Source organism: Rhipicephalus microplus, chromosome 4 (genome assembly GCF_043290135.1).
Source record: "Rhipicephalus microplus isolate Deutch F79 chromosome 4, USDA_Rmic, whole genome shotgun sequence".
In the NCBI taxonomy this organism is placed as follows: domain Eukaryota; kingdom Metazoa; phylum Arthropoda; class Arachnida; order Ixodida; family Ixodidae; genus Rhipicephalus; species Rhipicephalus microplus.
The window spans coordinates 99,167,905-99,228,852 of NC_134703.1; the positions used below are offsets into that span (position 1 = coordinate 99,167,905).

At 45.7% G+C, this 60,948-nt stretch overlaps 2 protein-coding genes across 4 annotated transcripts in view; both read left to right on the top strand.

The window, feature by feature from the left end:
* LOC142814392 (uncharacterized) overlaps window positions 1-442 on the top strand; it is a 581-nt gene extending 139 nt beyond the window's left edge. Inside the window, exon 2 of the mRNA XM_075893129.1 lies at window positions 6-442. Within this exon, the coding sequence (XP_075749244.1) occupies window positions 6-283 (278 nt within the window). The 3' untranslated portion in view covers window positions 284-442. The remainder of the gene's footprint in view (window positions 1-5) is intronic.
* A 6,451-nt stretch (window positions 443-6,893) lies between these two features.
* Window positions 6,894-60,078, top strand: lovit (loss of visual transmission). 3 transcript variants are annotated; one of them, XM_075893326.1, is made up of 7 exons: window positions 7,012-7,027; window positions 36,271-36,316; window positions 48,941-49,433; window positions 51,452-52,054; window positions 53,662-53,903; window positions 56,257-56,432; window positions 57,162-60,078. In XM_075893326.1, the coding sequence occupies exons 3-7, from the start codon at window positions 49,012-49,014 to the stop codon at window positions 57,375-57,377; spliced, it is 1,659 nt and encodes a 552-aa protein (XP_075749441.1). In that variant the 5' UTR covers window positions 7,012-7,027; window positions 36,271-36,316; window positions 48,941-49,011; the 3' UTR covers window positions 57,378-60,078. The 3 variants fall into 3 exon arrangements, with proteins under 3 accessions (XP_037279141.2, XP_075749441.1, XP_075749443.1); XM_037423244.2 differs by lacking the exon at window positions 36,271-36,316 and having other exon boundaries at window positions 6,894-7,027; XM_075893328.1 differs by lacking the exons at window positions 7,012-7,027; window positions 36,271-36,316 and adding an exon at window positions 48,776-48,869.
* The last annotated feature ends 870 nt before the right edge of the window (window positions 60,079-60,948 follow it).

Sequence of the window (60,948 nt, forward strand, 5' to 3'; positions counted from 1 at the left end):
ACCAGGCCCCGCTATTGGTGGCGGTGGAGGTGGAGGCGGCGGCGCCACGACCTACAAGACGGGTTCCACGTATCTGGTCAAGTCCTTGCACCCAGTAAGCACTGGTGGGGGAGGCGGTGGAGGCAAAGTTGGAGGAGGTGGCGGAGGCGGCCACCACGGTGGAGGCGGCGGTGGACACGGTGGTGGCGGCGGTGGACATGGTGGTGGCGGCGGAGGATGGTCCGGAGGAGGTGGCGGCGGATGGTCTGGAGGCGGTGGAGGCGGCGGTGGCTGGGACCGCTAACCAGACGCTTACCACAGGACCAAGAAAGACTTGCACGATCAAACGGCCCCCGCAATCGACGACCACAGCATTTTCACTCAACGGCCAAACCCGGCCTCAAACCCTTGTGCAATAAAACATCGGACAGATCGTTACCATTAAAATCACAAAACGCAAAAATTTGGCTCCTTTTTTTTACCGACGCTTCAGTTCGAAGCATTGCACTTTGCACGGTATATGGTGGCAACGGCGTATGGGTGATAAGCCAGCTGACGAAACCGAATGCCTTTCATCAAATTGGGAAAACACGATAAAGTTTGCATACGCATCTCCTCCAATTACTAAAGCCTTATTTAAAGTGCATGCTGATTTTCAAGATCATGCTTTCGCGGCCGCAGTCAGGCAACAGCGGCCTTCCAAAATGTATGCGTGATGCCTTCAATAAAACTGCGTGGCAGAGCGGGACATAGGCAGATTTGTGATAATAATAATAGCTCTTGCCGTTTCTCCAAAACCACGATATGATGATGAGGTAAGCCGTAACGTAAATTTTGACTAGCTCGTGTTCTTTTATGTACACTTCAATCTCCACACAAAAACCTCCACAGCAGTTCTCCTCCATGCATCTAGGTGAGGCCACCGCGGCTGGTATTCGATCCCGCGACCTTCTGGTGAGGCGCCGAGCACAATAACCACCAGTCAACTACGGCACGTCAAAGAAGGGATACAAACGAGCACTTGTCTGTCTCACTTATTTCTGCATTCGGTCCTGCAGCGCCGTTCGATTAAACATGAACGCAAACTAAATTGCCCTGTATTCTAAGCTGCTTATCTTTGTGACGCTTATGTGCTGCACGTTAAGGGAAGTGCGATTGCAAGATTGAGCCTGAAACACAGCTGAGACGTATTTCCTACAGTCCGACTGTTTTTAAGAATGAAAACATATGTTAATTTGTTCTTTTTTGTTGTTATAAGCCATGGATTACAAGGGTGTCCTCGACGCAATCAAAGCTCCCGACTCTCAAACTTTTTCAAACTTTTGGTCATGTTAACATCAGTCGTCAGCTTGCATAAGCGTTACATTGAACCCTCATTCTAATATTTTGCCAAATAAAGGAAAATAATTAGCTCTGCAATGGGAAACGCTAGATGCATGCTTATGAACTTCGCAATGTACACACACTTCAACTACCTTGAAAAATGTACCTGCTGCGCAAGCAGAAGGAGAAAAGAAGGGAGACAGCTATTGCTGCAGAAAAGCCGTTTACCACAATTAGGCCACACGACCAGTTAGTAAGACCATGGTTATGGTATGGCGTTACGGTTTCACTAAAGAAACCTTTTCTTTATTTTGTAACCATAAGCAAATTAAATATTAATTATACCAATCCCCAATAGCTTTTTGGTAGCAATATCACCACTCACGTTTCCAACGTACCTCCCGAGTTCCGTTTTTTTTTTTATGAATAACTCATCAAAATATGAGAGAAGCACATTCTGCTCTGTGTATTTTTTTTTTCTTCTATATTTACGAACCAGAAATTTCTCACATCCACGTAATACATTTTGATAGTGAAGATTGCTTCAGTTTGTTCAACCTGTTAATGGGTGGAATGAAATATGCACAAGGAGCGGGAAATGTTCCATTAGAGCCAACCGCTATAGGCACCCGTGAAGCTCTTTTTCAGGCTCCAGGAGAACTACGCCTTTTCACTTCGGCATAGATAGTGCCCACAACGCTAGCGACCACGAGGATCATTTCCAGGTCTACTTTACTAAAGAGCTAGCACCGTTTCATTTTTTTTTTCTTGCCTGTTTAAGTCCGGGTTGCTTTTGTGGTGAACTTTTATTTAGTACCCGTTGCCATATAGTTTCCCAAAATTAACTGGAGGGCACTCTGGCGCTGCGATCGCTCAGCGACCATGGGAATGATGGGTAGTACACACATTTACCTATCTTCGTACTTGTGGGCGGCGAATCGTACTTGCGGCTTCGTTTATTGCTGGTTACGGTTTTGTTTTGAAAGAAAAAACGAACCCTTTTGAACTTAGTGACTTGATTCAAAATGGTAAGCCTAAAAGAATAAGGTTGTGAAGTGCAAACGGTGAACATTTGCTAATTTATGTTTTCGTGAAAAAACAGCTCCAAGCCACACAAACACACACGGAGCCAGAAGCAGGCCAGAAGTACGAAAATTAGGCAAATGTGTGTACTACCCATCATTCCCATGCTCGCTGAAGCGCCGTGCGTTGCAGCTCCCATAGACACTAGCGCCAGAGTTCCCTCTAGTGTATATTAAGAAACTCTATGCCCGTTGCGATTGCTACGATGACTGTGTCAGGTATGAATCCCAGTTTGTCCGATGTGTCACGAATGCAGTATACAGGATCATGTGGTGCGTGCTACATCGGGTAGACTGAGAGGTGTCTCAGTGAACGCCTGCGTGAACACGCGCGTAATGTTCGCAATAAAAATGATCGCTTGTTGGCTTAGAATGTGAACAGGTGTGGTAGCCATGCGCTGTTTGAAAATACAGTTGTATTATAATAGGTACAAACATGATCTCACTCGCATGAATATGCAAGCTAAGAGAATGGCTGGGGAACCTGACAACTGCGTGAGCAAACCATCTATTGCCCTCCAGCTTTATTACTGGCAAACCGCGCATGTGTGCAATGAGTCAGATATTCTGCCTCGTGCTTCGGGTGTATGAAGTTTGTCACTTGTTCAAATGCTAACTTTCCTTTCTTTTTTTATGGTTGTCATATTTAAATGCAGTGCAGGACGAATAAACCTTCAGTTGATAGTCCGCTCTTGTACTTGTCCTTCTTTCGTCCATGTTTTTTACCTAGTAGTATATACTTAGATCAGTGACAAGCCTCGGCATTAGTGAAATTTACCATTGTAAGCGAACATCATTGTCCTCACATTAATGTTACGTGGAACATCGCAGATAAATTTATTGTAATAATGACTTAATTGTTTTGACAAAAAAAAGCTTACGACTATCGGTCTTCAAAGACTTGTGTCTTCGTCATCAATAGTTAACGGTCATTTTGAAGACCCTAAAAGTTGGCATCCATCTTAAAGATGCGCTTTGCGACAGTGCAAGAACACTCGCTACTGAGGCCTGTGCAGAAGCATATTGGTAAGAAAGAGAAATCGAGAACCAAAGCGTTTTATGGTGCAGTCTCTCACCATGCAATGCGACCGCGGTGAGCACAGCCTTGCGGGATCACGGTCGGTGCATGCCACATCCGCTCTCCTCGGCTCCCGCACCACTCGACACTCCGTGCCCGTTCATGCGTGGCGTCGCACGCATTAATGAGGACCGGCCGAAAAAAGAACGGGCAACATGCTCCCTCTTCCGTCACTGCATTCTTTTCCCAAGTACACAAAGCAGGATACAGCGTCAGCAACACAGATGTGTACCGGTTGCATGCAGCCGTTCCATCCTCTGGAACTAGTTTTCCTTTGCGCGTCAGGGAGTGGCTATCCAAGTTACAAGTTAAAGGTCACCAGTTCCTCGTGCATTTGCCCAAGACTACTTGAAGGCAAAAGTCACCTTCCTCTTTGAAGTGCAGAGCACTTCCGGGGATCTGCTTGTCATCTATTCATATATATCAAGGCGCGTGATCACGCTCACAGCGAAGTGCTCACCACAAGCCACAACAAGCATAGCAAAGATCAAACCCGGTTTAAAATGAAGGAACAAGGTCCGAAATATTATAATTAAGAAAAACATACAAGAGGTAATCGCATCAACTTAAAGTCGCTAAAACGTTTCGCAAACGCATACGGCTGACTCCAGCGGAAGGCGCTTATGCACTGAAGCGCTGCGCTGAGTCGCCGGGGGAGCAACCCGACGGAACACTGCAAGCGACGCCTATCGCAAACGACGTAACACAATGTCCTTAAAGGGCAGGGAAAAGTAGCACACGTGTCGCACGCCGAGTATGTGAGTCTGCCTAGCAAGATTGTACTCGTGCCTGGGAAACCCTGCATGGTGTTGCGAACGACGGGCCGCTCGCGCCGAAGCCACCACTGTTGCGTAGCGTAGGTTTATCAGCTCGCGACTGCTTCTGCGCAGAGCTGATAAGACGAGCGGACGAGACGACGGTGAGTTAAACAAGGTTTATGTACAGCATATATACAGAAGCGTTACAATTTCGGCACTGGGGCCGACAGCGACTCGAAAAGCCGAGCTCTTCTCTCTAACACATAGGTCAGCTTTTCGCCTAAAACCGCCGACTCACACACATGCCGGCTCTCCGACACGGGGCCTCCTCTCACTCACATCGGACCGCCGATCGCGACGCGCCGCAGGGCTTCTTTTATTTACACCGGGTCCAACCAAAATGTCCAATCAGAAGCGCCGCTTTGTCGTCAGGGCAGATTCCTCCAATGGGGGGTCGCCGCGCCATGCGTCAGACCACCAGACACGAGACCGCCGGCTCGCTGTCACGTGCGCAGATGACTCAATGCACGTGGGCCAGAGACGCGCCGCGCGTGTTTACGCCGTTCGCGCCAGGCAGACTGCGGGCAGGCCTTGACCCAGATTGCCTTTTTCAGAGGCACGGCCGTTTGACGAGGACTCGCTGGCATAACAATGGTCACCACTAACATTGGCGCCATTGAAGCTTTGGTAAAAGGAGCAAGGTAACTCTACGAGCAGCACTCACTGGGTGCCCGTGCGTGGAACTTTCTTAGATTTGACAGCAGTGAAGCTGTCACGTGTTCTGTTTTTCCTTGGTCTATTGTATTGATCCCACCTCCCGACGGAACCTTTCTGCACCAAATGTTATTTTGCACAGCCTTAGCGATCGGAGTCATCAGAAGTTTCCTGCTATATTCTCAGGCACGGAGGAAGGAAAAAGGTAAGGAGAGGACATGCCCAGCCGGCGCAGGGCGTGAAAAGTGTGGCGGAAATAACATCATGGCGGCCATATTCACTAGGCACAATGGCGGCGTTGCTATGGTTACAGGTTGCGCAGTGGAGCTGGTCTAGCAGTGAGCGGCCGCGGCTGGCGGCGGAATGTGTGCCTCCCCAGGTCTCGTGCTGAGCCGTGGCGGACAATATCTGTGCTCTGCGCCGCGTTATTGGTTACGCAGTGTTCTCCTGGCTGTTACATTACTCTTAGCAACGTTTACAAATCCCTTTGTCCATCACGGGGTTTCAACAGTGCGTAGAACATATCCATGTGCATATCCATGTGCATGAAAGTGCATATCCATGGGTCGTGCGGCGGATGACGCGGATGAAGCAGTTAGTGCTTAGCGAAATTGCGTTGGGCACCATGACGAAGCTGATTGACGACGAACGCCTTGCAGGTCAGTGACGGTGGAGCAGTGCTCCTGCTTGTGACAACGGACGGCGCTGTTGAGCCCAGCAAGACGCCGTGAGAACCATGGTTGTGTGTGTACAGTAACAACTTGCATGTGCGTATTAAAACACCTTTTTTGTTCCGCTTGGTACACTCTCCACCAGCATTGCATGTAATCTCAACGTAACAGCAACCACGTTCAACTGTCACTAGCACCGTGCTCAAAGTCACCACGGTCGCAGAATGCTGACGCCGGTGAGTTTCTCGCGGAACACGGACACAGTGGCAGGACGCTGCGTCGGCCGCGTGGTGGAATGTAACCGTAGAAGGCGCACGACCGATCGTGTTGTCTGTACAGTTGCTGAATTAATGAGGTGAAAGCACTCGCCGTTGTCAGTGCATCTAGCGCGCGTTCTCTCGTAGTTGCTTCGTTGTCGGCGAGCTGTTACTCCCTGTTATTACTCGGATGAAGCGATTTCGCTGAAGGTGTCCCGCTGGCTCAGAGTGATGAGCCCAGTTCCATTAGTTTCGGATCGTCAAGACACACGCGCTGCGCAGCCCACGTGCTTTCCGAGCCGGAGAGGGAGTCGCGCCTTCTGCTTCGCATTCATATGTAAACAAGAGAGGAGAATTTGCCTACTCAATATGGCCGACTTCCGGCTTCATCGCGGCTTCAGAACGAGTGACGTCAGGGCCTCTCCTTACCTTTCCTTCCTCCGTGTTCTCAGGGTTTTGCATTGGCTCCGGGATACGGCTACCTTTGACGAAGCGGTGTAGTCAGGTGGTGCCGTTATCGTGACGTCACTTTATGTTACGGCTTAGTGACGTCATTATGACGTCAAAAATTGTGGCAACCTTTTGCGTCATTATGACGTCATAATGCGACGTCATCACGTGGTTTTGTTCCTGGATCGCTCGTGTATACACCACCGAGGCTGGCTGTCTTTTTTTTTTCGCGTTTGATGAGCTATCTAAGGCATCAATCAGCCTTAAGATAATTTCAGATTTTATCAACGTTCGACAAGATCAAGGCAGCGTCAATTTGACGAATGTCTCAAGGTCGAGACGTAAGTAAGCACGCGACGCATGAAAAGTTGCCTAAACGACGCCTAAACAAAATATTGACTGCTACGATCGGTAGCCTTCACGAAATGCCAATGCCAGATAAGGGAAAGAAAGTTATCAGCCTCGCTCCGTCGGCTCCTGCTTGACCTGCCTCCGGCCACCTTCTCGGCACTCGTCTTCAAGACGAACGTCCGCCTTGTATGAAGGCGTCGGCAACTGATAAAAAAGAAGCCGCTGCTTCGACGTTATGAGCGGCTTCACTTTTCGCCTACAGATTAGCAAAACTTCTCTTCAACGAGACGTGTGCGGAGTCGCTGTGAATGGGTACTGGCTAGAGCCTCGTGTGTTCCTTTTGCTGACCAGCCCGTGAATTGAGGTGAGATTTGTTTTTCTATATCTGTGGCCAGTACTGTACTTGTCGACAACGAAGGCTGAAAAATACCAATAAAGATAGAATTCTGTCTAATAAACCGTGCCGATGCTTCTGGACATAAAAAAACAATGTAGTCCGATTGTAAAAGTGATTTCCATTTGTGTATAATATTTGTATATGTGAGGAAATAGAGGCAAAGGAAAGGCCCGAAGGTTGTACCCATTTTGCTACGCTACATGAGAAAAGGGGAGGAAATAAGAGCGAAAGAAAGGAGGAAAGCGAAAACAAATGATACGCGCAGACGCATATCAGCGTTCAGTGAGCACACACAGGCTCTCATAACCAAGAAATAATTTAGATTGATTGGTACCTACGAGAATTCGGCTATTCAACTATATCTTTCTTGTTGAGTTGTTTTGTTTATCTTATTTTCATGATTGTTAATTATTTTCGTGCGTAGGATTACTAGTACTGGTACTAATACATCCGTTCATTTTCCCATCGTAGCATCAATAATTACCTTCTGATCAAATAAATTCCTAGTCAAGATAAATAGCCTCCACGCAAGTATATTGTAACTCTATATGCAGTCACTGTAATCTTAAACTGTCACTCGCGAGCGGCAACTTTTTCTGTGTATCTTAGCCGGCTCGTATGACTGAAATGAGTTCGAAAATGGGTAAGGGCAAGTGCATGTTCACATACCACATGCCCACAGAACGAGTTTTTGGAACTTCGTCGTATCATTGGGCGTGAATAAACGAAAAAAAAGAAAATCGCCGCTGTGCACGATAATTAAAGATTAGGGTGACCGTACTCCTCGATAGAAAAAAAAAGCCATGGACACTGCGCTTAAAGGTATATATCTCCTTGCGGCTTCTTCATCTTTTCGCGAAGCGAATTCTCTGAAACTCTTCTGTAGCGAACTCGACGCTGCGATTTCTACGTCCCGACGGTCGTCCGCACCAGGGCCTGACGGAATTACTTATTCGGCTCTATATCACCTCAGCCAGGAAGCAAGGCAGGCTCTCTTGTCGTTCTACAACTCTACGTGGGAAACAGCGACAGTACCAGAGAGTTGGAAGTGCAGCCGCACAGTGGCCTTACTGAAACCAGGCAAGTGTTCACACGAGTTGTCTTCTTATAGACCCATTGCCCTAGCCAGTTGCATCGGTAAGGTGATGGAACGCATGGTGCTGGCAAGATTGGAATGGCTGCTGGAGAATAATGTCGGCTTACCACATTTTATAAATGGCTTCCGTAGAGGTCGATCATCTATAGATGGTGTTATAGATCTAGTTTCTTCTGTTGAAAAGGAAAGACAACGTCGGAGATTGGTAGGGGCCATTTTCTTAGATATAAAGGGCGCGTACGATAGCGTCTACCATGAGGCCATTCTTGACGCACTTGAAGACATCGGCGTAGGTGGCCGACTACACGCATGGATAGGGAGCTGTCTCAGAGGACGTACCATTTTTATGTCGACATCCGACGGTGACACGGCCAGGCACCTCGTAAGCCTCGGAAATCCGCAAGGCGCCGTCCTGAGCCCCATGCTTTTTAACATAACACTCATTGGCCTTGAAGCTGAGCTTCCCGACGTTGTCAGAATCAGTGCGTATGTGGACGACATATGCATATGGGCATCTGGAGCAACGCGACCACAACTGCGAGCAAGGCTACAACAAGGCACATCAATAACATCTAAGTACTTACGTCGTCAGGGCCTGGAACTTTCAATAGCAAAATGTGCTGCATTGGCATTTACGAAGAAATCAATGTCGCGGTACCCAATCTTCGCTCACGGAGCAGTGATTCCCGTGGTTAAGCACCACCGCTATTTAGGGGTCGTCATTGATCACAACCTGTCCTGGTCAAAGCATGTGACTGTGCTGAGAAACAAACTAATCAGTTTTGTGTATGTTCTTCGTGTTATAGCAGGACTGAGATGGGGCCCTTCGGAGAAAAGTCTTCTGCAGTTATACAAGGCATTGTTTGTGGGCTATATAAGGTACAGCTCACCTGTGCTTTCCAGCATGCGGGCAACGTGCCTTCGTACTTTAGAGAGCCTTCAGGCACGAGCACTGAGAATATGCCTTGGCCTGCCACGGTGCACATCTACTTCTGGCACTATAAAGGAGTCACGCACCTACCCTATACAGGTTTACACGTCCTGTGAGCCTCTTCGAGTGCACCTTCGTCTGCTGACCCGACATGCACAGCACCCGTTATCTTCGCTACAAGTGGACCAACCAGGCTGTACCTATTCGCGATGCCTCGATACGCATAAGCACATCATCCCGTCAGGCTTTGCACCTGCCGTAATCCCTGCAGTGCCTCCATGGACATTGACTAAACCGCTGGTGTGCCTTCACATACGTAGAATTTCGTATAAGTCGCATGTTTCTTATATTGCCCTCAAGCAACTCACCTTGGCACATTTAGATGACCGATACAGCGACTCTGTGCACATTTACACCAATGGATCCGTAACTTCATCCGCCTCAGCTGCAGCCTTCGTGATCCCTCAACTCGGTATTTCCCGACAGTACAAATTAGATCACAGGTCATCTTCGACAGCTGCAGAACTTGTTGCTATACAAGAAGCCATAAAATTTGTGAACGACCAAGCACCGCGTAAATGGACGATTCTGTCTGATTTGAAATCAGCGCTTCAAGCTATCCATTCTTGCTTAAGAAGAGGCCAATTTTACGAGTTAACGTTAGGAATCGTCCAAGCGTTTGACCTAACACACAGGGGCGGTCACTTGATTACACTACAATGGATTCCTGGACACTGCGGCCTGGTTGGCAACGAAACAGACGATAGCGAAGCAAGAGCGGCAATATACAACGCTCCTGTGTACGTCAAAGTACCCTACTCGCGAGGTGACGTCAACACATTGTTGAGATCACTCATGCGCGAATGCGCTGCCAATTACTGGTTGCTACCAGATCACCGGAACAAGCGCCTGCGGGAAACAGACCCCAGTATGACTTTTCGTCTTCCAGATAAAATCAGCCGAAGACATGCTAATATACTACACCGGATTCGCCTGGGCGTCGCCTTCACTCGTCACTACACCCACCTAATCGGCCGTGCGGACAGCCCAAATTGTGAACGCTGCCAAGTGCGCGAAACGATAGCTCACATATTTTGTGACTGTGCATTATACGTGGCACAAAAAGAAATGCTAACTGCAACGTTGGCAAGCATTGGACGAACACCATTAAGTGAAAGCCACATATTATCAGCAATGAGCGACCAAACAGTGTCAAAAACTGCTACAAAGGCTGTTCTAGACTTTATAAAAAGCACTGGACTAGAAACTAGACTGTAGGGTACTATACAAAGTGGCTACTGTACATACGCACCACCTCTTCTTGTCCCCATCATCACCCTTCATCCCTCTTTCTTTCCCCTTTCCCTTATCCCCTGTGTAGAGTAGCAGGCTAGAGCGAACTAGCTCAGGCCGACCTCTCTGCCTTCTAATAAATTATCACTCACTCACTCACTCACTCACTCTTTAGGTTGCGTGATTAAACAGTCGGATTGTTTGTTCTGCCTAAAAAGCCCCCTTTGAGACATTAGAATAATTGTCCGAGTATAACATTAGTGTTACGCGAAAATGTAAGCCCTTTACGTTTATTTTCACTTCCACGGCAACCGATACTCATCCGGTTTGCAAGCATTGTTGAGGCGATAGAGTATTCGACATGCCCCGGGATCAAAGTACAATTGGCCACCTGCGCAGCTGATTGAAGAGACAGACGACAAGCTTATGCACACACAAAAAAGAGGGATACGAATAAATGAGGTTAGTGGGTTTCGAAGTGGAGCACTGTTTTCGTACACTGTAGTGCACTGATCGGCCATATCTGCCTTCTTATTGTTCGAAAGTCGAGGATAAACGGTAGCAGCACAAATCGAGGGCAACCATCGGCGCCGTGCTTTCCGAGGATGATACCTTTTATGTAAGCCACCATGGTTATTTAGGGTGTCGCATCGCTAGGCGCGAGGTCGCGGGTTCGCTTCCCGGCCACGAGGCCACATTTCGATGGGGGTCAGATGCGAAAGTTATCCCTGTGTGCTTAGATTTGGGTGCGCGTCGAATAATTCCCGCAAGTGCTCAAAATGATCCCATTAAGGACCAGCGTACATCACAAAGTATACTTCCTTATTCGGGAATAAAAAATGCATAACACGACATGCTGATTTTGTTCAATGGAATTTCGGAGGCCAAAGGTGTAAGCAAAATAACGCTAACGTAGCATTCTAATTTTCTTGTATTTCTTTTCTGTTCTAAGAGTCATTAAACTTTTGCAGAACGAGAGCCCGCCAAACGCACATGATCAATTCTCCTTTTCCTAAATTTGTTCCAAGTTCCCAAATTTATGCGTTGAAAAAGGTGATTGCTTGTGCTTCACCAAGAACAAAATGATCCCTGCATAGCGCGAGAAGTCTATAGATAGCAGAGTTTTGCTCGGAGGTGTAATCAAACCTGGGCGTACTTTTTATAATAGAGTGGGAGTTTTTTGACACATACTTAATGTTTTGCGGTGCCTCATAGCTATATAGAACCAGATATTTTTTTAAATACCGTTTTTTTATCTGACACCCATGAGGGCGCTGCAGATAGATGCCGTAGTGAATACACGAGAACTGTTGAGGTTTTTATTGTTGCTTCTGACCATAACTTAGACACTTAAGAGGAGAAGGGGAATGACGATGGTACGAAGGGTGCTCTCTAGCAACATTAAAAATATGAAATGAAATAAATGTTGGCAGTATAGGTTTTGTTTCGATACCGGAAACACTTTTGTTTTGTAAGGCCAAAAACAAAAGCGCTGCAATTCTTCGGAATGACAACACAATAGTTCTCATGTGGTGTAACGCCGTGGCTATCCACGGAGAAGAAAAAAAGAACAAAAAAACGCAGTGTAACTGCCAACTCATCTTAGCAGCTGTAACAATGACATAACAAGGGCAGAGCTCTGCGACCATGCTGCGAATAAGTACAGATATTTTCATCTCTGAGACAAAGTGGTGCAGGCCCAGATTTACCGAAATGATAGAAACGGCCACAGACCCCGCATACAGGATGTGCAACTGCACTGTATGTTTCAGCAGATCCCCTAAGCGTTGACTATTGTCCTTTAGTCGCATGATAGCGAGACACTCAGTTGGTGTTGTTGTACCTAACAGAAATGTCAAGAAATATCTAGCGTCCGCCGGGCTTACTATCACACTGTATCTATACCTACATATTAAAGAAATTTGGAAAAGAATGCATGTATGCCCCAATACATTCAAGTAGGGTTGCAAGAAGCATGACGTCACACTTTGCATACGAGCTGGTACTTCAATAACATGACTTTGCTATTCGTTCAGCAGGGGCCTAGCGTACTATCTGTTCTTGCAGCTCACCAGCTTTCCGGTTATTATATCCAAGGGCCAGAGTACTTTATGAATTACATTGTTATAACTTCTGCGAAAAACGTGTTGTTGTCTATTATACCTAATTAAAAGTGTGAATCCAATAACATCCTTCTGACACTTCTCTCGTTGTCTATAATATGTTAATCTGCAGTACCCTCTCCGGCGTGCCATATAATTATGCTGCGGTGTTGGCACGTAAAAACACAGAAATTATAAACATTTCATGTGTTACTACCAAAGGCGAGTATTCCCTCCCTTGTCAAATTCGACGAGAAATTAATGCGAAGTTTCCAAACAGTCATCAGTGATTTTTGCCAATGACCAGCTGCTATCGCTCATTGCACCCCCATAATCACAGAGTTTCCTAATATACAGAGAACCCTGACGCTAGTGTCTATCGGAGCTGCAACGTACGGCACTTCAGTGACGATGGGAATAATGGGTATAGTACACGGACTTGTCTAATCTTCCTACTTCTGGCTTTGTTTGTGTTCGCTTTGATTGGAGCTGTTATTTCACAAAATCAAAAATAGCAAATATTCATCGGTTGCGCTTCACCACCTTATTTTCCTAAGCTTACCATTTCATATCAGGTCACGAAGTTCAAAATGATTCATTCTTTCTTTGAAAACAAAACCGAAACACAGCAGTTTGCTACCCGCAAGTACGAAGACTAGGCAAATCCGTGTACTACTCATCATTCCCATGGTCACTGAACGATCGCAGCGCCAGAGTTCCTTCTACAGTTAATTTTAGGTAACTATATAGCCGGAAATGATCGGCTGAAAATCTATCTTACCCACAATTCTATTGCGAACGAAGTCTTTGTGAATAGATCTGTTTTCTCGAGATGTCGCTCGGTTTTGTTTCCGTGATCGTAGATTTGTTTTACAGTTTCCTACGCAGAGTAAAAAACAGCTTTGCCAAGCTTAATTAAGAAAAAAAAATAGTAGGCTGATTTTGCCATTGCACTTTTCTGACTCGTAAAATAGGTAGGCGTGCATATAGAAAGTAGCCTGCGTAAAAACGCCGAAGCGAGTTAGGTACAAAAATAAACAAAAAGAAAAGTTGACCTGGAAGGCTTGTCGACATAAATGGACGAAAATAAGGCGTTAAGGCCATAGGAAAGCTAAAATATGTTTCTGCCACACCACGATAATATCTCGTGTTCTTAGCTTTATTCTCGGCTAACGCTTAATTTCCAAGCCGATACGATCAGATGCTTAATAAGTAAGCGCTTCCTTTCAAAGGGCTCTTCACGATTTGCAAGCTCCTTCCGTTAATTGTATGTCTAGTGTAATGGGTGGCCCAAGTTTTTCCCACAAATAATACCAGCGTAAGAGGTTTTTGGAAGTTCGGAAGCTTCTGAAGATGTAGAGCTCTGCTACTTATGTCCAGAACGATCGCGATTAGCTGGTAACTCGGTTTGAATGTCCGATATGTTTCCTCACAAAGCGCCTCCCATGAACTCTGAACACACCAACGATATCTGAATGCGTAAGCTGGAGCCTGAAAATTTGTTATCGCCAATCAAGTCTGTTTTTTACTCTTTGTTGTTATTATCCTAGTGCCGCCTTCTGTCACATCTCGTTACATTTACCCTGTTTTTCCAAAACATGGTAATCACCCTTCGTTCGTTCCTTCCTTCCTTCTTTCCTTTATTTTTTCCTACCTTCCCCATTTATTATTTCCTTCTTTCCTTTATCTTTCTGCACACATGACAGAACAAAGACCGAAAAAAGACTAAGGTCCAACAGATCTTAGCTCAAAAGTTTGTTAGCGCCGATGGGCCCTTCACAATATAAAGAAGAATGAGCGCACAGTGCGCTGAATCTTCCTAATTTGCAAATATGATATAATTTATCACTTCGAATTGCCGACCCTAATTACATCGTAATGGGGCTTCTTGACGTGAAAGCTAAAGCAGGCGGAGTATGAACTCCTTCGACCCACATTATGGCTACAGGGCGACAAAAGTATACGCTGACAGCGTGCTGGTCCACCCGACCATTCTGCTGAAGTGCCCATTTACCCGGCGGAAACAGGGCCTGGCCGCATACTCTAGGGATGGGCTGTCTAAACAGTCGGCGCTGGCTGCAAGACAGCCGCGGGCAGGAGTGCCGAATAAGATAAAACCCAGTCTGTGAGGGACCGTCTCGAGTTTCTCCATGAACTACGAAAAGCCTTCGAAGAGAGAGAGAGAGGTGGGGGCACGATACAACGACGTTAACAGACGTTGCCATTTGCTGATGGTCTAGACAGCTGCCCCGAACACCAAGGAGGAATGGTCCGTGCGTTGGCGCGTCAGAGCGAATTATCTCTACGTTGGATGCTTTCAGCCACCACTCCTATTACTATAGCTCACCACAGCCTAAGAACGAATGCAAGCCTCACCTACAGCATTGAGGTCGAAACCACGAAGGAAGGTTTATTGGACCAGCACACGTGAGCGCTAGGGGTGCTTATAAACTAAATACTTATAAGTTGCGTCAGTATAATTTATGTAAATGCGAGACGCAATCTTATGCCAACTGCTCGAATACACTCTATGCTAAAGACAAATAATGTGTACATCAAGACACACGTTAACGAAAGCATTATACCTTGCAAGGAGGTTGAAAAATAAGCGCGGGAGGAAGGGGGGGGGGGGGTAGTGTAGTACGGGTGGGGAATCTAAAGACGCTTTAGGAGCGAAGCACCTCACGGGCGAGGCTTGTTTGTCCACTATGCTTGTTGTCGCGGCTGCATTAAATGGGGCAATGCCCGGGTGACTTACGGTATGTGAGACACAAAAAAAAGGTTTAACAATAAACTAATATCAATCTTAATTGTGACAGAACAATATCCGACACCTAGAAGCACAGACGCTTAATGCTAGTCGGCGACTACAAAGTAGTCGTTATATGGTGACTCTTTATGTCACATTATGTCACTTTATGGCACACAATTCACAATACATGGAGCAACGCTCGGGTAACGTACGATTACTCTCCCATATGCAACCCAGAGCTTCGCCCACTCGTCATGATTCACTTCGTGTAAGAGCGTCTTGTTTTTGTTTTTTTCTTTTTTTGCTTTTTTTTCAATTTCGTATGGTGCTGCTCGAAATTAGTTTTTTTTCCTGTGTAGTGGGGAAAGCCAAGTGGGCCAGAGCCTGAAGAAGGCGTTAACACCACTCACTCGTTAATTGGATATTCGAAAACAATTTGATCGATTGGATGTAAATCCGGGAATGCTGCACACTATCGTTGTCGACGAGCTTCTACCCCGCATCGACGTGTTAAGATCCCGTGCATTGTGACCAAGAGTCCCATATGCGCAATCATTTTGTTTCTTTGCGACAGCAATGTAGTCATAACTCCCAAGACATCTAATGAAGTATCATATAACCTTAGCAGAAACACAATCGAATAACGAATGCTTGGTGGTGTCGCATTGGTCACAATTCTCGCATCAATCCTTTGGTGTTACGTATCACCCTGCTGAGGCGTTGACGCGTCGGTAACATGCACCATCTTCGCAGTAACTTAAACTTACGAGCCACTTCGGGACATAACATAGCAAGAACTCTCTCAGTCGTGAGTAACTGCTATCTAGAGAAGCCGGATGCTCGTCCCTCCCCCACTCCTTTTTTTAAAGACGATAGTCTTTCTTGGGGACCTTCAACAGAGAATTTTGGCCTCCCTGCCTGCCTGCCTGCCTGCATGCCTGCCTGCCTGCCTGCCTGCCTGCCTGCCTGCCTGCCTGCCTGCCTGCCTGCCTGCCTGTCTGTCTGTCTGTCTGTCTGTCTGTCTGTCTGTCTGTAAATTTGTCTGTTCATTTGCCCTTAGCGATACCCCATACGGCGGACCCCATCCACAGCGCCCACCAATACTGCTCAAGATTCAGCGTTCATACTTGTGCGATCGTCAATTAAAAAGCCATTATTGCGCATATATGAGGCACCATAACAACACGTAAATATTCTGCATGTGTGTATTTTACAAGAAAAGGTATACATAAGTAATAGGTGACTGGTAAAATGGGCATTGCAGGGAACTGTGGGATACGACGGCCTCCGGTTCGACGCTCCACAGGGGTCAGCAGCGGCACGCGTGCATTTTTGTACTGCTCCATTGAAAAAAGCACCTCTCCATGCAATGTCAGTGCTTTAGAAGTTGTTTTTGTGTACCGTGACTGTGACTATGACAAGCTACGAAAGCCATGAATGGTCAGGAAACTTTTTCTATCGCTCTAAAATGATCTGCGATGATTTTATGCTGCTCAGGGGTACTGTCAGTTTGGCTAGCAGATCAGTCGATACCAAAAAAAAAGCAGTTTCCAATGTATGATACGTTACTGCAGATAAAAAGCCACCATATTAAAGATCTCAGGGTATGGGGATGGGGATGACTGTAGCAGTGTGCTAAGAGTTCATTTCGGGATTGCTGCTTCGACCGACATCATCAGTCGCTCTGCATGAAGCGCAACACTTATTGAGCGCGTTCAGATATTTTTTTCCTATATATGTATACAGCGCGCTATAAGATGCATTTTTTAGTCGAAGCCAGATGGTTATTTGAACGCTGATCTTGGTCAAGCTGCGCGGCACGGCAGCACATAAGCAATACAGTCAGACATAGAGGGCACCGAATAATCAAAACCCTGCGCTTGTTTAATGCACTTCTTCCTTTGGGTGCCATCCTGGCGCACAGTTTGACCAACATAAATGCAAATGAACTCGTACAGCGCTTCGTGTAAACTTAGCCTTGAGTGAAGCTTTCGCGTTTTTTTGTCATATATATGGGTGCAATGACTGGCGCTAATCTCGTATGACAAGTAGATTTCGCCCTCCCGTTCCCATAACAACTTTGCTAAGCGCACCTGCGCGACAATTTATTTTTCAATATAATATTCACAGCAAACTCATGCGTATGCTTTTTTTAGTGTGGAATACACACGTACCTGTGATAAAATGGTTTTCGCACACTCTGGCTTCAAAGTTCCGTACTTAATGGCTACCTGTCGCTGTGGCTCTCTGCAGAGTCACAGCCCAGGTCGTTTTTCTGTCTTTATTACATGAAAATTGATACCTGCGTTGGCCTTGCACGCTCGAGTTGGAGCAGTCAACGGCTGAACAACCGACCATAGTTTATCAGGACAAAGATAAACGGGCGACCACGCGCGCGAATCCTGAATATTCTGAGGCTTGCGGTGAAGTGGTTCGCCATCATCTACTCCTCTCGAACCAGAAGCCGGTAGCAGATGGTATATCCCACAATCCCTTGCTCTTTTACTGGTCACCTATTCTAAGGACCGTAGCGTTTATCACGCTGCGCTGACCATGCAACGCTTGCACGAAGAAGGAACTGTTCCAACGCTTGACTGAGACGACATGGGGGTGGCACCTACCTGTCGCCTCGCGTTCTACACCTTATCACCAGCGAGACGCACGCGCAATCTGCCACGCTTCGTTTTTCAAGATAACTGCTAGATAGCGCTCATGTCCCACGTGTGAGTGACTTGATGCACTCGTTCGCCTTCGCTGCACGCTTGAGGCACTCTAACACAGTGCTTCCAGAATACCATTCACCGATTTTCTTGCGCAGAACACCAAAAACACATTTTGTTCACTCTCTCTAGGCGCAAGACTACCGTCTTTCGACGACATTTGCAGTGTAGCCTGCAGATACGGGGGCATTTTTGTTTTGCGATCAAGTTGTTGGCTAAAGCCCACGATGGGACAGGAAGAAGAATTTTACTACGATGTCGTGGGCCACAGTGGCCAGTTAAGCCTATAATAAATGGATGTGGATATAGACGCCAACCTTGTTAAGAGCCTGGCTATCCGCGACAGCGCGGTACGTGAAATCGAGCTCTGTAATGTGAGCATGCTAGTGAAGATTACATACGAGCGGGTTAACAGAGCCATCTACATTGGAACAGCGGTAAGGGGCACCCTCCGTCGCGATTCTACCTGGTTGTACGAACTGCTTAGTTCCCAATACTGTTTGCCTATTCAGACACGAGGGTATTCCAGAAAGACCTAACTGCGGTGCGCGAGTCCGACAAGAAAGGGGGGGGGGGGAGCTTCAGCGCATGCAGTGAAAAGACAGAGCGATCGCTGCTTCCTCTGCCACGTCGGCAAACTTAGTATAAATTGACGCTGCATTAACCAGGTCTCCTTCGAGACCTTAATTTCACACTTCGTGCCTTTAATTTAATTAAAGGCACGAAGTGTGAAATTTGATTTAACACTTCGAGACCTTAATTTCACTTCCGTGCCTTCGACAATCTTGGGGCTTGTTTCTGATTTAGCTTCGTCTTCTGGCGTTGTTTCTGTTAGCAAATAGCTTATTGGCGCTAGCTCTTAAAACTGTTTCTACATTCTTCATCTACTGTGTGCTTGTGGTCACAAACAGTCTAGCCAAATTATATTCGTCCCTGCTCGCAGTCCAATATCTCTGTGTAAACGTAGTCTTTACAGTATACACTGGTCCAACACACGTAAAATTTTTAAATGCGAAACAGCTCTTTGACTAGCCTTTGTATCGCTGTCCCTCCGTCCATACCGCACTTCCCTGGCCGCAGGTGTTGGGGAGATGCCAAGTAGGTCACTCCTTTCCTGACAGAGCGCGTGCGTTGACGTCACACTCTCCCTAGCCTGTCACCGCTCACCGCGTGTTATCTCTCTCGTTTCACCCTCCCCACCACTCGCAACGTTCGCGTGCACATAGAGCGAACAGTCTTTATCTGCTTTTCGAACAAACGTTTACTCTAATAAACGATACACCCAGTTTCAATTCAGACCATTCTTCCAGCGCTCTAGTCGACGCCAGTTTCAACCGGTTCAACGCCGTGCGCACCGCAGATGCTTGGCATTCCATCGGGATTCCCTTCGGGATGACGGTCTATATTTTTTTTCTTTGCTATTTCGGATCAGTGGAAAACCTACGCTTTTGCGGACAGGTGTCCGGTGATGACGACTATATCTGAAGGTGAGAAAACATTGGGCAGATCCCACGTACCTGGGAATGGACGTTATGCAAAGCATACGGAGGGAAGGTGACAGTGTTGTAATTTTTTATTGAATGACACGTCCTAAAATGACTCTAAATATGCGTACAAATGTTGCACGCACAGACATATGATGAAGAATTGCAGGTGTTCATAAACCAGTTGTTTGCACTTGCGCAACGATGCCAGCTGGAACATGCGTATCAGCAACACCAGAAGCTGACATGAAGCGCTGATGCTCGCGAGGATTCTCGCCCTGGACACTGCTACATAAATCAACTTCAGTGCATGGCAACTAACTACAATAAACGTTAACCCGATGGGACGGCTGTATCAAAGGAGTAAATATGTGTGTTTATGAAATTAGGTAGGCAGCACTGCAACAACTCCACCACTTTCCACGTTTCACGAAGGCCTGGCGTAGCTTTGTGGCAAAATGTTTCATTGCCACGCAAAATGCTTGGGTTCGATTCCAGCAGAACCCCTGACGTTTATTATTTGCATTCGTCGGGGCGACGCTACCGATCTCGAGTAATTCTTAACGCTCGAGCGTTAAAATTTCCCATGTGTTATCTTATCGTTCCTGGGTAGATACAAGGTGTCGATCACCTGTGGCACATACCCGCATACCAGCAGCACATACCCGCCCGTGGGTATGTGCCACTGTCTTGCGGGAAGTGTTTGACGACAAACGCGACGGAATTGTGACAATATTCATGCCTTTATCAGCACGTCATACTCATCAAACGATCTTACCCCCCCCCCCCATGCTAATTTTGGTTCACGCCAAAATAAGGGGGTGACTACGAGAGCACCAAAACGTAAGCGGCTAGATAGATAGATAGATAGATAGATAGATAGATAGATAGATAGATAGATAGATAGATAGATAGATAGATAGATAGATAGATAGATAGATAGATAGATAGATAGATAGATAGATAGATAGATAGATAGATAGATAGATAGATAGATAGATAGATAGATAGATAGATAGATAGATAGATAGATAGATAGATAGATAGATCAAAGTTACCGAAGTTCGCCAGAATGCTTCGCATTTGAAACACCACGCTCTGCAGGCAGTTTGGCGCAACTAGTTTTCACCTTGGGACGTTTATGTTCGCATATGAATGCTCCGATATTTCTCTGGCACTGTATAAAACTGTGCCGCTGATTAGCGCACGCCTGCGTCTTCAACGCACTTGCCCTATTAACGAGTGACAGCTTGTGTTCCGGAGCCCTACTTATCCCGTCCCTTGTTTTGGCTATAGCGTCTCCCCATTTGCTATTTGCAAAATTCCTTCTTCAAATATCACTCCGAGAAGTCTGACAGCGTCCACGAATTGAACTCCTCTGGGGAGATAGTCGGTGAAGTCTCGAAATCACCGCGCCTTTCTTTTGTCGGTATTGAAGCACGCGCCAGGGAAAGCGGACTACTGCTGGAAGAGCTTCTGAAATCAGGTTGTGAACGCTTCGGATCACCATGACCTGTCCCCAAACCGCATTCAGGAGGTGTTTAGAAAAAGTGGTTACTGATTGAGAGCCCTTGGTACTCTACTATGGGAGAGCATAAAGCTGTCCCGTGGACGAAGCACCCGATGTGATACTGTGTTTAGAAAAAATGGTCAACGATTTAGAGTACTAGGTACTCTACTATGGAAGAGCTTAAAGCCGTCCCGTAAGACTGTATATCAAGTCCCTACTTCACCCATCAGAATCAAATGAAGTGGGTATTGTATACGGATTGTAATTGTACTGCAAAGCTCCGAGTGACGTTCAATAAAATTGTATACAGAACATTTTTTACGTGAACATGTACTCTTACTAGCACATGTTCATGTCGCACGTTTTAAGAAAGATCATTGAACGTCCTGGCAAATTTTATGAGTAAGTAAAACAGCACTGCTTGGTCACAGTCATCTTTAGATATAGGGATGCTGAACCTTTAGTTAGTGATGGACGCGTTATGTACTTTATCACAGAAAAAGTACTTGTAGTGCAAAATAGTGACGTAACCAGGGAGTGGCACGCCAGAATCTACGCCACCTCACCCTCGCCGTGACGTCAACCTCAACAAAAAACGCGCAACGCTCAACCTCTTTTTTTATGTTAAATTCCAATGGTGGGGTCGGAGCAAGTTTTTCGGCTCATTTTCAATGCGAAGCAATTTCTTGGCGAGCTTCAGCGACTTTGAGCGTATCTATCTATCTATCTATCTATCTATCTATCTATCTATCTATCTATCTATTCATCTATCTATCTATCTATCTATCTATCTATCTATTTATCTATCTATCTACCTATCTATCTATCTATCTGGCCACCTACGACTTTTAGCTTTCCTGGCCGTTTAGGTAATGGTATCAATACCAAACTCGGTATGATATACCATGACTATATTGCGAACAAAACTGTCCAGTCAGAACATGAAAATCATGACATGTATGTCATAAATGTCATGATTTACATGTCATGGTCTTGCTGCTCTTGCGGTGGTTTCATACACATGATATGTTGCAAAACTGGTACGGTATGACATGACTGCTTGGCGAACACAAGCGACAGAGCCTAACATCAAAATCATGACATGCGTGTCTTGTAACAACACTACTACATGCCACACTCATGATGTGCTCATGGCCGTTTTGCTAGCTTTGCATATACCGAATTAGGTGCCGGCGTTGGTTTCGTCGCATCATGCTAACGTTGCCACGCAAGGCACTGGTCCTGTCATATACTCGCAGGCGTGCGCAATGCTGCATCACTTTGACGCATTGCGCAATTCAGCGCGTCCGGCGTTCCTCCGTCACGAAAAGTGGCAGACGCAGTGCTGTCTGGGTAACGCATTGGCGCGGAATGGCAACATGTCGCATTTCGCGCCAGTTGCTGTCGGGCCGCGCTGACGGACGCTGGTCGCCCGGGTCACGCCTGACACCAGACTACAGAGTTCTCACGTTTTGCATGCAAACGTATAGCGTCGTTGTGCCCAGCGTGCGCGCGCTTCAACGTTACGTTGGATTATATTGGGCCCTTCGTGATGTACTTGCGACCGTTTCGCCAGCACCACGTATACCAAGTTTGCTGTTCCGTGACGTAAATGGATGAAGATGTTATATGACTGGTGCAAACATGATAATCGTGACACGCGTGCCATGTAAGAACATAATACTGTACCACGTTCATAGCGTGCTCACGGCCATTTCGCTAGCTTCACATATACTAAATTTGGCTTCACAGGACGTGGATAGATGACGAAGGTAAACGACACATCCAAACATGAAAATCATGACACGGAAGTCATGTATGGCATCATTTACCTCAACCTCGTAACGTTGTGATGATTTGAAAGTGACGTATCACCCTTCTCATTCGTGCTTCGCATATCATAGATTGCCACTGTACGTGGGATCTGCCAATTTTTTATTGTACTGGAAATGTAAGATCTAAATACAAGCAGAAAAAAAAGAGATTATTGTGGATTGATTCACTACGAGTCTTCATTGTTGAGTTCTTGCTAATTGATTGATTTGAGGGGTGTAACGTCCCAAAACCGTCGTATGATTATGAGAGACGCCGCAGTGGAGTGCTCCGGAAATTTCGACCACCTGGGGTTCTTTAACGTGCACCCAAATCTGAGCACAAGGGCCTACAACATTTCCGCCTCCATCGCAAATGCAGCTGCCGCAGCCGGTATTCGATCGCGCGACCTGCGAGTCAGCAGCCGAGTACCTCAGCCACTAGACCACCGCAGCGGGGCTAGAGCTTGCTAAACATACATGCCGACATAAAAGGACTATGCAATCGGCATAGTGTTGTATATTTATCTTAAATTTATCTCTTTCGAATGTTGCCAAAGCTAACGAAAACTTTTCAAGCCAACGAAAATTATGGTATACCTTACCGTGTGCTTGCAATGTACTATATAACACTATACACAAATCACGAATGAGTCAATAGAAAGATCTAACCTCCATGGAAGCGTTTTTATCATCTCCTTTTCGTTTTCCTAATAGGCATCCTCAAACTTACAAAGGAAAGACAGATACACAATGAATGTCAAGAAGTTGCCGTGTGAAGCTGAAGATCTGGTAATAAAATAAACGTGATAGCAATGGAGCTGCCACTGCATAAAGGAGTTTTCTAATGTAGCTATATTCCAGCTGTAGTAGTATAGACTGTGTAAAACGCATAAAAAGGAGGCAGCTTGACAATTAGTTAGGAGATTATGACTCGGCATTTCTTGAGCCATGTCTTGAATGGACGGATGCATTATTGAATGGTGTAACTTTATTATTTAGAGTCCTGAGGGACGTTGAAAAACCTTTAGTGTGCCACGTTTTGGGGCCACAGTAATAACTACTTTGACTGCTTCATTTCGTACAACACACCGGTCTTACGGCCCTCATCTATTACACGTATAACACAAAATATTATACCGAAAAAGACAGGTTATGTCGCAATTGAAAAAAAAGAAAGCTGATGCCCAGTGGTTTAAAAAACAAGCAATAAAAGCTAGCTGTTCATAGTCGAAGTAAACCTTCACATGGTGGTGCTGCGGAGATTGACAACGCGAGGAGCCATGACGGCCAGTGTGTAACACACATTTTTCTGCCAGTTAACGTTGCGTATCATGTGACGCCACCCGGCAGCTCGTAGCTGACCAAAGTTCAAGACCATTGTATCATGATATCGCATTGAGTTCTTGTGTACATATATCCTAACATTGTCATGTATATTAGAGCAAATGTCTTCATTGTAACGTAGTGATGTTAGTCATGAAACACAGATGTGCCGAAGTGCATGTGTCCTGTTACTGGAATGGTATGAAGCCTTTGTGTTCTGCACATGCTGTAAATAATTTTTTTCTGAACATAATTCCTCGCATATCACCTGAAAGCGTCCAGTCTGCCAAAACGAGACCATCGCTAAGAATGAAGGAAAAGAGAAAATTTATTTTGAATGAACACTTTTTTTGTTTTGTTTTTGTCTTTTTTGTTAGATATGAAGCAAGCCGAGACACGATATCCCGCGTATAGGTTTGGTATCTGCCAGCGACATGTTATCTTTCCGTCCACTTTTCTTTCTTCACATTGCCATTACAGTTTCTACTAATAACAGCCTCTAGACCCTCTATGACACCTCGTCACTTAGTTCTCCATAATATTGTGTCTAACAAAGAGAAACGCGCTCTTAATTTTTCCCCTTCTTTTCTTCAATCGTAGTAGTAGTAGTAGTAGTAGTAGTAGTAGTAGTAGTAGTAGTAGTAGTAGTAGTAGTAGTAGTAGTAGTAGTAGTAGTAGTAGCAGTTCTTGTTGTTGTAGTATATCATTTAGATTATCTTGTGCTAGTTGTGATCACTACAATCAACCACATAACACTTCCTTGCGAAAGTTTGTGTTGGCGCTATGACATATTTCGGCTGTGCAAATACTTATGAATGGGAAAAGAAAGCAATAACTCAAACGTATCGAACAATAAAGAGCGGAATGCCACTGCCCACTTGTCTTCTTTCCTTCGTTACTTCCTTTATTTTTCTCTCCCTTACCCGACCTTTCGCACCACGAAAACGGCGTGGAACGCTACAATCCAGGAAAAGCTTTCTGCGCATCTCATTGACGAGCCCCAATCACGGTCTCCTCCACGTCGTTGAATTTCATCCCGTAAAGAAGGCACTGAACCACTGCGCTGCCTCTTTCCGCGCTGAAATCTACCTTGCTTGCAGCCCGACGTGTGCGCCCGTACAGCGAGCGAGCGAGGACTATCAGTGTCAACCTGCCACTGAATTAACAACAGAGGAAATGAATAACGACAGGTTGATGCGAGAGGGTGGAAACGCAGAGGCAAAGAGAACAGAGAAAACAGCGGCTGTGTGGGATACGGTGCGCAGGGCCATTCCGGGCATGAGGTGTTCGCCATTGGTTGCTTCCGCTGACTACGTCACGGAGATGGAAAGGCGGCAGCAAAAGAGGAGGGTTTATACGGGTTAGCCGTGGTTCGAAAAAAACTGACTTTTTATTGCACCTGCTTCGGTGATCAGGAACGTTTGCCATGTGTCGACTTCATCGAAGATGAACGATCGCTTAACCCGGAGATCAATAGAGAAAGCAAGTACGTTCAAATCACTCTCAGTCGGTTTAACTTAAAACTGCACAACAGCCATTGTTGTCACGGCTGTTCAGCACTATCGGTCCAGATTCAGTCCAATATTGGTCCAGTTTCGGTCCAGTATCGGTATACGGAATTTTAGTCGACTACGGAACCCCATTGTGAAAGATGAACTGCACGAGGCATGAAACTGGACGAAGCAATACCATCCTTCAACACTGCTTAGGGTGAGTGCATAACTGCCGCATCAGTTTCTATCATTATGAGCCGGTACCTAGATAAAAATAAAGTTATGAAAACCATCACTTTCAGCAATAGATGTTCGAAAAGCACTCCCTTCGGTGATAGCACTTCCTCAAGGAGGCTGCTTTTGACTATTTTTTGTATGACATTCTTGTGTGCGTACTTGACGTCAGTGCGAGAAAGAATATACTGTCAAACACGAGTATATATTACTGATTTATGCCCCTAGTTTAACTTTTGGCGTGAGTGGGTTCAATCATCCCAACCCTCAATGCTGTGGGGAAGAGTGTGATTCATAGCTTATCCCAACTTTTTTATGTTTGTTAGCCTAACTAGTCATTCTGCATAGCATGCACAAGTGTTGTTCGCAGGCATGAACTGACGTCCATATTTGCCTCATCGATCCTACAGAAAAGAATTCTTGCAGGCGCGAATTTTGGGTCTAAGCTTGCTTAACTTATAAACTAGGATTTAATTTTAGATAATAAGAGCCTAAATAACTACCAAGTTTAATTTTTAAGTATAGTCCAAATAGCACAGCGGTGCAGGCACTATGTTAGTGGTAAAGTCCTTCCTTAAAGATTCGTTCGAGCTGATTTGTATGGTAAGTGAGAGAAAACGTCACACGCGAATAATAGAAGTAAGGTCACGGGCCTAACCTTAGCCGTTGCGAAGCACCAAATCGTGAACGCATTCCATGCAAAAATAATTTGATGAAAGTTGACCTTCAAATTGAAGGTGCGGCACGAAGTTGAAGCGCATAATTGACATGAACACCCCTAAATTGTGCACTGTGCATTAGCTTTCAATTTAAAAAATCACAGCATATTCACGAACTGAATGATGATGAGTGGGGCGAAGCGTTCATCCATCCGTCCATGAATTCTTCTGTGAGTCCATTCATGCGTCCATTCGTGCGTCCATCCGCTCATGCGTTCGTTCTTCTGTGCATGTGTCCGTCTGTTCACTCGTCCGTCCGTCTGTTTGCCTGTCTGTCCGTTTGAGTGTGCGTCCTTCCGTCCATCAAGTACCACCATCTCGCATCTTTTCATCATATATTCATCATATAGGAGTACCACCATTCAGTGGACAATCCAAGAACTAAACAGGAGGTGACTACCTACTACTACTACTACTACTACTACTACTACAACTACTACTACCACATACATCGTGGACGCACGACCCACGACATAACTAGCTTCGCCCCTAAAAATAGCAGGTCGTCAAAGTTAGTCCAGAGTCTACGCACGACGACGTGTTTAATCATTGTTGTCACGAAAATCCCCAGAAGCTGGACAGCATATAACCTTTAGCTGAGCCCTAACAACAGAAATTAGTTGTATATGCAACACCTCGGCGTTCTTTCTGCGTGACAAGGCAACTCAAGTCGCGTTGTGCAGAGAGACGTTCAGTGCACGTTGCTTTGCGTTCAAGGAAGTGGCAGCTGCTAATACAACATTTAGTGTGTTCACGAGGTGAGTGACCCAGCGATGTGACAGTAACGGATTATTTGACGACAAGTGGTTATACACAAACGTGCGGTTTGTACGACGGATGTGTCAGTTAAGAATTTCCTTTTTTTTTCTTGACTTACCGTTTATTTAGTTCTCAAGAAAGACGAATTGCAGATGAGTCTCAATGATGTCCACAATGTTATTACGACTAAAGAGAGCTCTTCGGGAAGCAACATATTACGTAAACATGTTCGTACGTGACTGGAAAACTGCATCACGCCTTCGGCTTTCCACACACATACTTTCAAGTAAGCAAATCTTAAGCGCCTGGTGTGTCGTTTATCTATCTCATTTGGCGTGATCCCGCTCGTAGTACAGCACTCAATGCAGGCCGTAAAAAGACTAGACAATCTCAAAGACGGGTTAAAACGAACGAACAAGTATAAAATACGACAATTATCACAAAAGGCACAAAAGCCACCGCAATAAGTAACGTAAAACCACTAAAAAGTTAGGGAACATGGTGCTGCCTTCAGCGGGGGGCACGAGTGAGGGCGCCATCGTCACGCCGAGAGAGCGGATGACCCTTCGCCTGCATCTGCATTGCGTTTGCGCTGCGTCGCTGATGGCATCTGATGGGGAAAACAACCTGACGTAACCTGCTGCAGATGGTGCGTATTGCAGCTGCTGTAACAATCGGAAAGTCAATAAAGCGCAGCAAAAAGTAACACACCTACATGTCAAACCGAGTTTTCGAGTGTGCCGAACAATATTCTACTAGTGCCGTGGAAAGCCTACGCATTTACCTCAAACATTGGCGTCCTTGAATTTTTGGTAAGCGGAGCAGCGCTAACTCTACGAACGGGAAGTGCGTGAGACGCACTTCGTCCGGTTTTCATAGCAACGCAGCTTCCATGCGCGTTTCTTTGTTTGTTTGTTTTACACGCCTATGGCTCCAACAAACCCTTGTAACCATGTCGGTTGAAGCGTCACGCGTGCGATTGTTTAAAATGTTGTACCCCCGATGTCGACCGCTCGTGTAAAAGCACAGAATCGTTGTTGAACGTGGAGATGTGAAGGCGGAAGGACAAGTTTCGAGGCTATGAAACCTGCGCAGGTGTTCTGAAAGAAGCGCAATTACGGCATTTTGTTTAAAAGAAACGAAAGGCAAAAAAAAACTAGTGCAGCTCTTATTAGACGTCATATGAATCGGCGGATGGACGAATGTGCGAGAAAAAAATAAATGTTGGAACAATTTGAACAGATGCACTACAAGTGGCATATGTCGTTTTTTTATGGGGCAGTGGTTGAAGCTGGAACTGTACATTGAAGTATAAGAACGCAAAATAAGTTAGTCAAGAAAATTTGACAGCGGTTCATTGCGCCAGAGTATACCACATGTAAAACTTGATCTTGGGGGTCCTCCGGCTCTCTAGATCTCAGTTTCTCAGAACTGAAACAATGTTCTTGTCACGTCAATTGCGCAAGCTGAGATTTGCAGTTCAAACCAATTAAGGGGGAAAAGAGAGTGCGGAAGGGGCAAAGGCTTTAGTGACTGACACCCCCGTACATTGCTAAAATGCGATGTCCAGTCAGAAGCATACTGGTTACAGGTGGTTTGGTCACTCACCCTTCAATTTGCCACAAATAAAGTCAGCGTCACTCTTAGTAAAGGAAAATATTCAGAAAAGTTTACCAACACTCATCACCACGACAACTTGACAAGTATTCGTAAAGTACATTATGATTTATTCGGGAGTTTTGGAGAGAGATACAGGAATGTAAGAAAAGTAAGGATAACAACCAGGAATATACTGCCGGCTTGCTATACTGGGGGAAGTCCGAATTCGGCAGATCTCACGTACTGTGGGAACCGATGTAATGTGACTGGAATACGGTGGACTGAGACAACTCGAGCAGGGTGGATTCTCAGTGACAAGAGCACAAAAGTAACTCAATACCTCACGCGTTTACCTAACAATCATCGAAGGCCAATGTCACCTTCATCTTTCTTAACATTCGACCATATTTCATCAGAGCACAGGGCCTCTTGCATTTTGCCTTCATTCAAATGTCGCTGGCATTACGTAGGTACCTACGTATGTATGTATGTATGTATGTATGTATGTATGTATGTATGTATGTATGTATGTATGTATGTATGTATGTATGTATGTATGTATGTATGTATGTATGTATGTATGTATGTATGTACGTACGTATGTTTCTCACAAAGTTATATAGAGGGAAATGTGGACTATACAGTGAGCTGCTGGATGTAGGGGAATGATGGTATATGTGAGTTTTGAACGTGACTCCGATTCGTGTCTTTCCCATAGAGTCCAAACGCCTCAAAGAAACACCTCACTTCAACGCGTGCCCTGCGTAAAAATGACTGAAGAGAGCACGTAATAAGCTATTAATTTTTGTCATTGCACAGAAACGTGTTGCATTTAACACAAGAAACTTCTGCGTCAACATTTTATGAAGCGTAAAAAGCAACTAAGGGCCGCGAAACTTGGCAGCCCTACGACAAAGACAGCGTTCCCTCTGCCACCTTATGTCGTCTGTTTTTTTTTTCCTTTCGCCGTTTGGTTGTGCCGTCAAAGTATAAGTGAAATTTTATTTTAAGATTTAATGCGCATGAAAGAGGTTAGCTTATAACAGGTCTGTTTGCGACTTCAACTGCACGCGTGCGACATGTTTTACTGTTCCAACGATGATTTAGGCGTTGAAATTTCACTGTGTAAAGAACATTCTTTTAACATCATTTTCGTCCTTAATATAGCCCCTATAATAACTTTAGATGCTGGTATTAAGTTAACAACCAGGTAATTTATTGATGACTCCACCATTTCATTGAAAAAAAAGTCTGTTATGTCCTGGTGCCCAAACCAATTTAACCAAATGTATGTGTGATGGAGAAAATTGAACACGCTCTGAAAAATGGAGGAAGCGTCAAAGCAGTGAAGAGAAATTTTTGGATAGGCAGAAGACGGATGTATGCACTAAGGGACTGATTGATTGATTGATTGATATGTGAGGTTTAACGTCCCAAACCCACTACATGATTATGAGAGACGCCGTAGTGAAGGGCTCCGGAAATTTAGACCACCTGGGGTTCTTTAACGTGCACCCAAATCTGAGCACACGGGCCTACAACATTGCACTAAGGGACAAAGAAGGCAAAATAACTACCAATATGGATAGGATAGTTGAAATAGTGGAGGAGTTTTACAGAGATCTGTACAGTATCCGGGACAATCCCGACCTAATACTATTATAACTAGCAGTAACCCAGATGACACCCCACCAGTAATGATAGAAGAAGTCAGAGAAGCCTTGGAGAGCATGCAAAGAGGCAAAACTGCTGGTGAGGACAAGGTAACATCAGATCTGCTGAAAGATGGAGGACAGATTGTGTTAGAAAAACTAGTCACCCTGTTTACGAGGTGCCTCCTGACGGGAAGAGTACAAGAATCTTGGAAGAATGCTAACATCATCTTAATACCTAAGAAAGGGGATGACAAGGACTTGAAGAATTACAGGTCGATCAGCTTGCTCTTCGTAGTATACAAGCTATTTACAAAGGTAATTGTTAACAGAGTTAAGAAAACATTAGAATTCAATCAACTAAAGGAACAAGCAGGACTTTTAACAGGCTACTCAACAATCGACCACATTCATACTATCAATCAGGTAACAGAGAAATGCTGAGAATATAGCCAACCACTACACATAGCCTTCGTAGATTACGAGAAGGCGTTTGATTCAGCAGAAATATCAGCAGTCACGTAGACACTGCAGAATCAGGGCGTCGACGAAGCATATATAAACATCCTGGAAGAAGTATACAGGGGATCAACTGCTATCATAGTGCTTCATAAAGAAAGCAACAGAATACCAATCAAGAAAGGTGTAAGGCAGGGGGACACAATCTCCCGAACGCTATTTACCGCGTGCCTACAGGAGGTTTTCAGAAGCCTAGAATGAGAACAGTTAGGAATAAGAGTTAATGGAGAGTACCTTAGTAACCTGCGATTCACTGATGCCTTCACGAGTAACTCAGGCCGGGGGCGAATTACAAGTCATGATTACTGAACTGGACACGGAAAGCAGAAAAGTAGGTCTGAAAATTAATAAGCACAAAACTAAAGTAATGTGCAACAATCTCGGCAGAAAACAGCACTTTGTGATACGTGGAAAGACGCTGGAAGTTGTAAAGGAATATGTCTACTTGGGACAGGTAATAACGGCGGAGCCGAACCACGAGACTGAAGTAACTAGACGAATAAGAATGGGGTGGACACATTTGGCAACCACTCACAAATCATGACAGGTAGATTGCCACTATCCCTTAAGAGGAAGGTATATAACAGCTGTATCTTGCCGGTACTTAGCTATGGAGCAGAAACCTGGAGACTTACAAAGAGGGTTCATCTTAAATTGAGGACGACGCAGCGAGCAAAGGAAAGAAAAATGATAGGTGTAACCTTAAGAGACAAGAAGAGAGCAGAGTGGATTAGGGAACAAACGGGAGTTAAAGATATAGTTGAATTCAAGAAGAGGAAATGGACATGGGCCGGGCATGTAGCGCGTAGACAGGATAACCGCTGGTCATTAAGCGTAACTGACTGGATTCCCAGAGAAGGCAAGCGGGTTATGGGGAGACAGAAGGTTAGGTGGGCAGATGAGATTAAGAAGTTTGCGGGTATAAATTGGCAGCAGCCAGCACAGGACCGAGTTGACTGACGGAAAATAAGAGAGGCCTTTGTCCTGCAGTGGACGTAGGCAAGATCATGATGATGATGATGATGTGGTAAAAGTAACGATTTGAAAGTAGTCAGCACTTGTGAGTTCTCATTTGCAGAAAGAGAAAAACACACCGACAGCGAATCAGTTGAAGTTACGGCCGAACTAGTTTATGTTAAATGTTAATTTGCGAAAAGCTAAAATTATCGTAAGAAAATTTGCTCCGAAAATAGGCGTAAAATCTGAAAGTCGTCAAGAAAATTACCAATTTAGAGAAAGGGCAAAGATTCCGATTCCACATTTTTCTTCATTTTGTGAAGCATCTGTCACAATGACCGTCTTTATTGGTAATTTAACCAGTAATCGCTCAGAATATAATTTAAAAGCCGATGCAACATCAGTTTTGCTTGTTTTTAAAAAATCGTCAAACTTTATTTTCATATAGTTGTAGCTATCTCTGATTGAAGATACGTCACTAATATGGACACTTAATTTGTCAAGAAATCTCTGTATATGTAAAACTTTGGGCGTGTGAAATCTCGGTCCCTATATTCTCCAAAAAACAACTCGGGCTGGGAGATAAAGACTGTTCCGGAACGTCTTACTTGGGATTCATAAAGCTATAAATATGGTTTTTCCGCCAACCATTTGAAACGCAACTCAAGTCATGGGGTCTAGCTTATACAAGACTGTAATTGCTACAAACTTAGGAACACTTAAACGCAGTCGCAAGGCTTGCCTCTCGAGGATTACAAGAGGGCGAAGCTTCTAAGCCCGAGTCCCAGCGTACATCCAAATTCAAGGACTGGCCGAACGTCATGCATGCAGTATATTGACAAAAGCGTTTTCCTTTGCACACCAAAGCGACTATGATTAATCTTGCGTAGCAATCCAACCACCCGAACAACCTTTTATGTTATGTGTGCCTTACAAGACATAGAGTGGTCATATAACACACCAAGGTGCCTTATCTGCTTTACTTGCGGAATATTCTCTAGTTGATAGCAAAGCGAAATATGAATGGGGTCCCTCAAGGGAAATGAAAGTATAGAGCATTTGCTGACATTTAGATTGCAGGTGTATTTGATCAGCCACCCTTCTAGAGCTGATAAGTATGACTGTAGGACCTGGTATAGACTGTGAATATTGTTGGCCGCAGAAAAAAAAAAGTGATGTCACCTGCATAAACATGTGTTTACATCCTGTTGTCGTGAGATAGAACTCATTAGGACATTGAATAAAACTGGATAAAAGACTGATCCTTGCGAAACGTCTCTTGTTTGCGTTATAGATGAAGAAATGCTGTTTTGGTAACAACGGAACGTTCTATTTCGCAAGAATTTCACAATCAATGCCTGAATGAACTTTGGGAAGTTCATGTTGAGCAGCTGATTATCTAAAACTACATGCTCAACGCTGTCATACGCTATCGCGATGTCCAACGTTACTAATGCGGCATACTTTCTTTCACGCCGAGCTAATTGAATGGAACTTTCAAGATCTGTATTGGCCTGTCATATCGAGCCCCCTGATATGAGGCAAATCGGAGACGAGTTCAGAATTTTTTTCTCCGTATAAACATTAGTGTATGAATGTTTAAAACTCGTTCAATCAATTTCACAGCATTGCATGTTATCGCAATAAGCCTAATGTTGTCCAGTTTATACTCCCTATCCGGATTTTTAAGCAAAGGTGTCATCTTAGCTATTTTCCAAGCCGGAGGGAGCCATGCCATTCTCATTGAGTAGTTGATAACATCTAATAAAAACTCTTGAGATTCCTTATTTAACATTATCAACATGGCCGACGTGATTTCATCAGGGCCTGGAGCCGCTGATGTAGTGTTATCTACTACCCTTGGTAATTCCGACCTAAAATTTCTACAAAATATTTCACTCGTTCACGGCAGCCACTCACTTCTACGCTCTCTTCTGTCACCAACATAGCGTGGCTATATGACGTTTTATGACATAATTAATTCACGGCGACCTCATCATGCGTCACTTTGTTACACCGGTCGCAGCTTCACTGCTCTTGAGATAAGCAGATCAAGATAAGAATGCGCTACTTTCCTTGTGCTTTCTGTAGAACTAAATGGCGACCGAAGTGACGTAAGTGGATACTTCCTTTACAAGAAGTTAGCTCAGCGCCCCAGAAATCGCTGAAGTTTGCAAATTGTTTTAGTTGCTGCTGCTTTTGATCAGAACGGGCCATCGACACAGGTATTTCCCGCATGTAAAAAAACGCCACGATGGCCGTCGTAAGCGCACATCTCGGTGGCGGCTTTTCGTGTGGGCAGAACACGAAGCGCGCCTATAACCATGCCTAATTACCATAACTCGTCTCCGCAAAAACAAGAAGACGGCCTTCGCATTTGGCGCATGCGCACGCACTTTGCTAATTTTCACAAGTGGCCGGAGAGGTAAGCCCTCAACAAGGAAGCGAGCTGGCGGGATAACCTCCACATCGGCGATCGCCACGCGATCTCACGTTAATCGTTGTTGTTGTTCGGACTTATAAAGAACGACAGCATTACGTAAAAGAAAAGGTATACGAGGGTTGAAAATACAGGTTTTAGGGCTCCGCAAAAGTAGAACTGAGGCGCACAACGTCGTGAACATCTATTCTCCGTATTACGAGATGTTTGTGATATAAGGTTGCACGTGAAGGTTTCGAGGTATTTCATACGGGAAACAGCCGGCGCTCCTCATGTATACGTGTTCTCCAAGCCACGCCGTGAATCAGGTCACATAAAAACATGATTGGCCGCATGATCGTAGCGCGTATCATTTTACACGGTCACGTCAAACATTCTGGAAAAATGTGTGTCACGAAGTCGGGAGAGTTCAGTTTGCCTTTGCACTTGTGTCACACTCATGTGTCTACCAGAGAGCATTTTGTGGTATATGAGTGTGTCTACCTGTTTGTGTATGCTGTGCGTATGTACGTGTCAGTGTGTGTTTGTGTGAAAGTGCGTATGTGTGTGTATGATTTTACTGGTTCTTGTCAAAGGTATACAGCTATGGTGCATGGCCGTAGGTCACAGTTATAAGGTTCAGCATGATGTCGTTCGGGCAAACAATTTTACCGAACCACCGAGTTAGTAAAGAATTACTGCTCACCCGTTCGTTTTGTTTTTCGATAACTATATCCCAAAGTCTTTCCGTTGACCCTTACACCGGAGCAGAGGGAAGGCCGCCTTCGCGATGGCGCCCGCGAGGTCTGTCGGGTGCTCGTTCAGCGAGCCCGGGCTGTCGCGGACATTGTCACAGGTGTTTCGGAATGGGGCCATTCCCGTTTCATTAGCGTTTCAATAAAACAATATTCATCATTCTCATAATCACGAAGTGGGAGCCTTGGTCAGTTACATTTCACTATCAGTCACTACCGTATCGTTTCATCACGCCGTACTGAATACAACGTGTGGACATTCCGCTCTGTCGCTCTCATTGTGTTTTAAAACGCTCCGACATTTAACATTACTATAGGAAAAAAATAAGAAAAACTTTTCACGCGAAGAATCAACACATCGAACTTGAGGGCTAATCCTTTGAAAAGCTAAACACAGCCACGAAATCCATGCGCACCGCAACTTTCTCCCCTTTGTTTCGCCTTGGAAAAGCCGGCTTTCAAGCCTGACAACTTCCGAAAGGGCAATACGTGAATCTCGCCTTGGCGCTTTCTTTTTTACGTCCCTTTCACTACCTGCAGTCGGACGTTTCCAAGGTCGTCCCACCCCTCTCACCCAAAGATGCTCTCTCGGTTAAAGACTCTCGGTGTAATAGCAGCGTTCGCTGCGGGGCGTTCAGGTTTCCAGCTTTTTTTCTTTTACCTCTTATTCGTATACGTCATCGTGAGCGTCTGCCCGCCTATTCGAGCAATGAGAGGGAAGAAAGAGCGCGAGACACTGGAATAGACGAAGCAGTTTTTTCCACGCAACTCGCGACCGACCGCGGGGAACCTCTCCGCATGCCCGAAGCCCGGCTTCACTGCATCTCTTCGTTGCTTTCTCTCCCTCGACAACGTTTGACGCCGGGAGCGAGCGCTGCAGTGCAGTGCGTTTGCGAAAGAGCGAACTCCGTTTATTTTTTGTTCGTGTGAGCGTGCGTGTGGCGATTCGTTCGTTAAGTCGTCTGCGCGATGATTGGTGTGTGGATGTGAGCGCTTGTGGCCCTATACGGCCCAGCGCGCTACGCTTTTCTCGTGTGACTCGAAGTGATTGTTTCCACCGGTTGTTTGCGTCCCCTCAGAGTGATCGCAGTGGAAAATTCGAGGACCGCCCGGAACGCCGGCAAGGTAAGCGCAGTACTTCTGTTCCCCCTATTTGTGCTTCCTGAAGGTACCCGCGATTGCAGTTACCTATCTTTAGACTTTAGGACGCATGCCTGCGCTTCAATGGAAGCAACGAAAAATTACCAGATGAAGAAAGTCTCGTCAATGATTTGCGACATTATATTGGGTAAAGTATTCTTGTCTCCTTTTTTACGTCTCAAAACTCATAATGCGGTTATGAGGCACACCATAATTTCGATCACATTGGGTTCGGTAACGGGCATCCATATCTGTGTACACAGGTACTGCATTTCGCTGGAATCGGATATGCCGCCGTCACCAGGAAATTAACTCGGGTCCTTCAGCTCAGCATCAAGAAATCAGCATTGCAAAGCTATAGCTAGCAACATAATGTGCGTATGAATTCTGTTCGTGTAGTTGTTAAACGTGTGGAAACCTTGACGTGCATCCTTGTACTGCAACCACCAGGTAATACTAAGAACAGACATTTATATTATTATGCCTTGTTTCTGCATTTTCGAAGCCCTGAAAGCTGTATTTTAGCCTCTTAGCCTCCCCATTCCTTTTCCTTTCTTTTTTTTTCTTTTTTTGTGCAATGCTGCCGATCTATATATATATATATATATATATATATATATATATATATATATATATATATATATATATATATATATATATATCGAAACATCAGCCATTCAATGAAAGCGAGATCGCGCGCTTATCACCAATCAGGAAATTACCTCGTAAGTTTGCTTCCTCGTAGTACATTCATCTCACCGGACACTTACGAAAATTAGTGGACAAAGTGCACGCACGTACGTCCATGTACTAAGGCTGTCTTACGCAATATATTCTGCTTTCAATGTTTCCTGACCAATTCCTTGCATAGTGAAATCGATGAAACTTGACCACAATAGCTCTTTGAAGGTAATACTGATACGAAGCTCTTTTGTTGATATGCTCTTCAGGCAGTGCTTACATCATAATTAGACCAGCGATGCGCTCAAACATTCGCTTGATTAAAATTACACGCTGTCTTGGCAATCGTCAAACAAGATACAAATCATGAACATTGCTTAGGTATACGTTACCTTTCTGGCCTGCTTATCACTGCTAGTGATATCCGTGCTAGAGTTAAGTGCATAAAATAACTAAAAGCTACAAAATGATGAGAAAAGAAGCGAGCCATGGAGTCACCGAAAACTCATGGCAAAGCGCCAACCGAAGCAGGATCGATGCGCCAACTTTTTGCCCTCTCATTTCACTTTCTGTCCTATAGTTTAGGAGGTGCTGCTTTAAGTGAGTCGTACAACAAACATCGTGCGCTAAGAATGAGACACCCATTAACAAGCCCGAAGTCATCATGCTGCACTATATCCGCACACTTCCACTCTATCTCCACGACGCTGTGTTTGCATCCCTACGATCACGCCAGTAGTCTTAGTATCCCCTGCTTGCTGCTTTCTTCGATAGCTATTACTTACCACATTCTTGTCTCCGCCTACCAGAGAAACTTTGTTTTATTTGAATCGATTAAATAACTATTTGATAGGGTGCCACGCGTTTGTACTTCTTAACACGTGACTACTTTGCGTACGGCTACATGTGCTTTCTCATCAGTGCTGAGAAAAGTTGTCACCGAATATAGTCAGGTGACGCCATGCGTCACTGCCGCCAATGCACAATTCAGTCTTCATCTTACATAAGCGGTCTCGCCAATGTTGATGACTGGCCAAAATGTATTACCTTAACAGAAATTCATGTTTGTGTCTGTCATTTCAGATATAAAAACTTGGGCGCCTTGGTAAATTTTGTCTAGGATTCTGGCACCGCTGCTAACCATATTCAAAGCAGTAACGATGAACATTTAACTCATAATATGCACAGTACGAACCGGTGGAAAGCAGTGTGATTTGCGCAATTTTCGTGGGTACCCATTTATGACGTACCGTAACGAAGACATTACAAGCCTAGATTATGACGAACGACCCGACACTCCGACAACCTTAAGGTACTTCGCCCCTAAAACTGAAAATATGGTGATGAAGTAAGGTACAGCCTGAACGTGACATACGGAAAGAGGGCCACGATATCATCTCTGCTTCACGAACCAACTACAGCAGGTGCGGTTATACAAATAACGCAATGCGTCACAAGACGATAATGACATTTTAGGGACGAAGCTCTTTAAAGCGGCACCCGTTCGTCCCTCGTAGTAGTGCGTAACATGTCTTACGATTTGACATGCAAGGTGGTGCCGGTGGGAGATTCCTCCTGTGCGTTGTTGAACAATAAAAAATTCGCAGCATGCGCGTTAACTAAAAGCCGAATTCTCCTGTCTCTCATTCCCCATTAGCAGCCACTGGCATGTACATTGAGCACTATCTGACAAGAAAGGGTTGCTACGTTATACTCGCTGGGCGTAACCTCTTTGGTTTCAGAAAGGTTTAGTGAGCGTTGGGCCACAGTGCCATGAATACAGTGAACTAGTATATACCATTAACTCGAGGTGGTTAAAGGTGGTAAGTAAACACGAAGCGCAAGCCGTAAGAAAGTGTGCGTGTGCCAAAGCTTAATTCTCCTGTCTCTCATTCCCCATTAGCAGCCACTGACATGTACATTGAGCACTATCTGACAAGAGAGGGTTGGTACGTTATACTCGCTGGGCGTAACCTCCTTGGTTTTAGAAAGGTTTAGCGAGCGTTGGGCCGCAGTGCCATGAATACAGTGAACTAGTAAATACCATGAACTCGAGGTGGTTAAAGGTGGTAAGTAAACACGAAGCGCAAGCCGTAAGAAAGTGAGCGTGTGCCAAAGCTTAATTCTCCTGTCTCTCATTCCCCATTAGCAGCCACTGACATGTACATTGAGCACTATCTGACAAGAGAGGGTTGGTACGTTATACTCGCTGGGCGTAACCTCCTTGGTTTTAGAAAGGTTTAGCGAGCGTTGGGCCGCAGTGCCATGAATACAGTGAACTAGTAAATACCATGAACTCGAGGTGGTTAAAGGTGGGAAGTAGACACGAAGCGCAAGCCGTAAGAAAGTGCGCGTGTGCCACCTTTCGTTTAGTCCTTGGAATGTCCGCTGGATGATGGTGCTTCTACATGCGGAATATATGATGAAAAGATGCGAGATGGTGGTACTTGGCGTGTTGACTAGATGGACGAACAGACACACAGACAGATGCATGGACGGACGCACGGATGGCTGCACGGACGGATGGACGCATGTAAAGACGCAGGGGTGGATGCATGGGCGAACGCAAGGATGGACGCACGGATGGACGTACGGACGCACGAACAGACGCACGCACGGGCGGGTGGATGGACGCACGGACGGTCACACAGATGGATGCATGGACGGACGGAAGCAAGAATGAATGGACGGACGGATGCTTCGCCCCACTCTCCATTATTTACCCCGTGGATATGCTGCAATTTCTTTTACCTGTGGGTGCTAGAACACGAGATGATCTGTGACCTCCTGTGTTAACATGATCGTGTTGTGTTCAGTTCCAGCTTGTGGCATCTTGATGAGTGCAAAGCTCAAGTATGCTCGTTTACTTAAATACAGATGCACATGAACCCACATCAATCAAAAGTAAAGTACGGTACCTGTCAACACATTTCGTGAAGAGCCTAGACGTTAAACACTGCAATTAATGGTAACTTTTACGTTCCAGAAGCACAACGTGATAATGTGATACATTGGCAAGCAGCTGCTCTACCCCAGAGTTATGCCCATGCTTGAAAATGTTTCTAAAAAATTAACTGTGTGAATGACGTGCAGTGAGAGGAGGGTCCTTAAAGCATCTAATAATGCATGGCAGCACCACAAACCGCACCAGGCACAGAAGCATGTTAATTGCGAGAGGAGTCGTTGGTTTGAAAAGCCCACGATTGGTCGCGCATCTCCGTGCTTAGCAGCAAATGTCGTTGAAAGACAATAGCCTTTCCCTGACCAAGCGGCCAATTGTGTGCTGCCTTGCTTCAGACAGCGCCTCCTTTATGTTGAATCAGCCGCATCTGGGTGGCAATGATAAAATAGAGGAGGCGCTGCGTGAGATATGGACGCCATCTGGCAGTGCCATAGAAAAACATGAGCTTGTACAGATCCCAGTGCCCGTGCCTGGTGGCAGCACCATGTCGTCGGCAGGGTGATGTTTCGTGCATAGCGGCTCAATTTCAGCGCTGCCAAAGAAACACTTTAGAATTACGTATCTTTGTATCTTCTAGTAAAGAAACACACCACCTAATACTTGCGTACTGATGTTGTACCTCAGATATGCGTAATAGTTGTTTTTTGATCGACAATGTTCACAAGTATGTGAACGCAACGACCAGTTCAAGATTGCTGGGTGTTCAGCAAGTGCTTAAACTTAGGCCGGATGACCGAATCGTACGCAGACAGACAGAAAGACAGACATACCAATATTTCTGTCTTCATGTATCCTAAGAAAGACCATATCACCTTTAAAAGTGGACTAACATAAGTAAGCATCAATATATATATAGGTTATAGCATCCTCAAAGTACACAGCTATGCAAGGGCGCGTGTTGCCTTGCGGACGTATAGTGGTATAGTTCACCAATGCACAAGGAAGGAATAGTTGACAGATCGCAAACACATTTCCCTTTAGGCATTCTGAGATAGTTCGAAACGGCCAGGTTCATGCACACAGGCATTCCTTCGCTTACGGCATGGTGTACCCGCCACGGTGGTCTAGTGGCAACGCACATTTTCAAATTTTTCCGACAGGAAGCCGCCATATTGAAATGCGTGCCGTCTAACGTGTAAGTTTTGCAAACTCGCCATCTAGGGCTGCGCGTACTCGAATTGGCACGTTATCCGTTGGTGTTATATTTCTGCTACAGTCTGTGTTCCCTCATTTTTTGTTTGCTTAACTTTTTTGTATGATATTGTCACTGCCAATGGTCGATCCATCACAGTCTGAACCGCTCAGCGGCGCGCCTTCACTCTAGTGACGGAGGAATGAGCTTCGCGTCTGGCAACGACGGTGCCTCGTCGTCCGTATTAGCAGCAGCAAGCGCAGTACCTTCAGAAACTTGCGCACAGACGTGATCACACTTGTCTATAGCAGCGGGATGCGCGGCTCGAGACGCTGTTGCCCGCAGCTGCTACAGCTACAAAATTCCGATCATGCTTGAATTATTGAAAAATAGTGCATATGGTGTAACTATGTTACGCGTTATTTCGCCATCGGTATTTGCACACTTTTTTCGGAGAAAATGACAATTAAAGCGGCCGGCTGGGCGCTCTAGACACGTGTGACTCCGTCTGTACCTTTTTTCGATATCCCAGATGCAGCAAAGGAACGTTGTTCCAGTCGGTTTTCTTGTCGCTAAAGAAGTGCCGTGAACAGAGGCGTTACGATGCCGACACGCGGAGGTTCTTTCAGTGTACTCACGACACCCACTGCTTCTGCAATTCAGGCGACGACGGAAAGCGATGCGGCACAGACATATTCCACCTGCACTCGTGGCGTGACTTACTGTGCTGCAGACCCGATTTCACGCAAATCGTTCCTCTCGCGCTAATTGTACGTGCACCCACTCACGACACAGTGATGGCTAGATGAGATGGTGCGTTCTTCGAATACGCACAATGTCCTGCCACTGCGGTCACTTTTTATTGGAGAGAGGTCCCTATTGCACATACTACATCTAAGTGCACCATGTGTAAAAGCACGAGGCGCTGCCCAAGGTAAGATTGCAACACTGAGAAAATAGCCTCGACCTTTTTCTCTGTGTGTGTGTTTTATTTTACGGTTTTTGTTTGTGCCAGATCAAGATTTTTCGTTAGATTGCCATTACAAAGGGCAATGCAACAACGATCATCATCATAAACGTCAACCATGCAGCTAAAGTACAGTGTACCTCGGGGGTTCGGAGTGCTCATGTGAAAAGGTGTAGAGGCACTCGGCTGCTGACGCGCCGGTCGCGGGATTTTATCCCAGCCGTGGTGGCCGCATTTTTGATGGAGACGAAAATGGTGGTGGTAAACCAAAGACACAGTGGGGCTCAAACCCGGGTCCACTGGGGAAGACGAAAATTCTCGAATTCCATGTGCTTAGAATAAGGTGCACGTTAAAGAACACACGATGGTCGAAATTTATGGAGTGCTATGGCATCTCCTCCAAATATATGGTGGTTTGGAGACGTTAAACTTCAAAAATTATTATTATTACGACACGGTAGAGGTGTCTGAACGAACTCAGTGACGTCATTGTAGAGGCGATGCGAACGGCCGTCTGTCTCGTTCTATATACTTTCAAAGGCGAAGCCCAAGCGCCATCCTACAATTTTTTCTCCTTTCACTTCCCGCCAGTCGTTGATGTTGCATATGACAATGACAAAAGTATCACACGGAAGGCTGCTGATGAAGCCCCCTGTGAGTTTTCTACAGTATGAAAATCGCAGTCATGGTGGTCGTGTATCGATGGAGACAAAATCACGAAATAGTAAAAGCCTGCTCACTGCGAGAGGTCTGTGCGTGTTCTGTGGGCGACCGAAATTATCCTAACAGTATTAGGCACTTTAAGGCGTAAAATTCAGTAAATCATTTTTAGTAAGTGAAAACTCGCGTCGTTCGGCTTTGTTAAAGCCAGCTTTTTCGAAGCAATTAGGTCAATAAGTGACAAGCAATCAAGTAATGCAATCATTACACTTCAATAAAAATGTACGTATGTCCAAAATCCAAAATGTGTGGGTTTCCGACAGATAACACGGTGAATAGGGTGTACTTGCAAGTGTATGCCTGCACGTAAAGGCAAAAGAAGCACGAAATCATTCCATTATGAACGGAATACGATATGTACGCGTCCACGCCCGTGCTCCAGCGCGCCTTCATCTTTATGGACGCCGCACTTCAGCAAAGATGGCGTATAGACAAGTTACGTTGTGTGTGCCTTGCGTTGCAGGCACGCCTATTACCCTAGATATGAAAATTTGAGTAATGGTCATCCATAAACAATTCTCCGTCCCGTAAGCGCATTGGTGTTTGCTGTTGTAAGCTTTGCGTTTGAATCACACCGGAATGTATTCACGAGGTCACGAGTGCGGCTCAAGTCCAGGCGGCACTCGCACGGCGTTGCAGAGGTCGCATTGCTCTTGCTTTTTTACTCTATAAAGTCAGAGATCAAGAAAAATAGCTGGCACGGTCAAAGATGGGGTACATAATTTGACGCGAAAGCAAGGCAGGATACTAATCACACATACGTTAGCTAAGAAGAATAATACATGAGCGCTTATTGATGGGAGAGGTTGGATGGTCAGCCCATATCCTCACCTATTGGGATGATGCTTTGAATAAAGCGAAGAAAAAGATCGAAAGATCACATCAGTACTATGGCATACAACATATGCCAATAACTAGTCCAATAAATACCATAGTATACGCAACGCTATAATTTCTTTTTCAGAATTAGCGGAAACCATATGGTTGCATCTATTGTCACAATACAGTTGAACTCTTTTATAAGAGGCACCGGTATAATGGGCAACCTAGTACAACCAACACCAGTGTGCCCACACTCGATGGTGATCAGAAAACATGTTATACGCTCCTAATATTAGACACCTTGTGCAAGGGGCAAAAACTGCTCTCCAGCGCATCTCTCTAATGAAGTGGTTACACTGTATATTCATGCACAGCTACGTCATACCTTGTTTAAAGGGACGCTAAAGTCAAATAATAATTTACGCCAGAGTGAAAGCTAAATGTATGACAACATCTAAAATGACAATACCGAGAAATTAAGGTATACGCACAAAAACACAAGCGCCACAAGAGGACATTTTTAAAATGATCTCAATGACATGAGATTGACTACCCACAATTAATCCCTAGTCATCGATCTAACTGCACTAAATAAAGAACCTTCTCTGCATCATGAGACGCAATAAAATGCTGCTTGTTCGTTTCTGTTTGATTCGTAGAAAAAAAGAACCGCCGGACATTACTATGGGGAATGGCGCGAGGGGTTCAAAAATTCAAGTTTCGCGTGATTACACGGCACAGGTGGTTCCATCCTGCCGGGCGCAGTTGAAACAAAAGCGTCTGCAATGTCGAAGCCAATGGCGGAAAATAAATCAATGCCCGTTGTTGCTGTTGTGGCTCCCGCTGCTTTCGGTGTGCTGCTACTAGAGCAGTAAAGCCGGGCATCGTTGTGCATGGCAACAGTGGCGTGAGTGGGACCGGTCGGTTTGCTTCTTGAGGCGGGTAATTTGAAGTGCGCTAACCCGATGCGCAGCACTAAAACGTGATTTTATTTCAAAATAGGTCCTTGGCACAAAAGTAACTCTACAACGTTTCTGGACCGCCATTTCAACAGTCAACTTCGACTAAATAGTTGACTATAGCATCCCTTCAAAAAGAAAAAGAAAGCTCTGCGACGCTTACGAAATCACTCGAATCGTTGCACAGCTGCTGTCGTATATATTGGCGAAATAATTTTCATACCAACAGCAGGTCAAACTATTTACGACAGCAGTTACGGTGACGTTGCATGGCTCGTTTCCAATGCGAGAAAAACAAAATATACATGGAGTAAATGCGTTCCGTTCCCGTGACTCTTGGCTTCGCGAGACTCACGGTGCTGAAGTCACAGCGGCGCGCCTCGTTGAACGGCATAATACTGCCTAATAAATGCGGGATCCACCGGTCTGCCATTGTGAGATTATTGAGTTTCGTAGCACGCACTTTAAACGCAACATTGTTTTTAAATTCAGAAACAAAATTACTTTTAATGAATGGGCATTGTCTACAAGTCCACGCCATTCATTTATTTATTTATTTTCAATACTGTTAGCCCTATCGGTATGTTACAGGGTGGGACAGTTCACAATACAAAAACACAGTTTACAATACATTTGTTGTATAACAGGAAAGAGCTTGGGCAAACGGGACAAGAAAGATTCACAGGACTTGGCGCTGAAGTCGGGCCCGCGCCACTTATGTCCTGTCTGTCTTTCTTGTCCCGTTCACCCGCGCCTTTTCCTCTTATGGGTCTTTCGTGGTGGTGTAATCATGGCTACGGTGCTCGGTTGCTGATCCGAAGGTCACGTGTTCGATCCCGGCTGAGCGTGTCGCGTTTGGTTGAAGGCGAAATGCCCGTGTACTGTGCAATGTGAACGCACGTTTATAAGGACACCCGATCGTAGAAATGCCGGAGACCTCCACTATATACGTCGTCTCTCATAATCGTACCACCGTTTTGAGGTGTAAAACCCCCAACGCGAAATTATTACTATTTTCATGTTATGAAGTCGCTCCAGCCGCGAAATTATTACTATTTTCATGTTATGAAGTCGTTCGTGCCCTTTTAAAAAGCAGCTAAAGCCGGTTTCGGCCAATCGTGCCAGTTGTACACGATTTCGCTGCCTGCAACAAATAGTTCGTTTGCGAGAGCCCATTTTATTGTCTTTTTTTTTTCTAAGTCTTGCTGGGTCGGTTGGTACAATAGCATCGTTAAATGCGGCAACAAAAAACACAGTCACAAAAATAAACGAGCCCGCGTACGCAGCACTGTGCGTGTACACGCGCACTCCTTTTCCGTTTTCGTGTTTCTTGCTGTATACATTATAGTTAACAGGCGCCACTTAGCCTTTAAGCTGTTAAAAGTGACGCTCGCCCAACTGCGCAAAAGATAAGCGCCTAAAACCCGTTGCAGGTGCATTTCACAAGTCAAATACAAAAAAGGAGAACACCTGTCTATGAAGTGTTAAAACGCGACGTAACAACCATGAATGCATACAACGAATGGTAGATAATTGGTGTTGTGGTAGTGTGTGAACGACGATGTACGTCATGTATTGATGTAGTCCCCCCCCCCCCTTCTCCATAATACCTTAGGGCGCTAGGGGGTATCTCAAGAATAAAGAAAAAAGAACAACCTGTAGCTCCAGATAACCGCGTCATGTCACTGCTTGTCTCCGCTAAATGTAACTCTGGCTCTCATCCAAGCATAAGCGTGCTCACAGGGTTCTCATTCAGGGGGAGGAGAAGGGCAACGGTCCATCGCAGCACCCTCTCCCCTCTTATATAAATAGAGGCGTGCCCCCTCCCCCCGCCTACCCCCTCCCCGTGCTCACGCCCATGGCTGTAAGTGCCAGAGTACAAATTATGCCAATGTGACACGAACTCCACAGTTTTGAAACGAAAGTACGTGCACCTTTCAGCCATATTTTGACGCTTTTGAATCTGCGAGCACGGCCACAGTGAGTTGTTCGCTGTGCCATTCGGCTGCGAAGCATAATGACGCGGATTCGATTGCCTGTCAAGGCGACCACGCTTAAACGGAGACCCGCATAAGACTAACTCGTGTGCTTACATTTCGCAGCTTGTTAAGCTATTCCGTATGCAGTAAGCGAATCCAGAGACCCTCACTACAGCGCACATTATATACATGTATGTCAGTTCTTGTGCGTAGTTTTGATATTTTTCTTACAACGGCCTTATAATGGACAATCGGCCCAGTCAAGTTGTTATCCAGCAGCTATTAGCCAATGGTATCCCTCAGAACCCTTGTTATTCTTAAAAACAAATCCGCAGTATATTTTATTTCACCCTAATCTTAAAATATGCGGCCGCCATGTGGCCGGGAATCAACCCACGTCCCCACATGGCACACTTTCGCTCGTTCAAATGTACTCGGCAACCACAGCTCATCAGAGGGATGAGGTGTATACGATTCACCTTTGCTGCTGTTATGAAATTTGCGCAGATGCTTCGCGAAGCCGGAAAATTTAGTGTTCTTTTTTGTTATTTACCATGTTTTCGAAATCATATAATCCACGCCACTTGTGCATTCCACAGAGCCCAATTCAAACAAAAAAATGATTTTGTAATGTTGCAATCTCGAAAACTTATGAAACGAGTGCGATAGATTACGCAGTTTTAGAATACCGTACGCTAAGTTGGCGTTCTTTGGGAGCTCGTAAAAGTTCAGCTCATCACGCATGCACAGTGGCACCAAACGCCAAAGGAATTCTTTGCGTAAGTTACTCTATAACACCCGTATTCACAAACGCTCCTCGACTCAAATTTCGTCCTTTACTTGACTAAGTTGAGCACTGCGCCGCTTCTCGACTGAAATTGACACTGCGGCTCTTAAGAATCGCTGCAGATTATGCCGATATGCGGTAACTTGGTCTGCCACAAGACGGCGCTCCTATCGACCTTTTCAAGTCGAGGTGTAGCGTTGCGTGAAGGGGCGTTCCAGAATACGGTGGTAAAGCTGCCTATTGTGCTCATATGCTACTAAAGAGAAGGAAGGTAGGTGCGAATGTTGGAAGGACTACTTATAGCATTCTCGGTAAGATATAGTTCACAGCATCGACAATCTCTGGAGCTCGCGCGATTGTGGTAGCCAATCTAGTTCTAAAAGATACAGGGAGGGGTTCACACACTTTTTTTTCTGGTATCCCTTATGATACACTGTGTACAGATTGTACACAATTCACGACGCATCAAGTGCAATCGCTACTTTGTTGTGAAGAATGCGTGCGAATCCTGCTCGGTTGAACAGCGCATTTTAAAACGCGAAGTATTTTCGTATTGTTGATTTATTCGTTCAAAGCTCATTTTCGAGCTATTTTTCCTTCGCAGCCATACTTCATTGAAATTGTACTCTTATTGCCACTATTTCACTTTTATTTGCAAATTCGGCAAAAGAAAGGGATTCTTTCAACAAGAATTCTGGAAAAAAATTTTCTCTCTGGGTTAAAATAACACCGATTTCAATCGACAGCAAGGCGACGTAACGTGAATATTCGGTGCGATTATTTACGGAACACATTATATATAATAATAGAGCCTACATTATAAGCTTCTCACAGTTGCAAAGGACCACACGTGCTCCAGTTGTGAATTGAGTCAAGACTTGAACTATTTATTTCATCATATTATGGCGGTTTCGGCTTATAACATTTCAAGCGGAGCGACGATGTCAAGTTATTCTACCTATACGCCGTCAAGTATAACCACTTCAAGTGGACATACTTTGCTATGCCGAGCGAGTGATTTCGAAACATACTCACGAAGAACGTTAACGAATAAAACTGTTTTTCGTGTTGCTTAACGAATCCGACTTCGTTAAAAACAGCTTACCTAACATATCCCGCAGTTTCTGTTTTTAACTGCGCAACTGGGGCACACTTCAGCCAGCTGTGCGTGATTACCATACCGGTCATGAAGATATTCCCACGAAGCAGTTCAGAATACCACGCGTCAAAGATTATAGGTTGCCACGTATAGTTAACCGACAATGGGGGTTTAAACACTTTTTGCTGAAGGTATACAAGGAAGAATCGAAAGCTGTGATATCGTGAGATATACTGAACATGACTCCACGTTTCCAGACCTGCGCAGGCGTACCGATGGCCGTTATATACTATGCTAAAATACCGAGCGCGTGTACGCATAAGTTTTCTCCAGTTTGCTGTATCACTGGTAAGACGCGAATGACGCGTACACCCATGCCGCAAGTAATCGCAGCACCTTGCATCGTGGTTTGTTTGCACCGGACGCCTCGGTTAGTGTACACTTAAACTGTTGTACAGCGTAAATTCAGACTGCTTACTTTACCTGGTGTTACTCTTTCAGGCCGCTTAGCTCGATGACGTCGTCCTGAAGACCCCGACAAGACCAGCGTCTACCGCACGAAGCCAACAACCATGGGTTCCAGCGACATACAGTGTCCGTTGGACGTAAGTGACGTCCCGCGCAAGTACGCTCACATCTTCCGCAAGAAGAAGACATGGGAGCTTGTGATGCTCAGCGGAGCCGTGTGCGGCATCGAGTTGTGCTACGCCGCGGAGACGGCCTTCATCGGCCCCATTCTGTTGGGACTCGGCATACCCATCTCGTTCGTAGCGCTCGCCATGTGCCTGAGTCCTGCTCTGGGCTTCTTCGTCACGCCTGTGCTGGGATCCATGAGCGACACCTGCACGTCTCGCATAGGTCGCCGGCGGCCTTTCATCGTTATCTTCGCGTTGGGCATGCTGCTGGGCCTGATCCTGCTGCCCAACGGCCAGGACTTGGGCATAGCGCTCGGCGACAGCGCCGTGAACATGCCTGACGATGTGATTCCAGAGAGGTGAGTACCACACTACGATATTGAGAAGCATTACACTAAACGCTTCGTATTTTAAATAACAAAGAAACGCATTAAAACGTACAACTCAAATTCTAACACGTGTCTAAACCCTAACTGCGAACTTCTGGAAAATTAACATTGGCTCGTAGTGGTCACGTTTCGGGCCCCTTTTCAAGCATTGTATCAGCCGAACGAGGCCTCTCCCTTGTTAACACTCATTGTAGTACAGCGGTGAGCACTCTTAGGGTGAACACGCGAGCGCGTGACCGACGGCACAATCAACGGCCGCGTAGCAGCTATCGTTAGAAACATTGGACATGCGCAGGCGCAGCGAGTGCTCTGCGAACCCTTCTTTCCACACGCACGCCACATCATGGATGGATACGCTTGTTCGCCGTCTCGTAGTCACATTTTTGTCTGCTGAGCTGATGCATCCAACATTTTAGGTTATTGGGGGCGAAGCTCCTCTTACCCCTAGTTCACACTTAAGCATCCGCTTTCTATAGCGACCGAAATTCCCCTCCCACCGAAACGCAGCGTCGTTCGAACGCGCCCCGCGCCGCCGAAAATGTCATCTACCACGGGGCTAATGCGGGATGCGTGCGCTGTCACCCAGTTGTCGCGGCTCGCAAACGTCACTAGGCTATCCGGTGGTCTATTCCTCGATTATTCTCGTACGCAGGAAGTGACAAGAAGCAGTACTGCTTACTTTTTTGGCAAGTCGCTGTCTTGTAATGCATGAAGAGCAGAAAAAAACCACCGACGCCAGCGGCGTTAGTGGGCTGGTCTTGCTTTGCAAGGACGGGACATGCTTAATCACGCCATCGACAAGCTCAGTCACCTCTTCTACAAAATAGGAACGTGAAGCAGGCACAGAGTTGGTTAAACTCCCGCTGGTTACAACATTCAGCTACGTGCACTTGCGACGTGACGAGTGAGTAGGGCTTGGCCGCCATTTTTCAAAAATTTTTGACTAGCGCTTTTATTGGTTCGCGGCGACCGATTCGGCTGCAGACGCCGCAAAAATTGGTCCGAGAGCGATGGGCGCCGAAAGGACCCTTTCGGCGGATCTCGCCACCACCGTATCAGATACGGCGCACTTTCGGCAGCCGGAATGCTCAGTGTGAACGCGCCCTTGTCTAACCTTGTCCTGCGTGTTCGATCGCGTTCGAGAACGCAGACGGCGCGCGGGTAACACCGACGAGACGCGAGCCAAGGAAGCCCGAGCGCAAGCGTCTTCAACGCGCCCGCCGCTCTGCTTCGTCTATGCACCACCAACAATCCGCCACATACGACGACTATACAGGGTACTGAGGGAGGCACTCCTTCCTCGCGCATCCAGGCGCAACCCGCGCAGCAGCCGATCGGGAAGTAGTGGTACAGCGCCTTCTAGAATATCTTCACTCAACTTCAGTTTGTATGTACTTCTATGAGACAGTGCTGTCTATTATACTGCTCGAGAGATGCTGTCTATTATACTGCTCGAGAGATACTGCCTTCCTTTTTTCTCATCTCCTTATCTCTCGAGCCCCTTCATAATGCACTCGCGACCGTTTTGCTAGGTCCACATATACCAAATTTGATGTTACATGACGTAATTCGATGACGAAATATATGACTGGTGCAAACATGATAATCCTGACCCGCGTGTCATGTAACAGCATGACAACATGCCATGCTCATAGCGTGCTCACGACCGTTTCGCTAGCTCCACATATACTAGATTTGGTATCCCGTGACGTCAATCGATGGCGAAAGTAAACAACACATCCAAACATGATGATCATGACACGGAAGTCATGTAAGTCATGTACGGCATTATGTACTTCCACCTTGTAACGTTGCGCTGATTTTAAAGTGACATATCCACATTTCTCATTCGTGCTTCGCATATCATCAATTACCACTGCACGTAGGATCTGCCAATTTTTTTATCATTCTTAAATGCTGATTGTGATGCAGAACACAACGACGACCGTCACTTAGTAGCTGCATTGTTGTTTCTAACCATTTTTCAGCAACTCAACAAACGCTCTCAACTCCACCGCCGAAAATGTGGCATACCACAGCTGGTCGAACCATCGCTGGGGCATCATGTTCACAATCGTGGGCTTCGTGTTCCTGGACATGTGCTGCGACGGCTGCCAGTCGCCGGCCAGGAGCTACGTCCTCGACGTCACGATCGTGTCTGACCACGCACGCGCGCTCTCGATGTTCACCGTTCTCTCGGGCCTGTCTGGCGCCATCGGCTACGTCATGGGCGGCATCGACTGGGAAAGCACGACGGTCGGAGCCAGTCTCGGCGGTCACGTCAAGACTGTGTTCGGCATCGTCAGCGCATTCTTCGTCGGCTGCATCGTGTTGACTCTGTCCAGCTTCCGCGAGATGCCCCTGCCCGTCGTCAGGGCGGCCACTGCCGCCGGCTACTTCGACCAAGGCGGGGGCCACGGCGAGTACGAGCGGTTCACCAACGACGACGTCAGCGGGTGCGAGGAGACTGAGAGTATGGAGCTTGCCAGGCAAAAGTCGAGCAGTCCTTCCAAATCCCGCGGCAAGGACAAGGATGACGAAGCACCTCCAACGCTGAAGGAATACCTCCTCTCCATAATCCACATGCCTAGGTACCCGGCTCCACTTATTGTTTTTACACTTGATAGCATGCCTGCGACTGATGAACGCAGCTTGTTAGCGAGGTGGTGCTACAACACGGTGACTAAGATAACATAAACGCAGCATATGCACTTCATTGCTTATCATGCTTCATTGTGGTGAAAGTGCAGCCGGAACCTTGCTGGCCTGCGTGCCTAAATAACGACGTACCGGCGCCATACCAGCGTGCGGTGTACGGACAACATCTATGAGACGCCACGAGCCCGGCGTACCGTCTTGCGTGCATGTATCTACAAGCCGGTTTTATTGAAGTTAGGGCAAACTATCTATACTATTATCGACTTTCGTTTTTAACACCTTCGTCTTAGGAAATGGTCTTTGCAGAGGCGAAGCACTAGTGGATCACTAGTGAGCTAATACACTTAGAACACTGAAATCCCTGCGACGAGTACGGATCCGAGATTTGCAATGCATTTGAATGAACCTTTACATGAGTTTACTGCTTCTTCGTATTTCCATATAAAGCCGTTTTTGCGAGCGCAGTTCAATTTTGGGAAACCTTATTGCTTCGAAAATTCGCTATTAAGTCGTCAAAAAAACTGGAGCAAATCAATGTGTGGGTATAAGTAGTGTTCACTACTGTCTACCTGTTCCTTCAAATCGACTGCCTTTATGCTAAATTTATAAGCATGAGTGATGTCATTGGTGCACAAAGCAGTTCAGACGTGCTAAAGCTGTTCTGAAGATCTCTTGAGGATATATGTATACACATCACAAAACTTTAAGAACTTTTCAGTGACCACCTCGTCGGTGATAATTTGCCGCGGGCACGTGATTCTGGTGGGCAGGGCGTCGCTTTATGAAAGGGAACACGCGAGCGCGTGGTCTTTGCTGGAAGCGCCCACGAATGGCAGCCAGATGAGGCACGTTAAGGATCCTTTGTGTGTGCACCTGAACCAGCACGCACATGAAGGTTCCCTAAGACACGTCAGCTTATGGCGCTATCTTTTGGCGGCAAGAAGAACCGTCTGTAGTAGAGGATTCAATCCAGCAGACATTGTTTTTAAGTCGTGCTTGTACATAACATGTGAGCTATAATGTGGCTTGGTGTTTAGTTCCAAAGATCTCCTGTCAATCAGAGCTATACTACTCTTTATAACTTTATTCAGTCATCATTCTCAGCGTCTTAATGTCCGCTGCCAAAGGCCTCTACCGATGACCTCCAGTTTACTCTATCCTGTGCAAACTGGTTTGACTTTATCCATGCGAACTTTTTAATTTCTTTCCTCTACATAACTCTCTGCTTACGTAGACTGCGTTTCCTCTCCTTTCGTTATAATTCCGTTGTTAGAAGAACACCATATAGTCAAATTATCGGAGCTTTCCACTACTGGGCCCCTCATAACGTTACCGTGGTTTTGAGACGTAAAATGTGATATGTTATTATTGCTGAATATTACTTTTTCTGAGGCATTATTGTAGTAAAAATACGATATATGTTGCTGAAACATGGATGTTTCAGCAACATATGCAGAAGATAGAATGAATTGGGCAAGGGCAAGAACGAAGCTTGCTTTCTAGCCTGTCTGAACAAACGTCTGTATATGTTATCTCGCAGGACCATGATGGTTTTGTGCCTGACGAACCTTTTCTGTTGGATGGCGCTAGTCAGCTACTCGCTGTTTCTTACGGACTTCGTGGGCGCAGTGGTGTACGGGGGAGATCCGGTAGCACCCATGGGCACGGAATCTTATCGCATCTACCAGAGCGGAGTGCGACTGGGCTGCTTCGGCCTGGCTATCGACTCCGTCACATGCGCACTCTACTCCTTGTTCATCGAGAAGCTTGTGCACCGCTTCGGTATGTATTATGTAGAGTTCGTGGTTTAGTAGAGTACATTCCAATCAAAAGAGAGCAATTACAGGGACTATGAGTGAGCATTTTTGCTAAATGGAAAAACACGCATTCAGCAGATAGAAGACCGAACTAAAACGCATCGTCTAAAACAAGCTTATTATCCGAAGCAAGCTTCAGGGGGTATGCAAGTATGCGAGTTCATGGCGGCACTAAAAATTGGCAGATCCCACGTAAAGTAAGAATAGATGATATGCGAAGCACGAATGAGAAATGTTGATATGTCACCTTAAAAGTAGCACGTTACGAGGTGGAGGTAAAGGATGCCGTACATGACTTCCGTGTCATGATTATCATGTTTGGATGTGTCGTTTACCTCCGTCATCTATTCATCACGTGATACCAAATTTAGTACATGTGGAGCCAGCGAAACGGCCGCGAGCACGCTATGAGCGTTGTATGTTGTCATGTTTTTACATGACACGCGTGTCGGGATTATAATGTTTGTACCAGTAATATATTTTGTCATCCATCGACCTCACGTAACACCAAATTTGGTATATGTGGAGCTAGCAAATGGCCGCGAGCGCATCATGAAGGGCCCAATATACTCCTATGTAGCGTTGACGCGCGCGCACGCTGGGCACAGCGACGCTGCGTTAGCAAAACGTGAGCCCTTTAGAGTCTGACGCCAGGCGCGACCAGCGTTCGTCAGCGCGGCCCGACGGCAACTGGCGCGAAATGCGACATGCTGCCTTTCGCGCCGATGCGTTACCCTGACAACACTGCGTCTCCCTCTTTTCGTGACGGAGGGACGCCGGACGCGCTGAAACACGCATGCGTCCCGAAATGATCAGCTGCGAGCAAGCGCACCACGTCACGTTGAAATGTATTAGCGCTTTGACTGTGGCATGTAGTAATGTTCTCACATGACACGCATCTCGTGATTATCATGTTTGTACCCATCACATACCTCATCCATTGGCGTCACGTAATACCAAGTTTGGCATATGTGAAGCTAGCGAAACGGATGCGAGCGCATCTTCAGTGCGGCATGTAGTCATGTTGTTACATGACACGCATGTCGTGATTATCATATTTGGATGTGTCATTTACCTATGTTGTCCGTTCGCGTCGCGTAATACCGAGTTTAGTACATGTAAAGCTAGCAAAACGACCGCGAGCGCATCGTGAGCGTAGCATGTGGTCATGTTGTTACATGGCACGCATCTCATTATTATCATGTTTGCACCAGTCACATACTTTCGTCATCGGTTTTCGTACTGTAATACCAAATTTGGCATATGTGACGCTAGCGAAACGGGCCCTGCCGCGGTGGTCTAGTGACTAAGGTACTCAGCTGCTGATCCGCAGGTCACGGGATCGAATCCCGGCTGCGGCAGGTGCATTTTCGATGGATACGGAAATGTTCTAGGCCCGTGCGCTCAGATGTGGGTGCACGTAAATAGAACCCCAGGTGGTCAAAATTTGAGGAGCCCTTCACTACAGCTTCTCTTATAATCATATGGTGGTTTTGGGACGTTAAACCCCACATACCAATCAATCGGCTAGCGAAACGGCCATGAGCATATCATGAGCGTGGCATGTAGTCATGTTACACGACAAGCATGTCATGATTTTCATGTTAGTGTCTGTCGCTTGTGTTCGCCATGCAATCATGCCATACCATACCAGTCTTGCAACATGCCACGTGAACGAAACCACCGCAAGACCTGCAGGACCATGAAATGTAAATCATGACATTCATAACATACTTGTCATGAATTTCATGTTATGACTAGCCAAATATGTTCATCATACAGTCGTGTTATGCCATACTAAGTTTCGTATCGATACCATTATCGAGACGGCCAGGAGAGTTAAAAGTCGTAGGCGGCTAGATAGAAAGATACATAGATACGCACAAAGTCGCCGAAGTTTGCTAAGAAATGCTTTGCACTAAAAATACTAAAAATGCGGCTTCAAGTGATACTGCTCCGCATAACAAGAGAACCTGTACAGCAGCAGAAGTGTAACGCCTTTTTGTTACGCCATTAATCAGCAAGTACACTGAAAAAAGTCCCCCAAAATTGACCACTAAAATTCTGCTGCTGTATTTGTAAAAAGGTATCATTGTCCACATCAACATACAATGCATCTTTGGTACATTGGCCGAGAATAGAAACGAAAATGATTTATCCCTATAATCGCATTATTTAGAATTGTGGCAAGGAGATACCACTTTAAATCCCTCACGTTGACTGGATATATACTAGCTATAACGTGGCTTTTGTCATTTACATTGAGTTGCAGTTTACAAAGAGTTTAGTATGATCCGAATGTTCGTTGTCGTTTTCAGGTGCCAGACCAATATACATATTGGGCCAGGCGGCCTACTCCGTGAGCGTGGCATTGCTCGCCATGTTTCGCACTAAGGCGGCCGTGCTGCTAGTGTCACCTGCGGCGGGCCTGTTGTACGCCACCCAGTTCACGATGCCCTTCATCTTGGTGGACCACTACCACAGCTCGAACATGGTAGGCATCAAGAAGTTTAGTTTGCAACATTCTATCTTATGCGGCACATTTACTTGTGAGAACTATAATGCACTGCTTGTGCTGCTTCATTTTTGCACCAACGTTTCTACATGGTAAGTAGTTGGGTGACCCTGTAACTTTTAGGAACTTTTATTGCCTTTGTCGATATCATACCAGTTCAGTAATAAACAATATCCACAGTATGTCTACTTGTTTTTGCATAATGAAGACGGGCAGAGAGAGAAAGAGAGAAAAAAAACAAAAAAACAGGGAGGTTAACCAGAAGAAGGCGCAGGTTTTCTACCCTGTTCTCGGGAACAGGAAAATGGGAGTGACAAAGAGGAATAATTGGCGACAGTAGGGTAAAAAATAATTAGTCACTGCAGAACTACCCGAGCAGTAAGCAGCAACATTTTCCATGAGAGGTAACCCTTCAATGCTTACGCGTTAAAATCACAAGAGCGCACCGCCTAGGATTTTCATAAGCTAGGCAACACAAGTCATAATTTGGCCAGTACGATTCACCAGTTCGTCAAGATGAGCCGAATGGGACTGCTGTGGTCGCATTTGGTAAAAATATATCGGGGCAGCGACATCACCGGTAACAGACGGTGGCTGACGGACCCAAAACCACATTGTCTTCAACACTCCGACTCTGAGCGGAGGTGTGCTTATGAATGTTCTCTCGTACAGAACTTGATTCATGCTTCTTACCTATGTGCATCGCAGGTGGAGGCCGACGCCAACTGGTCCGAGCGTGGCCTGGGCACAGATATTGCGCTCGTGAGCAGCATGATGTTCCCGGCACAGTTGCTACTGTCTGTCTGCGCTGGGCCTATGGTTCGTCTGTTCGGAGGTTCACCGACTGTCATTATGTATGGCGCGTCACTAGTCAGCGCTTGCGGGGCGCTCTGCGCCATGCGTGTAACTTATCACAGGTTATGAACTGGACACACACACACACACCAGGAAGGAGCGCATTGCGTGGCGTTATTGCCCCGACGTACCATCAAAGCTGCAACCTCAAAACGATGCCTGATATGGAGTGACTGTTGATAACGGTGGGAAAAGGCACACTTGCCTAAACCTCAACGCACTGGAATTCAGGGCTCTAACAGCTTGAAAAAACAGAGTTTTAACATCAACAAGTTCAGAGTTCACAACGGGTCGTGAGGTTACAGACGACCCTCTTGTTCTCCAGCGTACGCAAAGCTATATAAGTAGGCCTACTCAGAACCCACCACGTTGAAACGGGACAGGCTGCTTGCCAGTCTCATAGTTCATCGTCTGGTCTCACCGCCAACAAATGTCACGGTCCTTTCGAACAGTGCAGTATATATATGCTATCATTTTTTCAGGAGAATATGTATATGTGTATGTTATGTATATACGTGTATGTTGTGGCCGGATACATCCAATTCTTTACGACGTCTTCACAAGGTTTGCACACACAACATAGCTATGTGCAGCTCTTTGCGAGCGATGTGATTCACGGCGTACTTGTGCCATGCGGACAAATTGCTAGTACCATATGATAAACTAAATGAAACAAGCCTCTTCACGAACACCACGCTGACCACACTCAATGTAGATCACTGTAGAACACAATGTAGATCACTTCATAGTGATTACCCAGGCATTTTACTTTTATATTCGTTTCATTGTTTTATTCTCAACAGTTCCATGCGCCTATACTACTACAAAAAACTGCCTCAAGCCACTATAAACATCCACCACTTCAGGGAATGGAGGACGTTTACAGGTGTAAATGCCCACGCATACAAACCCTTAAGTAGATATTTGAAGCAGCTCTCTAACATGTTTGCTTACATGGACGGCTGCATTGTGCAGAATGCATTAGGCACACACCGCCAATCTGTGCAACATGATATAAATCGTGCAACAAACGGATGCAGTTGACAGCACCGACGCTACAGTCATGGGCATGGACTACAGTCATGGACACTACAGTCATGGGTCGACATAACTGTACTAGCTGATCATATATGTTTAGATGTTCAACCACGATGTGTGAGGATAGTGTGCAATGGAACAAGTGTGTGAGACTGGTGCCCAAACTGTAGTGGCGCTTCGTATGCGGACATTTTTAATACCATACAATGACACGGATAGATAGAACGCAGTTCATGTCTTGCATTCAGAAAATGGTGAGATCCCCTTTGATCTTCATGAAAATATGACTGCCATGCTTGGATGATGGCATGCAGACATGTGGATTACAAGCAGCTAGGGCAAGGTGTATTATATATGTACAGTCAGCCACAAAATACGGTGGCGGGACGCCACCAATTGTGGCGGGACGCACAAGTGTGATATACTTCATAATTATGACTACAGGGAAACCTCCCTTTGTGTGCTCACTGTATCTACAAGGTAAACATGCAGTGCCAAGTTGCAAGTTTAGCACTTCGGTAAACAAGCGACTGGACCCTGCAACTTTCCTGGTACTGTAGCGTACACTCGTGTATATATAATGACAGCCACTCACTCCATGCTCAGAGGCTTGAAATATGGGCAAAAAAAAAGTTCCCGTACTATTTTCTCTCCTCCACCTATGCGAACCTCGTCCCTGGTAGCTACGGTTCCCATGCGTAGCTCAAACTCGCACTCTTCTCGAGCTCAAAGGTGTGCCAGCATAGATAGCATTTGTGAAACCTAGTCCTATAGGCGACGACATATATACTCGGAGGTTACGCCCATTTAAGAGCTTTCCTCAATGCGACAAAGGCGACGCACGAGACGACACAATGGCCCCGCGGATGTCAGCCTGTCCAGGCCAGGCGGGTACTACATAGCTGCACAATATATACGGCTGTGACGGAGTGCACTCCACAGATAAAGTGCTCTCGGAAACTGGCCATCCTCTCGCACCTTCCTAGTTTTCATAACTTCTCTTAGAGATCTTCGCACCGATTTCGGTTTAGGCGGCGTCGTTTTCTCGTCATAACCATAGCAATTTGACTCCGACAATGCTTGCTTTGACATTACGCCAAAGTTCGGCTGTTAATCTCGGAACCTATATGAACTTAGATTTTAAGACGCCACAAGGGAAGACTCCTCGGATATATACAAACACAAGTGAACTCTGTCAGGAATACAGCTAGAGTGTTTATATTGATACGGCCATGTTGAGGTGCTCTTATGCCAGTAACTCCAGCACGGCATCTAGAAAGTTTACTTGCACCTTTTTGGTTTATTTTTCTCTTCCTTCATTGAACAAAACATGCACCTTATTCAGATTTGCACGTGTTTACAGGACTCGTCCGTACTGTCACTGTATAGCAAAACTTAGGTGTTTCTGTAAAATGCGGATCCCCTAGAATACTTCGTCGGAAGTCCTGCATGAGTGCAGCATTAGTACAACAAAGTGTGCCAAACAGTGATACTGTGCCCCCTCACGTCGTTTTTTGCCCGTATTCGCATGCATTTACTGTGTCAACTGTCCGTTAACTAGTGTTTTTTTCTGAAGTTTTGTATATATAGTCAGGGAATGAGAAAGTGCAAGCATCTACTTTGTGTGCAAATGAAAAGTTTTGTCTGTGAATGAGCTTTTATATGCATGTAAATATGTTCCCGTTTGTCTTGTGCCCAAAATAAAGGGGAAAGAATTCCATTCACTAGCAGGGATGAATTGTGTACGTCAGCATAAAACGCATAAAACTCAAACGAGTGCTTGTCTATTTCATGTGCATCGTAAGTGTGCCCAGGATTCCCCTCCAAGGACGTGTGGGCGACGGTTCGTCACAGTGCCCCCCCCCCTATCATGTATGTCAATCTATTGGGCTGACTTTGCGCCCCCGTTCTTATAATGTCAACACATGGGGCTTGCTTTGCCCCTTTCCTCTCAACCACAGCTGACCTACCCCCCTCCCCTGTGCACACGCCTACGATGTGTATCCATGTCTTCGGCTAAGTTACAATTTCTTTTTGATATCGGGGCTAATTATTTGTCCCGAGTCATCGTGCAGTGTCAACTTCTTTTCGAAACGAGATCCTGTCATTCCTAAAAAAAAAGAATGCCTCTTACTGTTTTCGCTGAATATTTTCTTTCCACATACATAACTCCTTTTAAAGAAACACGTTAACATTTTTTCGGGAAAAAAGGAAGGAAAATAGAGGAAAAAGAAAGGCAATGAGGTTAACCAGCCTATAGGCAGCCGGTTTGCTACCCTGCGCATGGGAGCGGGATGGGGGAGATGAAAGAGAGCAGAGAGGGAAGATAGAAACAGCACATTCAGCAGCACATGCGCGCACACTCAGTCATAGTCCAGTCTTGTCTTTCGCGGTGTGTGACATTGCTGTTACAGTCCCTTGTTCAAGTCGGTGTCGCGTAGGAATTTCAACAGAGCTTTCGTCGCCTTGATTGATATGTGGGGTTTAACGTCCCAAAACCACTCTATGATTATGAGAGACGCCGTAGTGGAGGGCTCCGGAAATTTAGACCACCTGGGGTTCTTTAACGTGCACCCAAATCTGAGCACACGGGCCTACAACA

Bases quoted from the DNA above. Each gene is read 5' to 3' on its own strand.
- lovit (XM_037423244.2), top strand. From the start codon at position 49,012: ATGGGTTCCAGCGACATACAGTGTCCGTTGGACGTAAGTGACGTCCCG. The intron at 52,055-53,661 runs GTACCCGGCTCC...GTTATCTCGCAG, and splicing joins TCCATAATCCACATGCCTAG to GACCATGATGGTTTTGTGCC. The intron at 53,904-56,256 runs GTATGTATTATG...TGTCGTTTTCAG, and splicing joins GAAGCTTGTGCACCGCTTCG to GTGCCAGACCAATATACATA.